Source organism: Phaseolus vulgaris, chromosome 7 (assembly GCF_051622355.1).
Source record: "Phaseolus vulgaris cultivar YP4 chromosome 7, ASM5162235v1, whole genome shotgun sequence".
Classification (NCBI taxonomy): domain Eukaryota; kingdom Viridiplantae; phylum Streptophyta; class Magnoliopsida; order Fabales; family Fabaceae; genus Phaseolus; species Phaseolus vulgaris.
This window is the reverse complement of record NC_143504.1, coordinates 40,196,036-40,268,124: the sequence shown is the minus strand read 5'-3', so window position 1 is coordinate 40,268,124 and position 72,089 is coordinate 40,196,036. Positions and strand designations below refer to the sequence as shown.

Sequence of the window (72,089 nt, the reverse complement as noted above, 5' to 3'; positions counted from 1 at the left end):
CTTCATTGAACTTTCTCCTTCTTTGTCGCATGGGGCGGACCGTGGCATCCATGCTAAGGTGGTGGCATAGAAAGTCAGGGTCGATGCCCGGCATGTCTGAGGCAGACCATGCGAAAGCATCTAAATGACGTGAAATCACCTCCACCACCTCATCCTGTTCTTCTTGGCTCAACAAACGCCCCTGCTTGAACACTTTGCCGCCAATCTGCCTCTCCACCGCGTTGGCCGCCAGCTGATCCCTGCTATCTTCCTTAAGGGGCGTCGCCCGGTAATGCTTTCCATGCGTCGCCTCTTCTACGGGCGATGTGTCGTCCTGCCTCTCCTCTACGTGCGTGTCTGCTTCTGGCGTCGCCCTCACGGGTGTGGCTTCGCCAGGCGTCGACTCCGTTGGCGTCGCCTCGTTCAAAGGTTCTACCTCCATCGCTGTGTCTGCACTTGGCGGACGCTCGAACACCATGAACACGCCCCTCTTTGTTTTCAGACTATTCTCATAACATTTCTGCGCTTCTTCCTGATCTGACTTGATGACGATCACTATGCCGCTGAGATCCGGCAACTTCATCTTCATGTGGCGCGTGGAGGCTACTGCGTTCAGCTTGTTCAACGCCGGTCTGCCCAACAAGATGTTGTAGGATGAATTGGCATTTACGACTAAGTACGTAAAGTTTTCGATACGTGAGGCCGCTCCATCCGAGAATGTCGTCCTCAATTCCAGGTAGCCGCGTACTTCCACCTGGTTGTCAGCGAACCCATATATGCACCCTGTGTAGGGTCTCAAAAGTTCAGGAGACAACCGCAACTTGTTGAATGTCGACCAGAACATAACATCTGCGGAGCTTCCTTGGTCGACTAGAACCCTGTGCACCTTTCTGCCGGCCGTGACAACCGAAATGACTACGGGGTCATTGTCGTGCGGCACAACATCCTGTAGATCCACCCTCGTGAACACGAGGTCTGACTCCCACGGGTTACCTGAGATTCTTTCTTCAATTGAATTGACCCCCTCGCATATTTCTTCCGTTGGGAGGCAGTGGGTCCTCCCCCGGAAAAGCCACCAGCAATGGTGTGGACTTCGCCAAGGACTGGCATCTCGTGCGCTTGTTCTTCCACTGGTGCTGGCAGGGTCGCGGTCGTGGCGGGCTCTGCGATGTAATCCTTCAAAAACCCGCTTCTCACCAACTCATCTAGCTGGTATCCCAGCGACAGGCAGTTGTTGATGTGATGACCGAAAGCTTCATGGAACTCGCACCAAGAGTCCTTGCGAGGACCTAGCACCTTGTCAGTCTTCGCCGGTTGCCTCAACCTTTCAGCTATATTGGGTACGGCAATTAGGTCCTTCAATTCCACTACAAAGTCGTATCTCGCTGGTCTAGCCCTTTCCCTGGCCGGGCGATTTCCTCCCGCTGGACCCCTGGGCTGGGGTTTTCTTGCCTCATAGGGGCGTCTCCCCTCTGGCTTCTTCCTCCTTGTCGTGGTCTCGTTGACCCTAACGGGTTGAGCCCGCGTCTGCGCTCTCGGGCGTGAGGGTACGACGCTGGTGCGCTTCTCACACACCTCTCCCTCAGAGGCGATATGCTCCACCGCACGACACCTTATTTCAGCGAAGGTCTTGGGGCGATTACGAATGATGGATTCGCAAAAAGGTCCGGGACACACGCCCTTTCTGAATGCATACACTATCATGGGCTCTTCCGTAGTACCAACCTTTACTACTTGGGCCCCAAAACGGTTGATGTACTCCTTCAAGATCTCTCCTTGATATTGTTTCACATCAAATAGGTCATACGAAACTGGCGGCAGGGCCTTGTTCGCTAAGTATTGCTCCCTAAACAACCGCGACAGCTGCTGGAAGGAGGTGATATGGCCGTTTGGAAGGCTGATGAACCAATCCATGGCCATCCCCGTCAAGGTGCTCATAAAGAGCTTGCACCTCACGGCATCGGAGCCGCCTACTAGCACCATCTGCGTGTGACATGCAGTGAGGTGCGCCTCAGGATCCTCCATCCCGGTGAAGATCACCTTGGGTCCCGCGAACGTGTTGGAGATCACTGCTTCCAGAATCTCCTGCGAGAAGGGTGTGGAAAACTCCCTTGGTGGGGTGAGAAGCTCGGTCTCATTTTGGTCACTTTGCCCTTGGTTATCGCCCAAACCACGGCGCAACTCTTCATTGATACGATGGAGCTCATCGCTTCTCACGAGGGAAGCCGTGAGATCCGCCTGCATACGCTCTTGCTCTGCCCTCGATTCCGCCATTTCATCTTGCAGCCCCCGCATCATGTCCATGACATGCTGCATGGACATTTCCTCACTTGCTGCGCGCGCGGAACCTTGTCTCGTGGCCCTCATTCTTCACTGTTTTCCTCTGAACTTCCCCAGTCGTTATGGTAGCTCTGATAAATTGCCTGAACTTGCGATGGGACTGATGTTTTAAATCGGCCCCACGGTGGGCGCCAAATGTTCCGGCCGGTTGACCTGGGTACGTCTTTGTGCGCAACCTTGCCCGTCAACTAAGGACACCTTCCCTCTGGCAATCTGTGAACACCTGCAAAGAAGGACAAATGGGCGCCCTAGCGGCCGTTTGCACTCCGACGCTCAAGTCAGCTAGCACGAAACACCAAAACTCTGCACCTCCGTATCGGAACACCGTGGATGGTGCTCTGAAGGTGGTAAAAAGAACTGTGTATTGTGTATATTTTCTCCCTCTGGCAAACAACCTTTCTCTAGTCCCTTGTGCGTAGCCTCAAGACTCGAGCAAGCAACTAGAGTGTATTCTGGGAAAATTTGCCAAAAGTCCGACCCCCGTTTCTAACCTCCCAGGTTCTATTCAAACTGATCCGATCGGTCATCGGTAGTCGATGACATCAGCAGCAGATAACCACGTGGACCACTCGCCAGGTGACACGTGGATCAGGTGGCAGGGTAATCATGGAGGAGATCACCCGATATGGTGATCGGTGGTCAGTAACCGAGTGGCCACCGACAGATCAGTTCCAAGATAAACACCCGGGGGAGAACGCGAGAAGCAATAGAGCACGATCAGTCATCGGGTGCATGGTCATCGGGGTCTCGTGTTACACGCAGTTAAACTGGGACTGAGATTCCCAGCGAGAGCGTTACGCATGGACCTCGCATGATCATACCTCAGAGAAAGAAGAGCTCCTCGTCGGTATAGTCGTGCACGAGAGTGGCCTGAGGGAGTTAGTAAACCGGTCAGTGATTGGTTACTCTCTCAACCCATTACGTGCATGGCATCGTGAAGGGGAAATCGTGTATGCAGAGAGCAATGCTTGGTGAGTGTGCCTAGTCCAGCCACACCTGGCGTTCTCCTGGGAACGTGCGATTCACCCAGATGGAAGAAACGCGCTAAGTTACTCCGTAAGGGAATAACTTAGGCGCACAAAGAGATGCGCTAGAGCCCTTCAGGTGGTGGCACGTGCACGGTTAAATTGGAGTTGCATGCCTCCACGTGTCGCTGTCTGAGAGGGGCGCGACCCAGATAAAGGTGCACTTCGTGTCGTGAAAGGTACATACAGAAAACCCAGACACCCACGACCCTGACTGTGGTACGTTTTCGTACAAAAGCATAACAGAATTCTGACACTCGCAGAGAACAGCGTAATAGAATTCTGTTAGGCACAGACACAGAGGGGGATAAAAAAGAGAATCAGAGAGAAATACAGACACACTTTTACACACGTTATTTTTGTTAGTGATTCTCTGATCTAACTTGAGCATTGGAGTGCAAACGGCCGCTAGAGGCACCGTCTGTGTGTTTTGCAGGTTGCATTTGAAGTTCCCAGAGAAGGTTCTAAGAGCACTCTTGCAGATAGCACACTTTCCATAGGCGGGGCAAGGAAGCGACGAGACAATTCCTCCACGCTCGAGTTGTCGGCTGGATCATTTGGCGCCCACCGTGGGGCACGTTTGAATCGTGGTCCCATCCACACCAAAGTTTCTAGAGTTTCTCAAAGTCTTTGCTGAGTTTTTGCTGAGAAAATGAGGAGAATAAGACAGACATCACCTGAGCCATCTGTCGAGGAAGGAGCTGTGACAATGGCACAGGTCCTGGAGATGATGCGTGCGCTGCAGGACACTGTCGCAGCGTCGAGAGTTGAACAAGAGAAGATGCAGGCGGAGTTGGCTGCATCGTAGAGTAGGAACGATGAGCTGAATCGCGTCAATGAGGAGCTGAGAAGGACGTTACAGACGCCGAGAGAACACGCTGTTGGAGAAGGGATGTCGATGCCACCATCCCCTCCGAGAGCGTTCCCTATGCCGTTCTCCCCTGAAATCATGCAGACCATGGTACCTCCCAACCTAGTGGGAGTAAAGGCGTCGTTCACAGGGGTAGAAGACCCAGAAGCACATGTGACGGCATTCCACACTCAGATGATGCTGTCCGGAGGCTCAGATGCCGTGTATTGCAAGATGTTCATGAGCACTCTGAGAGGAATCGCCATGGAATGGTTCGTGAGTCTGCCAGAGGGTCATATCACGTCCTTCCATCAGTTTTTGAAGCTCTTCACTGAGCAGTACATCGTTAACAGAGCACCTTCAGTGGTGTCGTACGATCTGTTCGACGTAAGCCAGTACCAAGGTGAGTCGCTGAAAGACTACCTCAACCGCTTTGGAGCGCAAGTGGTTAGATTGCCCAGCAAGGACGAGGATATGCTGATGCATGCGTTTAAGAAGGGAGTGCTGCCTGGTCCTTTCAGTGAATCCCTCATCAGGAGCCATCCCAGCACCTTTGCGGAGATACGGCAACGCGCGGTGGCGCACATAGTGGCAGAGACAGAGATTTCTGAGAAAAGAGGAAGTGCGGCACCGCTGAAGCCGCGTGGTGGACAAGGGAAGCAACAGCAGCACACGAGGGTGCATGAGGCAAAGGAGGGAAAAAAGGTGCAGGGGAAACCTCGTCCTTATGCACCCAGGAAGGACCAGGGCAGGGGGCGTGCAAGGGAGAATAATGCACCCCCAAGATATGATTTCATGGTAGGATTGGCGGATCTGATCGCCCTTCCTGCCGTAGCCGCGAGACTCCGAGTACCAGAGAAGACAGACAAGGTACTAGGGAGAAAAAAGAACGAGTGGTGTGAGTTTCACCAAGCCTTTGGTCACACACTCCACTCCTGTTGGCGCTGGGGCAGGTTGAGTAGAAGGGGGCGAGGCTGAACCTTCCTCTATCTCCACCACTTCAATCTCCCTAGGCTGAAGGGATGAAGCCCCCCCAACCTCTGGAAGTTTCCTTTTGCGGTGTACAAGAGGAGAGCCAGAACTCTCCTCTTCGGTTGAGGGGGTACGAGCAGCAGCAGCAGCTGTAGCAGATGAAGGAAAGGCCTTCGCTAGCCTTCTTCTTTTCCTCACTGGCTCGGGGCCTTCAGCTGGCGCGACTGAGAGAGGAGGAGCTGCGATGGGTTCGGTGGTGGAAGAAGGAGAGCCAATCCTCTTGGCGCCCTGGATTCGGGCAAGCTCCAGCAATGCCTTCCTGCTTTCCTTCCCTGAAGTCATGTCTACATCGAAAAAAAAAAAAGAGTTAGATGGCATAATTATGCAAGTGGGTCAAAATGTATGCAAGTATGCATGAGAATGTGCAAGTATCCTAAGAGGTGAAAGAAGAAGAGCCTACCTATGTACTTCTTCAGAGCCAACACATCAAACTCGTGTTTGATGAGAAGAGCTGAGCTGTACTTTGCCCCTAGGAACAACCCACATAGTTCGCGCTCGTAGGGGGCCATGACTTCGAGGCCACGGGGTTTCTTGAATTCTACTCCAGGAACCCAGTAAAGGGGAAACCCCTCGAGCAATGTTGGACTTTGCGGGGTAGCAGATATCATATAGAACCTGCCTTTCCAATCTTTGAAGGATTGCTGATACAGGCCAAAGAGCACCCGTCCAACGACCCCGTTCAGGCTGACCCAGGACCTATCCCCGGGGTTCTTCGCCTCGAAAAAGTATAGGAATACATCTATGGAGGCGTTATGCCCGAAGTAGTTGCAGAGGATCTCGAATGCCCGTATGAAAGCCCAGGCATTCGGATGGAGTTGGCAGGGGGCGACATTTAGCTCCATCATCAGCTCCTTCTCAAAGAAAGTGAAGGGCAGGCGCAACTTCAACCTCTTGAAGATGGCGGAGTAGACGAAGGTGAAGGGAACCCCATTGGTAGCCCTATCATTCGCGGAGATGGCATCCCTCGAGGAGGAATGTGTATACGGATATTAAAATCGTTTTCCCCGTCGACGACGCAAGAAAGCTCATCTAGGTCGTCGCTCAGAAGGGATTTGAGGTGACCCTGCGGTAGTAGGGTGGAGGTTTCGGCTAGCAACGCCAAGGGAGCCCAGTCGTAGACCCTGGCGTTGTCATGGTAGGAGGTTGCATCGGGTGGTGGCGGCGCCAATGCACTTGCTGAAGGCTGTGCACCAGAGGACGAGGCGACGATTCGAGCGGTTTGTTTCAAGCGAGCCATTGCGAGATAACTGCAATGGAGAAAAATGAAGGGTCAGAGGAATGGAAGAAGAGGAAATGATGAATGGTTCGGTGAAAAACAGAGGAAGGGAAGAAGAGAGAAATGTCCAGGCGAAAAAGAGGAAGAGGGAGAAGCAGAAAGTAGAGTGAGGGGCGCGAAAACCCTAGCACAGGTCGAGAAGAGGAAAAACAGAGAAGATGAATGCATGATAATGAAAGGGACGAATGCAATCGGTGAAAAGAGCCTAAACAGCCCAAGGAAGAAGAAAAACCATACCTTTGAGTGATCGCGAAAGGTTTGGAGGTAGAAAGCTTGAAGGAAGATGGGCGCGCAGAGAGGGAATTCGAAGTGAGCCTGGGAGTGTTGAAGAAGATGATGAAACAGTGAAAACGCGCGCCTATTTGAATAAGGGAAAAGCTAGCGACACTCCACGCTGGCCGTTGATGCGGCCACGTGTCGCAAGATTAAGAAAGGAAGTTGTAACGTTAAAAGGCAACACGTGAGGTGGCACGTGAAGCGGCCCTACTTGCCACGTGGACCGAGAGCGCGACCACTTAGTCTCTTCGCTGAGAATGAGTTCACAGCTCGAGACTAAGGGGCTTCTGATCCGATCGGTCATCGGTAGTCGATGACGTCAGCAGCAGATAACCACGTGGACCACTCGCCAAGTGACACGTGGATCAGGTGGCAGGGTAATCATGGAGGAGATCACCCGATATGGTGATCGGTGGTCAGTAACCGAGTGGCCACCGACAGATCAATTCCAAGATAAACACCCGGGGGAGAACGCAAGAAGCAATAGAGCACCGATCAGTCATCGGGTGCATGGTCATCGGGGTCTCGTGTTACACGCAGTTAAACTGGGACTGAGATTCCCAGCGAGAGCGTTACGCATGGACCTCGCATGATCATACCTCAGAGAAAGAAGAGCTCCTCGTCGGTATAGTCGTGCACGAGAGTGGCCTGAGGGAGTTAGTAAACCGGTCAGTGATTGGTTACTCTCTCAACCCATTACGTGCATGGCATCGTGAAGGGGAAATCGTGTATGCAGAGAGCAATGCTTGGTGAGTGTGCCTAGTCCAGCCACACCTGGCGTTCTCCTGGGAACGTGCGATTCACCCAGATGGAAGAAACGCGCTAAGTTACTCCGTAAGGGAATAACTTAGGCGCACAAAGAGATGCGCTAGAGCCCTTCAGGTGGTGGCACGTGCACGGTTAGATGAGAGTTGCATGCCTCCACGTGTCGCTGTCTGAGAGGGGCGCAACCCAGATAAAGGTGCACTTCGTGTCATGAAAGGTACAGACAGAAAACCCAGACACCCACGACCCTGACTGTGGTACATTTTCGTACAAAAGCATAACAGAATTCTGACACTCGCAGAGAACAGCGTAATAGAATTCTGTTAGGCACAGACACAGAGGGGGATAAAAAAGAGAATCAGAGAGAAATACAGACACACTTTTACACACGTTATTTTTGTTAGTGATTCTCTGATCTAACTTGAGCGTTGGAGTGCAAACGGCCGCTTGAGGCGTCGTCTGTGTGTTTTGCAGGTTGCATTTGAAGTTCCCAGAGAAGGTTCTAAGAGCACTCTTGCAGATAGCACACTTGCCATAGGCGGAGCAAGGAAGCGACGAGGCAATTCCTCCACGCTCGAGTTGTCAGCAGGATCATAAACGCCTCTAGCATTTAAAGCGTCTTAAAGCGCATTTAATTATGAAACGTTCCGCGCCTTTAAGACGTTTAAACCGCCTGAAGCATTTAAAGTACCTTAAAACGCTCGAAACGTAAACTTTAATTACCTTTAAATAGCTTTAATTACCTTATACCTGACAAATGGATGTTGTTGTTCTGACTTGGCTGTTATTACACATGGAGGGCCTCACAGCACCGTGACCCAACTTCGGGGTATTTCGTCGTGTGAGTCCTCCTTCCTTGGAGTGCATCTGGCGCAAGGGGTGACTTTTTGGGTGCCAACTCATGCCCCCAAACCTCTAGTCACTCGCTTTGAGAGCGTATCTACCTTCCTCTCGTACGCTGCACCGCCCTTGGGCGTGACCCTCTCATGAGTCGTATCTATCCCAAGGGCCTCTTTGGGGTGACATGGGCACTTCGCGAGTCAGATTGCTCTCCACTGGCGCTAGTACTATGGCCTTGAAGCTACCCTTCTTGATGGAGATCAAGCTCAAGAGGACATGGAGGCCAATCAACAAGATCAAGACGAGGTGGAGGCACAAATAGAAGACGCCCATGGAGGTCAAAGGATTACAAGAAGCATGTTCAAAGCTTTGGGAGCTAGAGGACATTTATTTTCTCTTTTTGTAATTTCTTTAGTTGAAGGTGCTTAGAGGGAAACATTAGAAACCTCTTTTGTTTTAGCATCTTGTAGGCTTTAGTTAGGAGCTTTGGGGGGGTGTATTAGTAGATAGGTGTAGAAGTAGAATAGGAGGTGCCAAAGTGAAGGAAAGGGTCACACCTTCCTCATGCATAGAATAGGCGCCGGTTCTAGAATGATTTGGGAGGGAATTTTGAATTGTTTTAGCTTGCATTTTCAGCACCTTAGGCTATAAATAGAGGTGCTTTCTTTGTAAAATTCAGATTGGAATTAATCTAAGAAAACTCTACTCAAATTTTGAGTGAACTTTGGAGAGCTTTTGGAGCCTTCTTCTCTAGTCTTATCTTGATGGATCATTGGAGTCCTCAAGTGGCGGCATCACTTTCATCTAGGAGCATTCCACACTTCTAGTGGCGAGATCATCCAACATTCTTCCATCTTCATGAGCACTCTCTTCTCCTTCCTTTCTTCTCTTTCAATTGTTCATGTTGTCTTGTGTTCTTGAGTTGTTTGGTTCGGCTGTTCTAATTTTCCAGCACCTATGTTTTGTTCTTTGCCTTTTAATTTCATTTTGTTCGGTTGAAATGTGTTCTTATGCAATTCTGTTCGGTACTTCTTAATTCTACCTCTTTTGTTTGGTTCAATTTGACTATAATTGGTTCATCCAAATGAGTTTGGGATTTGGTACTAGTTTTTGGTGAGTTCTTGTCTTAGAACAATGATCCAACTCTAAGAAAAGTGCCTCTATAATGTCCAACTCAAGGTGATTCCTAAGAAGGTCAAGAACCTTTCTCTTTATGGCTAGTGGAATCACATCACTTCTCTTCACTTTATCATTGTTTCTGCACTTAGCGGGCCCGAAGCCTCCATGGCGTTACTCCCTCCATGGTCTTTCCTACCCATGGGTATTGGGGAGCGACACTTCCGGTGGCTTGTTTTGCGACGCCGTATCTTGGCGGCACCTTGTCTAGGCGACGCCTTATCTCGGCGACGCCATGTTAAGGCGACACCCTTCTTTGGCGACGCCTTGTCCTGGCGACACCTTGTGTAATTATTCTGTTGACTTCCTTTCTTTGACCCCTTCGCATGGTCTCACCACATGTTGACCTTGGTCCCGACGTTGACTTTTGACTTTGGTCAACGCCCGAGGGCGGGACGGTACAGTAAACAAATCAGATCCTCCTTCAATTCAAAGGACATTGTTTCTACTAAACATACATTGGATGTATTGCATATGGACTAGTTTGGACCCTCTAGAGTTGCTAGCTTGGCTGGAAATCTGTATGCTTTGGTTATTGTGGATGACTATTCTAGATACACATGGACTATCTTTCTTGCATATAAAAATGATGCTTACAAAGCTTTTAAGAAATTAGCTAAGGTTTTAGAAAATGAAAATGATTGTTGTATAAAATCCATTCGTAGTGATCATGGGGGTGAGTTTCAAAATGCTAAATTTTAAAGGTTTTGTGAAAAACATGGGATATTGATGGATATCCACTAGGAGAGGATTTTATTAATGAAGGAAGAGGATTTTCACCTACACATTTGAAGTTCTTCCTTCTAGTCTTCTCACAAATTAAAAGAAGTCAAAGAGAAGATCAAGCCTAAAGATAAAGAAGTCTACAAACTCTTAAATAATAGGCTTCATATTAAATATCTCTCTTTATAGTTTCTTTTAAATTGTAAATAATATAGAATAATGTTTAGAAAGGTGCTTAGAGGGAAACATGAGACACCTCTTTTGTAAAAGCATCTTTAGGCTTTAGTTTAGCAAATTCTAGAAGCTTGGGGAGTGAGCTTAGTAAGGGGGGTGTGATCTTAGGAGTTTTTTGGGTAGCTTAGGGAATAAGCTATGTAAATGACCAGCCCTTACTCCTATAAAAGGAGGGCTTAGGTCCTTCACAATTCAGATTGGAATTTTATAGTAGAGAGACTATACTCAAATTTGGAGAGAAATTGTGAGTCTTGAGTCTTCTTCTTCCTTTGCCTTATCTTGTGAGCAATGGTGAGCTTCAAGTGGCGGCACTCCATCACTTATCTTGGTTCAAGGTTCCAAGTGGCGTGAATGGCTTCTTCCAATTCTCAAAATCCAGCAAGCATCTTCCTATAAGTGTTCTTCTTCCTTTTTCTTCAATTTTCCATTCGGTAGTTTTTTATTCCTAGAGTTTTACTTCATTTTCTACTGTTTAATTTTGTGTTTCCAGCATTGTTTCCTTGATTCTGTTTGGTGCAGTAGCTTAGCTTTTCAATTCTGTCCAGTTTTTAATTCTTGTTCTTCATTCCTTGTGTTTGATTCAATTTGACAATACATGGACTTCCATATGAGTCTTGGTTGGTGCTAAGTTTTGGTGAGTTCTTGAATTTAGAACATTGATCCAATTCTAAAGTAAAGTGCCTTTCAAATCCAGCTCAAGTTGCTCCTAAGAATGTCAAGAATCACGTGTTCTTGTAGTTACATTCACATCAGATATCACATAGCTTTTCAGCCCCTAGGACTCCCCAACAAAATGGTGTAGTTAAAAGGAAAAACAGATCATTAGAGGAACTTGCTAGAACTATGTTGAACGAATCTAAGCTTCCTAAGTATTTTTGGGTAGATACAGTCTATACTGCAGCTTATGTGTTAAACAGAACCTTAATTAGACCTATCCTTAAGAAAACACCATATGAATTGTATAAGGGTAGAAAACCTAGTGTGAGTCACCTTAGAATGTTTGGATGTAAATGCTTTGTATTGAATAATGGCAAAGAGAATTTGGGTAAATTTGATGCAAAATATGATGAAGGTATCCATATTGGTTATGCTTTGAATGATCATGCTTCAATAAAAGATTGTTCACAGTAGAAGAATCAATGCATGTTGTATTTGATGAAACTGATCATAGCATACCTAAAACTATTGCAGATGACCTAGAATATGATGATTTAAAATATGTTTTAAATAAAAATGAATTGATTCATATTGATACTGCTAACTCACATGTTGTCCAAGAACCTACTGTTTCTGCAGGTTTGCCAAAAGAATGGAAAACTCCAAGAGATCTAACCCTTGATAATGTCATTGGGAATATTGAGAAAGAAGTTTCAACTAGGAAGTCCCTAAGTAATTTCTGTGAGACAATGGCCTTTGTATCTCAAGTGGAGCCTAAAAATATGAATGAAGCACTCAAGGACAGTAATTGGATTCTAGCTATGCAAGAGGAACTAAATCAATTTGCTCTGAAAGAGGTATGGACTCTTGTTCCTAGAATACCTGAAATGAACATCATTGGAACAAAGTGGGTATTCAGAAACAAGATGGATGAGCATGGGGTGATTACCAGAAATAAAGCTAAACTAGTGGCTAAAGGGTATAATCAAGAAAAGGGAATAGACTATGATGAAACATATGCACCAATGGTTCGGCTTGAAGTTGTCAGAATGCTCCTTGCCTTCTTTTGCATCAAAGGATTCAAGCTATTTCAAATGGATGTGAAAAGTGCCTTCTTGAATGGTTATATAAATGAAGAAGTATTTGTTTCACAGCCATCAGGATTTGAAGACCATTAACATCCAGGACATGTGTTCAAACTCAAGAAAGCTCTCTATGGGCTTAAGCAAGCTCCTAGGTAATGGTATGAGAGGCTAAGTGATTTTTTACCTCACAAAGCTATGATAGAGGCACATCAGATAAAACCTTGTTAATTAAGAAGAAAGAGGATGACACAATTCTAGTGCAAGTTTATGTGGATGATATCATATTTGGGTCAAACAATGAAGAATTGTGTGAGACTTTTGTGGAAATCATGAAGAGTGAGTTTGAAATGTCTATGATGGGTGAGTTGAATTATTTTCTAGGCTTGCAGGTCAAACAACTCAAGGATGGCATATTCTTGAATCAAGCCAAGTATTGCAAGGATCTGTTGAGAAAGTTTGAAATGGACAAGTGCAAACCAATCAGGACACCCTTCTCAACTAGTTGTCACTTGAATCAGGATGAAGCTGGAATTTCTGTTGATGAAACTAAGTACAGAGGACTTATAGGATCCCTACTGTATCTCATTGCCAGCAGACCTGACATAATGTTTGCAGTGTGCATGTGTGCTCGTTTCCAATCTGCTCTTAAAGAATCACATTTCAATGCTGCTAAAAGGATTCTAAAATACTTGCAAGGAACAAAAGAAGTTGGCTTGTGGTATCTAGGTAACATTTCATTAAGTTTGTCTGGCTTCTCTGATTCAGACTTTGCAGGTTGCAAGATTGATAGGAAGACCACCAGTGGTACCTGTCACTTGCTTGGATCAAGCTTGTTCTCATGGCAATGCAAAAAGCAGGCGTGTGTTGCTCTCTCTACTGCTGAAGCAGAGTACATTGCAGCAGGGAATTGTTGTGCTCAAACCATATGGCTAAGGCAGCAATTGAATGACTTTGGTATCTTACTTAACAATATACCTTTGTTGTGTGATAACACAAGTGCCATCAATTTAACGAAAATCCTATTATGCATTCAAGGACCAAACATATTGAAATTAGGCATCACTTTCTAAGAGAACACATATCAAATGGAACATGTGAGATTAAGTTCATTGGTACTGATTTACAACTTGCAGATTTGTTTATAAAACCCTTGGCCAAAGATAGGTTTAATTTTCTGCTGAATGAATTGGGTATTATAAATGTTAATTGTGCTTTACAATGAAAAATTAAATTTGTTTATTCACAATTAAACATGTTTATTTTTGGTACTAATATACATTGATGACTAGGAAAGAGAAAATGTAATCTTTGACTGATTGACTGACTTAGTGGGTATTAACCACTGAAAATCTTTGACAGTTTGGGTCATGGTCTAGTAACTGGTTTGATGCATTGGCTGCTTAAATCATGGTGTGATATGCATGCATCGTGATTCAAAATATTTGCTCCCCCTTTTCAAATATTCTCCTATATAAATCTGTGTAAATGTGTTGCCCATACTCACTGCTCACCATTTGAATCAAAAGGTAATGTTCTTTCTTTGGTGATTTCGTACTATATGGTTATTACTATGCACTAATTTGGTTTCAAGTTGTGTTTCCAAACCCAACTCTGGTTCAACCATGGCTTCTTCATCACATCAGAAAAAGAAGAAATAGAACAAGCAGAACAAATTTCAAGGAGTGATGGAGAACTGGTTTGCTAGAGATGATGAGAGGATAACCGCCTACATCCATGAGATGAGTAGAAAGCAAATCAACATTCCTAAAGTTCTAGAGTTCTCTTGGATGAAAACTGAGAATCTGGCTGAAACCAGATCTGCATTGAAGCATCAAAGGCTGAAGCAGCTTCTTGAAATGACAAGTAATGTATACCCTGATCTGGTGAAGGTATTTTACACCAATCTGACTCTGGATGGGAAAAATCTGGTCTCCTAAGTGAAAGGGATTAAGATGAAAGTTACCAATGAAGTGTGGAATTTAGTGGTTGGAATCAGGTATGTTGGTTTGAAGGTGGGCAAAGGAAATACAAATGGGATTCAAGAATTTAACAAGATACAGTACTATCGAAGTTGTGTAAGGGATCCCTCCCTAAGTGTGAACAGGTTCCATGCAGGTAATCTGAATTTAACCCCAAGATTAATTGCCTATATCATTGCATGGCAACTCATTCCTAGAGGCACAAATCATGTTGTGTTGCATGAGGAGGATTTGATCCTGCTATATTGCATTATGAACATGATAAAAGTCAACTGGGTTTACATTATAATGGAACACATGCTGAAATACAAAAGGTTAGCTGATTAGCGATTTCTATATGCTATCCTTGTCTCAAAAGTGATTGACTATTTTGGTGTTGATACTTATAATGAGAGGAACGAGACTATCAAGGCTGTGAGTGAGATTGACAATGCCACTCTCATTAAGATGGGATTTCACAAAGTGGAAGGTTGTTGGGTGTTTCACAAAAGCAGAACTCACAGAGAAGAATGTGAAGCTTCAAATCTCAACAATGAAGATGGTGATGATGTTGTTCCTATGGAAGATGATATTGTTCAAGCTGCGGAACAGTCTTGCTATGTAATCCATCACTCATACAGACAAGAGTCACCTGCTGGTCATGCTAGGAGTCAAAGGATGAGTTTTCCATCTACAAAAATCAAAGGAGATTCACCTGCACCATAGTCAATGAATGAAGATGCTGCTGAAACTCCCCAAAATGCTCTTGTTGCCTATCAAACTCCAAAATACAGAGGTGAACCCATGTCCATGTTTGAGAGGCAGGTTTTGTATCGTCTTGATGTCATGTCAGAGGAACAAAAGGTCTATTTCGAGACAACTCAAGCCAGGTTCCACCATTTTGATGATCAGATTGAGGGTGTTTAAGTGCAGTTGGCAGAACTGTACTACAAGGATTAGAAGTGCTTTGTTTCTATGCTTATCTTTCGCCTAGTTTATGTTCTTGCATTCTGTTTCTGTTGAACAATTTGTAATGCTTTCTGGACTGTTATGTTTGATTGTCATTTGGTTTTATATCTCTCCATGCTATTTGATGAATCCAAAGGGGGAGAAAAATAGCTCATCGTGCTAGGTAAAGCTAGATACAGGGAGTTACACTTTGCACCTTAAAACTGATTCATGTTATGAATTGTTTCACCATTTTTAGTTTGGTGTTTGATGCAATACAGCTGTTGTTCTCTTCTTAAAGCAACTGAGCTATGGGGATTTGTCCCATCAAACAGGGGGAGATTGTTGAAGATTGAGGGTGTTTAAGTGCAGTTGGCAGAACTGTACTACAAGGATTAGAAGTGCTTTGTTTCTATGCTTATCTTTCGCCTAGTTTATGTTCTTGCATTCTGTTTCTGTTGAACAATTTGTAATGCTTTCTGGACTGTTATGTTTGATTGTCATTTGGTTTTATATCTCTCCATGCTATTTGATGAATCCAAAGGGGGAGAAAAATAGCTCATCGTGCTAGGTAAAGCTAGATACAGGGAGTTACACTTTGCACCTTAAAACTGATTCATGTTATGAATTGTTTCACCATTTTTAGTTTGGTGTTTGATGCAATACAGCTGTTGTTCTCTTCTTAAAGCAACTGAGCTATGGGGATTTGTCCCATCAAACAGGGGGAGATTGTTGAAGATTGAGGGTGTTTAAGTGCAGTTGGCAGAACTGTACTACAAGGATTAGAAGTGCTTTGTTTCTATGCTTATCTTTCGCCTAGTTTATGTTCTTGCATTCTGTTTCTGTTGAACAATTTGTAATGCTTTCTGGACTGTTATGTTTGATTGTCATTTGGTTTTATATCTCTCCATGCTATTTGATGAATCCAAAGGGGGAGAAAAATAGCTCATCGTGCTAGGTAAAGCTAGATACAGGGAGTTACACTTTGCACCTTAAAACTGATTCATGTTATGAATTGTTTCACCGTTTTTAGTTTGGTGTTTGATGCAATACAGCTGTTGTTCTCTTCTTAAAGCAACTGAGCTATGGGGATTTGTCCCATCAAACAGGGGGAGATTGTTGAAGATGGATGTTGCCCCTTCAAGACAAAGTGTTTGATGAAGCCAAATGTGTATTTTTCCTTAGTGTTTGTATTTGCTTTAAGGATGTCTTAGGTATATATTAGAGGTTGTTTAAAGTAGGCTTTTTGTTGGGTAACCCACCTCTTAACCCCTGACCATGTGATAAGAGCAAGCACAAGTTTTATGAAAATGTTTTTCACATGTTTTGCAAAAATATCCTTTACTGCATAGAAATTGAATCTGTTCTTTTCTAAATGAATATATTCTTTTCTTAAATTGATGCCTTGATTAAGTGTTTTTGAAAATCATGTTTTATGCATCAAGTATCGTTTTGAAAATGAATTTGTTCTTCTATAAATGAATAGATTCTTTTTAGTCTAGTGCCATGTTTCTCTTAAAAGGTTTTTCACAGTTTTATCCTTGCACCAAGGTGTTTGACTAAGTCTCCTACATATAACAAATTCTCCCACTGCCTTTGAAAATAAATCTGTTCATTTTGTTTTCAATCTATTCTTTTTGTAACAACTTTAACTGTTTAATGAAAGTTTGTTATAAAATGTTTCCTATAAAAAGAGAGTTTGTTCTGGCTTTAAAATGTTGTTCATATAGTTGAGAAAACGTCTTCTTTACAACAGATATTAAGAGATTTCAGAGGATTAGCACAGGTTCTTGAAAGATTTTTCAAATTACAAAGTGTGCTTGTTCTTGGTTTGTTCTAAGGCTTGGCTAGAGGTGTTGTCACTGTGTGAGCAATCTGTTCTACTGGTCTAAGGCAAATTTCTACATTCTCTATTAGGTGTATTCGTTTCATATCTCAATTCCTTGTAAAGTGTGATTGTAAGACTCTTCTTGATAGTGTTTCTTGAAGAGTTGTGTGTGCTGGAATAGTGTTTTTCAGCAAGGTGTGCCATGTTCTTGTAGGGTTCAAGAACAGTGGTTTTGTAATTGTTTTGAATTGTGGTTTTAGTGGATTTCACATTGGATTAGGTGAAGACTGGATGTAGCTCATTTGAGTGAACCAGTATAATTGTTTTGTGTTCATTCTCTCTTAATCCTTGCACTTAATAACTGCTGAATAAAATAATATGTCAAGAAATAAATCTATTCAATTGTGTTTGAATCTGTTCTTTCTGGGTACGTTTATACTGTTCTTGTTTTTCTGGAAAATCTTTTGAAGAACTTCTGTGTAAATCTGTATGAGTTGTGAAACATAATTGGAATTCGTGTTCTGTGAAAGTTAATTTAATCTCTTAATTTGTTTAAAAACAAGAATTGATTTTGTATTCAAGGGTTGTAATTAACTGTTGTAGCTCTTTGATTTTATCCTGTGAAAATCAATTTGAACTTTGCCTGTAGATCATCTAGCTCAACACTTAAAATAAAAAATCACTCAATTGTTATAGACGTGTTAATACATAAGCAGTATAAAAATAAATTTGTTCATTGTTAAATAAATCGATTTATTTTCTTTGTACTATGCTAAAAGCTGAATCTGTGCGAAAGTTTTAAAAGCTCAATTCACCCCCCCTCTTGAACTTTGACACTACTTGTCTTATCTGCTTTGACACTATTCCCATATTGACCTGTTTCTTTGTACAGATATGCATCTCAGTAAAGATAAGAAAAAGAAATTGGCAGCCCTCTTGGCAAAGCCCTATTGACACCCTTTGCCCCTTTGACATCGGCGGCCCTTGCTTCTCATCCTACCAATCCAGCCCCTTCCGCCATTGAGCTTAGAGGGGTAGTGGTGGAGTTGGATGACGAAGATACCTGTATCGGCCTGGCCTTCAAGCGACCGAGGGTGGGCGTGATTGCGGCGCCTTCTGCTTCTGTCTCCGCTGGTGCCACGACTTTCATAGACCATCCTCCCAGCGCCTCCTCTCCCCTTCCAGCGGTTGCACTCGAGAGTGGCGGAGAAAGTGCCCCTGGTGGTCAAGAGACGGAATCCTCCCCGCCCCTCCCTTTGCTGCTGAAAAGGGTGCTTAGTCGTTTCCAAAGCTGTCGAGTGGAGGGCTTGGACGACAATCTCCTTCGGGAGCGCGTGGCTGAGGTTATCGGGGACCTTATGTTTGCCTCCGACCTGGCGCTTAGCAGGACCCAAGCGTCCAAGGATCTCGAGGTCAAAATGGCAAAGCTCAAGGAGGATTTTGCCGCCAGGACCAAAGTCTTTGCCAATCGTGAAACCGCTCTGTACCTGGAGCTGGCCAGCCTTCGCCAGTCTGAGAAAGACTCCAAAAAGGCCCTTCAGGACAAGAGTCTGGAGGCAGTTGAACTGGAAGCGAAGATCCTGCCTCTTCGTACTCGCACGGTTGAGCTAGACGACATCGTGGCCGAATTGAGGGAAAAGGTGGCTAATATAGAAGATAAGAGCACGCAGCGCGAGGTCCTCCTTGTTGAATCAAGTGTGTTCAAGCTTTGAAGAATCCAAATCCTAAGCGTTTAATGGAAGGTTGGAGGTGCTTGATGTTGCTGGTGTGTTTAGATTAGGAACTGGGGTAGATTATATTTATAATCCGCTCTTGGTTGAATCTAAAGCTTAAATGTTTTCAAATCTTTTAAATTTAAAGTGTTTTTCAAACTAAGTGAAAAACAACCTGTTGTGTTGTCGAAACAACCGATTGTTTTATACTTAGGTGTTTTTGAAAAAGTTTGAAAACCGTTTTGGATGGTTGACTTGTTGTCAAACCAAAACAACCGATTCATTCGCTATTTCAATTGATTGTTTGTTTGAAATTCTAACAGAAACAGTTTTGTTTGTTAAAAGAGCTTTAATTGATTTCATAGCTGAATACGCTCCTGCTTTAAATGCTTTGACCAAGATTTGAACACTATAAATAGTTTGTAAATGTTTTGTAACAAACAACAAGAAAGAAAAACATATTTGATTTTTTCAAAGAGTTTTCAAGCATTTGAGTTTTCAAACTTTGAGCTTTGGTTATTCAAGAGAGAAGTGGAATAAGATTACTCTGTATTGATTTCAGTTGATTCTGTAACAGTGTAATTCGTTCTGTGATTTGTGTACATTCTGGTGTTGTAAAGCCAAGAAGGGTTGTGTGCTCTTGAGGTTGTCAATATCAACATTCTTGGTGGAGTGTGTGCTGAGCCAAAGGAAGTGTGTGTCTTGAGGGGATCAAGGTCACTTCTTTGGTGGTGTGTGTATGTAATCTAGATTTTATTACCTAGTGGATTCCCCAGTGATTTCTGGAAACTGGATGTAGCTTTTGGGTTAAGAGTGAGCCAGTATAACCTGTTTGTGCATTTCTCTCTTCCTTAAACTCTTTAATTTCAGTTGTTGTTATTTTTACTAGTATAAACAACCAATTGTTTCTGCAAAACAACCGATTGTGTTTTTGTTGCTTTACTGTTTTGAGCTTTGTTCTTGGCAAACTGAATTCCTAAATCTGGTTTCTTGCAAAGAATTTCATTCTATCCTAAAAAGTTTGCGAAAACCCCCTTTAAACCATTCACCCCCCTCTAGTTTAAAGCCATACATTCTAACACTCCTGGGGCAGGTTGAGGGCGAATTGGCCGAGAAAACCGAGTCCTTGGTCGGGGCAATCGAGTCCCTTAGAAGGACGGAGGAGGACTGCTATGTCCTCGTCATGTCTTTTCACGAAGGCGCGATGGTCGTAGACGCTCGAATCTCCGACGTGACCCCTCCAGGCCTTCGTGGAGGTCAGACTCGAGTACTCGTCGAGCAGCTCGTCGGGAGCCCATGGGTAAAGGGCCCTATAGTTGACTTTGGGGGGTAGAGGGTTGGACGTCGTTTTTGTACGGGCCATAGTTTGATGAAAAAACTGAAGAAGGAAGAAAGGAAAAAGGTTTAGCAGATGGGGTTAAGGCAAAAAGGGGAAGAGAAACCCTAGAAAAACTCTACCCACGCAAGAAATCTAGAAAAGAGGGAAGAACGAAGAGATGTGGAGGAAAGGAGAAGAACACAAGAAATGCAGAAATGTAAACAGACCCAGGCATTTATGAGATCAATACAGTAAAGTGTAAGGGCGATCGGAGTAGAAAAACCGTACCTTTTCTGTTTGGAGTGTAGAAAGGCAAGAACTTTCGGAGGGTAGAAGAACGCAAGAGTCGTAGAAATTGCAGGGAAGATGAACAGTGCAGAGAATACGAAAAGTGATGGAACAGTGCCTTGAGCGCGCGTTTTCGAAAGTTATAACGTTAGCTTGAGAAGCGCTAGCGACACTCGTCTCTGGCCGTAGGATCGTGCCACGTGTCGTGAGATTAGCACACAACTTAAAACGTCACATCATCAGCGCAGAGAATGTCGCGTCAGACGCTCAGAGATTGTCACGTCAACTGCTCAAGGGAATGTCACGTCAGCAGGAATGCCACGTGGATGATAAGGCGCGGCCTTGGTCTTTTTGCTAAAACAAGTGCCAGCTCAAGACTGGGGGGCTTGTGTACCGTCCCGTCCCCGGGCGTTGACCAAAGTCAAAGTCAAAGTAAACATATGGTTGGACCCCTCATGGGGGCCCAAGGGAAGAAAGTCAACAGGTTGACCGCTTAAGGCATCGACAGGTGTAGGCGTCGCCAAGATGAGGCGTCACCAAGATGAGGCGTCGCCAAGGTGAGGCGTCGCCAGGATGAGGTGTCGCCAAGGTGAGGCGTCGCCAGGATGAGGCGTCGCCAGGAGTAGGCGTCGCCAAGATGAGGCGTCACCAGGTTAAGGCATCGACGGTGCCACCCCCTGATACCCATGGGTAGGAAAGACCGTGGAGGGGGCGACACCGCGAGAGGCCTCAGTACCTCAGGACAGTAATAAAGAGAAGAGAAAGGTGGCTTCAAGGCCATATTTCTAGTACTAGTAAGGGGTAACCTGACTCATGAAGTACCCACGCCCAGCGCTGGGAGACCCTGGGATAGATACGACCCATGAGAGGGCCACGCCCAGGGGAGAAACATGTGCATGGTACGAGAGAAAGGTAGATACGCTCCCAGGGCGAGTGACTAGAGGTTGGGGCGCATGAGTTGGCACCCAGAAAATCACCCCCTTGCGCCAGATGCACTTCGAGAAAGGAGGACTTACACGATGGATTATCCCTAAGTTGGGTTACGACGCTGTAAGGCTCTCCACAGAGAATAGCGATCAAGTCAGAAGAACACGTGGCAGTAATCACTTGAACATCAATGTTTTCCTGGATATTTGCTAAGGTACGCATTGATTTAGTTTACGTTTCGAACGCTTTAAAGCACTTTAAATGCTTTAAATTCTTTAAACGTTTTAAACGCGTTGAACGTTTTGATACACTTTAAATGCGCTTTAAGACACCGTAAATGCTTTAAAAGGGGCTTTAGATGTTTGAGACAGGGATCGCAAGTTAGAGTTTTACACATACAAACCCTAGTTGTTTTGCTCGCGCACCCACTATACTCACAGGCAATTAGGGAAGAAAGCATTAGTGATCCAGTTATTTTACCACCTTCAGAGCATCCATTCACGGTGTTTCGATACGGAGGTGTGTCCCTTTGATGTTTCTCGCTAGCTGACTTGATCGTCGGAGTGCAAACGGCCGCGAGGGCGCCCCTTTGTCCAGTTCTTTTCAGGTACTCACAGACGGAGCAGAACGAAGGTGCCCTAGCTCGCGAGGACAAGCCACGCACAAAGACGACCCTAGTCAACCGACGGGAACAGGTTCATTTATCTTAACGATCAATACCGTTCTCGAACTGGGTGATCTTTCGCAAGAGGGAGGTTCCCTCGGGGAAGGAACCATACTACTTCCGCTCTTGACTATCACTTGGAGGTTATGCTTTGGGGGAGGATCCCTTCTCGCGCGTGCCCCCCTTGGGGCCCGTTCGTAGGGTTTTTTCGCCCCCTTCTTATCCACTGTCGCTTCGTGGACTCTCAGGCTAGGGTCAGGTGGTTGCCCGCGGTCGGATAGGGGCGACGAGGCCTTGCTTCTGCGTTACTCGATCATCTACGACAATGTGTGCTAACGCTCAGCGTCGAATCTCTGTGAACGTCTTCAAGTAGACTTTTAGCAATGATTCGCTGAAGGGCCCAGGTAGCATTCCCTTGACAAAGGCATGATCAGGTAGTCCTTCATGGATTCCCCCTAGTATTGTTTGACAAAAAAAAACATTGTAAGAAAGCCGGGAAGGGGCCTTGTTTACAAGGTACTGTTCCCTGAACAGTGTGGCAAACTGATCAAAAGTAATAATGTGTCCGTCGGGGAGGCTGATGAACCATTCTAGTGTCGTGCCTGATAGGGTGCTCATCAACATCTTATAGTAGACGGCGTCAGATCCCCCGATGAGCATCATCTGGGTGTGGAATGCTGTAAGATGGGCTTCTGGGTCTTTTACTCCTGTGAAGGAGACTTTCGGACCTAGAGACATTGTCAGTAACACGACATTCATGATCGCTCGCGAGAATGGCATGGGACGTTCCCCTACCTGTTGTAATTCCCTTCGTAGTTCCTCATTGGCTTTGCGTAATTCTGCGTTGTCTCCTCGGGAAGCTGCTACTTCTGCTTGGAGAGAGCACATTGTATCCAGGACCTGTTGCGTGGTCACATTATTCCCCTCGGGGGTGCCCTCCCTTCGGATCTAGCTGCTCCTCGTCTCGTACTCCTTATATTGCTGGTTAAGACTCCTTACGTAACTGTGAGTGGGACCTTGTTTTAACGGGCCCCACGGTGGGCGCCAAATGTTCTTGCCGGTTGACTTCAACAGCTGCTTTGGCCCTTCAATCTTTCCTAAGAATAGTGGCTTCTTGGTCAAGAAACCTCTCACCTGCAAAGACAAAGGGGCACCCTAGCGGATGTTTGCACTCCGACGCTCAAGTCAGTATTAAGGCAAAGAACACCAAATGTATAGAATAGCTTTAGTCTTTAAAACTACGTACCTTGCTAGGGTTCTTAGCACCCTTTATATAGGTTGAAACTAGGGTTTACCTCTATTCTGTTACCAATATCTAGGGTTCTTTGGAGAATGTCCCTGTGCCACTATTATGTAATCTTAGCGTATCTGGCACATGAACTTCCCTTAACTGGAGTGCAATGAATAATAGAGTGGCCGCCTAGGTACCAACTTTGTGCACCTAATATCCAGCGCCATCTGTTTCATGGGTGCCATAAGTATCCACGTGTCATGCATGCAAAAACCCTAATTCTAATGGGCCCTTACGCCTCCTAGGATTATCCTTGGTGCTGCGCCTTCATGCGTCATACACACCACGTGCATGGATCCCTCGTGACTTAGGCTTCCCACATATCTCTTGTCTTTAACTATTATCTTAACGAAACTCTAGGGCCCACCTTACGATGCCTTCCACTGCATCCCGGTGACCGATGTTTGATCTTCTCCCTCTACTGGCGAAGTCTGATATCGATCTCCAACATCGAGCTTAGGGTAGCAACCTCAAAGACTGACTGACTCCCAGGTTTGTGTCTCGGGCCCACTTCACGTGGCTCCATCCAATTACCAAGTATCGGTGCGCGATGTCTGAGGTCAGCCTCTAAGTCGATGACCGAGGACTGGTTAGGACAAGTACTAGTAACACTAGTAATACAAGTAACGCTAGTAATACTAGTAACGCTAGTAATACTAATAACGCTAGTAATACTAGTATTGCTAATAATACTAGTAATACTAGTAACGCTAGTATTGCTAGTAAGACTAGTAACGCTAGTAATACTAGTAACGCTAGGATTGCTAGTAATACTAGTAACGCTAGTAATACTTGTATTGCTAGTAGTTCTAGTATTGCTAGTAATACTAGCATTGCTACCGTTACTAGTACTACTTGCAATACTAGAATTACTAGCGTTATTAGTAATACTAGCAATGCTAGAAATATTAGTATTACTAGCAATACTAGCAATATTAGTATTACTAGCAATACTAGCAATATTAGTATTACTAGCAATACTAGCAATATTAGTATTACTAGCGTTACTAGTACTACTAGCAATATTAGTATTACTAGCGTTACTAGTATTACTAGCAATATTAGTATTATTAGCGTTTCTAGTATTACTAGCAATATTAGTATTACTAGCATTACTAGTATTACTACTGATCCTGTCGGTTGACTCGAGTGCAAGAGTCTTGCCACGTCAAAGGTATCTTCTCTCGATCAGCTTCGCACCACGTTAGCTTCCGTCCTTCACACCTCGATTCTCCGCAAGAACCTGAAAAAGACAGAGTGGCGTCGCTGCGGCCGATCGCGCTCTGACGCTCAAGTCAGTGACGGAATCACCAAATACTAAGAGAGAAAAGCTAAAACTCAAGGAACCGTGCAAAATGCTCTCTCATCGTACTCCAGTGTTCTCAAAAAGCGTAAAGAAGTGTTCTAAACGCGCGTACCTCTTTGTTAGAGTTCCTTATATACTTGAGCACTTTCTCTCTTCTGACGGTTACACCTCTGGACACGTGGCTCGCATCCAGCTGTACACGTGTCACCATCTGGAGCCACCTTTCACTTGAGCGTCACTTCTACTCTTCAAACTTCTTGACTAAGTTACCCGTGCATGGAGTAACTCGGTGCATAGCTGCCTTGGAGCGCGATCTCTTCTAAGTGGCGAGCACGGGGTGTCACCATGCATACCTTCTTTGTGGTCTCGCCTGCCGCTATCACGATCTGCATTACTTGCACATCATGCATGTTTTGGGAAACTGTTCCCTTGCCTCAACCTCTGGCTAGGGAATGATCATCTGATAACCTCGTCCTTCGTACTCGTACCCCTTGAAGGCCCTAAACAAGCCTTCCTGATCTTTCGGCAGTCTCTGATCACTTGGTCGCCTAAGCTCACATACGGCGACTATGACACAAGCCTGGTGACCGCCGATTATATATGCTAGAGATCGGAGAACGCCAACTTAACGATTGGCGACTACACAAACTCCCCGATGTACTTCCCTTCCGTCAACCAGGTGTTCCGCTCAACACGTCTATATTATCGCTTACTGCCACGTCATCACTTCCGACTACCTGGTCGGTACAACTACTATTACTGTAAGAATGTATGGCTTTAAACTAGAGGGGGGTGAATGGTTTAAATAGGGTTTTCGCAAACTTTTAAGCCAAGAATTAAATTACTTCGAGAAACAATTGATAAGGAAATCAGTTTGCCAAAACCCAAAGCAAAAACAACAGCACCAGAAAAACAATAGGTTGTTTCGCAGACACAATCGATTGTTTATACCAGTTTGCAAATATCAAAACTAAATTTAAAGAGATTAAGGATAGAGAGAATGCACACAGAGGTTTATACTGGTTCACTCTAAACCTAGAGCTACATCCAGTCTTCTCAGAAACCACTGAGGAAATCCACTAAGCAATCAAACCTAGATCACTTACAACACAACCAAAGAAGTGACCTTGATCCCCTCAAGACACACACTTCTCTTGGTCAACACAACAACACTAAGAATGCTGATCTTGATCCCCTCAAGAACACACAACACTTCTCAGCAACCACACAAGGTTCTTTCAAAAGATACAAAGGATTACACTTGTTACAGAACGAATCTGATATTAATACAAGAGAAAATCCTATCTCACACTCTTTGATCAATCTCAATCTCTAAGCAATCTCAACTTTTTCTCTTAAGCAAAATCAGTGAAAAACTCAATTTTTTTTTTCTGTATATATTCAAAGTTGTTGTTTGTTATGAAATCTTAACAAACTATTCATTGCATTTAAATATTGGTCAAAGCATTAAAAACTGGAGCGTAAACAGTTAGAAAAACATTTAATGCTCAGTCAAAGCACAAAACAGTTTTCTGTTATGGTACCAAAACAAACAATCGGTTGTTTCCACGAATCAATCAGTTGTTTTGCTTTGACAGCAAGTCAACAATAAAAACAGTTTTCAACCTTTTCTAAAAACACCTAAGTATAAAACAATCGGTTGTTTCGACAAAACAACAGGTTGTTTTTCACATAGTTTGAAAAACACTTTTCTTTTAAAAAGATTGAGAATGCCTATGCGTTGGATTCAATCAAGAGTGGATTACATATTAAATCTACCCCAGATCCTATCTAAAAGGATAACTCTTCAATAGCAAGCACAATCAGCCTTTCAGCATCCTTCAAAGGGTTTGGATTCTTCAAAGCTTGAACACACTTGGTTCAACAATCTCCCCCTATTTGATGAAGACAAATCCCTGATGCTTGTGTTATACCTGATTGAATTTGAAGAAGTTCCTACAATACACAGTTTAAGCAAAGCATAGAACTTCTAATATTTGATTAGCACAAAAACAGAAACAGAATTTCAGAGCATAATATCAGAGCAAAAAAAATAATAATAAGAGCAAACAAAGACCTATAAGGTTTCACCCATACAACTGTTTTGCAGAAATTAATAACGAAAACCAAACACAGCATAAATCTCCCCCTATTTGTCTTCACAAATAGACAAAAGAAGAGATAAAAAAATATAATTGTTCTTAATACATCATAATTAAAAAACAGAAGCATAGAGGAGAAAAACTGATACAACACCAAAAACAATCGATTGTTTCGAGATATCAACCGGTTGTTTTTCCTCTTCATTCATCATCAGCATATTGAAGATCAAAAATCTGGTTTTGGATTGCCTCAATCTGTTCATCCAAAGAGATGAAGTGGGCATCCATGCTGTTAAACCTGTTATCAATGCTCTGGAAGTTTCTTACACACAAATCATGGAGATTCCTTTGGTTCTCTGCAAAGCCATCAAGCCTGTTGACCATGTATCTCTCAAAAGAAGACATGGTTGGCATTCCATCTTCCTAATTTCCAGCACCAGCACTGGGTCCAGCATCTTGATGTGTTTTAGGTTGATCTTCATGTTGAAAATTCATATCAGCAGCATGTTCACCTTCTTCAAAATTAGCAGCAGCGCTTGATGAGGCACCATGGTCACCATCTTTGCTCACCCATTTGCCACCTATTTTGGTGAATCCCATTTTGCTGAGAGATCCATTGTTCAACTCTTGAGTTGACTGGACCAACTCAGATGTTTCATCCTCCAGATTCACTTCAAAATACAACAAAAATTTAGAAATCAAAACAGCATATGGATAGTGATAATCACTTAACCTCATTGCCTTTTGCATGTGCTCTTTGATGATGTGGATCCAATTTATTCTGATTTTCTTCATAATGCAGTAGATATACACCAGGTCCTCCTTTGTAAGAACAGTAGATATACACCAGATATTCTGACATTATCTAGCTTTTGGCTTTTCAGCCAATCAAAGCAAACAACTTTGGGGTTGTTCATCACTTTGGTGCTAGTCTCAAACTTATACTTTTCAATTAGATCATTATCTCCAGAAAACCATCCTTCTAGCCTTCCTCCAGACCTTACTGCTCTGGTTTTGACTCTTTTTGAGGTGGGAGGAGTTGATTCCATGATGGTAGAGAAGAAACAGAGAGAAGTTCACACAAGAATTGCAAGAGATGTTCCAATTGGTTATTCTTGTGGAAGAGATCAGCTGCAACAGATTTTATAGCAAAAATAGAATCATAAAGTATTCAATGACATGAGTGGGTACCAGATTTTCAGAGAGAGAAGACTTGACCATGCCCTACACAGAAAACGTCAGAAAAAGTAGAAAATCACAAGGTCAACACATGTGATCTTTGACTAGTCATAAAAGCTCTTAAATTTTCAAGATTATGGAATATATTCCTTTATGATTATTGTAACTTCTTTCTGAGCGTGATCAGATTTCAACACAGGTTCATTGACCAAGGATTGTTTCTTTAATTTGATCTGCAACAGATAGAAATTCAAAAAAGAAATTAAATTGATTTCTTTACAATGCTGTCAGACACAAAACAATCGGTTGTTTTTCTATAGCAATAAAACTGATTTTGAATTTTTTAAGCATGAGCAGAAAGATTGCAAAGCATATGAAATTGAACATTTTAAAGAGGTTATACAAACATGAAAATGAACTTTTAAAATAGAAATTAAGAACAGAGATTAGGAAGGTCTTATCCTTTATGATGTTTTTTCAATGAGCCATGTTCTTTGTGATCAATAAGCCTCATTTAACTATTGAGAGCCTTTGGACAGATACAGAACATTGATTCAACTTCAATATTGTTTTTTTTTTCTTCCAAGAACTTGATCAGTTGACTCAGTCCCTCACACTTCTTTAGATTTTCTGCAGAAACATGAGTTCAAGCAACAAGATTTGGCCCCTTCACAAATGTGGGTCCAATAGATTTCTTTTTCTCATTTGGAACCTCACATCCTTTAGGAATCCATTTCATGAAGCCCCTGGGAACAGAAAACTTTCTTATTTTGCAGAATCTAACCGAATGGCCCTTTTTCATGCAGAGAAAGCATGTAACAACCGGTTGTTTTTCTAGCTTTCTTGAAAAACTTTTTGAAAACTTATCTTGTTTGTTTTGTGGATTAAAACCTAAACCAGCTTTTCCAAAAACACAATTTTTAGATGCCAAGACATTCTCAAAGTTAGATTTTCCTTCAAAAGCTTATCCACAATATTAACAAGATAATGCACTTTCTTTTCAAGGTTTTCACAATTTTTGCAAATGAGAGTGTCACACTTGCAAGAAGAATTTTTGAAATGTGTTTCCAGATTTTTAAAATCCTTTTTAGATTTTTCAATCTCTTCTTCAAGTGCCTTCACTCTCTTTTCCAGCCAGCTGTTAAGTTCTTTCAATCGGTTGTTTGAAAGAACCAATCTATTAGCTTCATCGTGAGTTTCTTGAAAAGCTTTAAGCAATTCACTATAATTTTGTTCATTTAAAGAAGCAGAAGAACTTACTTCACTTGAGCTGCAAGATTCATCATCATCTTTATCTTTAGCAATCAAACATATGTTTGCTCTCTCTTTTTCACTTGATGAAGAGCTTGATGATGATACCTCATTCTCATCCCAAGTTATGTAGGCTCTTTTTGTCTTGCCCTTCTTTTCCTTGTAGCTAGGCTTTTTCTCCTTGCTTTTGTTTGGTCTATCTGCCTTTATGTGACATTGTTCACCACAACCAAAACAAGTATAGTTATTGGAATTAAAATCATTGGATTTCTTGTTTCCATACCTATCTTTGTTGTTGTCCTTGTTGCGGTTCCTCTTTAAGAATTTGCTAAACTTTCTTGATAGCAAGCTAAGGTTCTCTTCATCACTATCATCACTAGATTCTTGTTTGCCTTTGTGCTTGACAGCTTTTACGACTATACTCCTTACGTGCTTGTCTTCACTTTCTTGAACTTTGAGTCAATTCATCTCTAAATCATGTTCCCTAAGCTTGCCAAACAAGGAAGCCATACTCAAGGATGTTAGACCTTTAGATTCAGATATAGTCGTTACCTTAGGATGCCATGCTCTATCAAGACATTTCAAAATCTTGATGTTTAGCTCTTCCTTTTCAAAGGTCTTGTCAAGGCTCATGAGATGATTGATGATGTGCGTGAATCTTTTCTGCACTTCAACAATTGTTTCACCTTTGAGCATTCTAAACATCTCATACTCTTGGATTAAAGTATGCTTCCTAGCTCTCTTCACCTCATTTGTACCTTCATGAGTTACCTCCAAGGTGTCCCACATTTCTTTTGCTGATTTGCATTGAGAGACCCCGAAAAACTCATCTGAATTTAAAGCAGAGGTTATTATGTTTTTGGCAATGCAATCGAATTTGGCCTTCTTGCTTTCAGAATTAGTCCATTGAGACCGAGGCTTTTCAATGGAAGATCCATCTTTTTCAAACTTTGGGACAAAAGGACCATTTTCAATTGCATCCCAAATACCTTTGTCAACTGAGTCCACAAAGATTTTCATTCTTACTTTCCAAAATTGGTAGTTCAAAACACAAAACAGAGGTGGTCTGTTGATTGAAGCACCTTCCCCAAAAGGTAGTCTATTAGCCATTAAAAAACAGTTTTAGGATCACACTTGAATAAATTTCAAGAACCAAGCTCTTGATGCCAATTGTAAGAATGTATGGCTTTAAACTAGAGGGGGTGAATGGTTTAAAAAGGGTTTCGTAAACTTTTAAGCCAAGAATTAAATTACTTCGAGAAACAATTGATAAGGAAATCAGTTTGCCAAAACACAAAGCAAAAACAACAGCACTAGAAAAACAATCAGTTGTTTTGCAAAAACAATTGGTTCTTTATACCAGTTTGCAAATATCAAAACTGAATTTAAAGAGATTAAGGATAGAGAGAATGCACACAGAGGTTTATACTGGTTCACTCTAAACCCGGAGCTACATCCACTATTCTCAGAAACCACTGAGGAAATCCACTAAGCAATCAAACCTAGATCACTTACAACACAACCAAAGAAGTGACCTTAATCCCCTCACGACATACATTTCTCTTGGTCAGCAAAACAACACTAAGAATGTTGATCTTGATTCCCTCAAGAACACACAGCACTTCTCAGCAACCACACAAGGTTCTTTCAAAAAGATACAAAGGATTACACTTGTTACAAAACGAATCTGAAATCAATACAAGAGAAAATCCTATCTCACACTCTTTGATCAATCTCAATCTCTAAGCAATCTCAACTTTTTCTCTTAAGCAAAATCAGTGAAAAACTCAAATTTGTTTTTTTGTATATATTCAAAGTTGTTGTTTGTTATGAAATATTAACAAACTATTCATTGCATTTAAAGATTGGTCAAAGCATTAAAAATTGGAGCGTAAACAGTTAGAAAAACATTTAATGCTCAGTCAAATCACAAAACAGTTTTATGTTATGGTACCAAAACAAACAATCGGTTGTTTCCACGAATCAATCGGTTGTTTTGGTTTTGACAACAAGTCAACCATAAAAACAGTTTTCAACCTTTTCTAAAAACACCTAAGTATAAAACAATCGGTTGTTTCGACAAAACAACAGGTTGTTTTTCATTTAGTTTGAAAAACACTTTTCTTTTAAAAAAATTGAGAATTCCTATGCTTTGGATTCAATCAAGAGTGGATTACATATTAAATCTACCCCAGATCCTATCTAAAAGGATAGCTCAGCAACAGCAAGCACAGCCAGCCTTTCATCATCCTTCAAAGGGTTTGGATTCTTCAAAGCTTGAACACACTTGGTTCAACAATTACTAACAATACTTGTATTACTAGCGTTACTAGTATTACTAACAATACTAATATTACCAGCGTTACTAGTATTACAAGCAATAGTAGTATTACTAGCAATAGTAGTATTACTAGCAATACTAGTATTACTAACGTTAGTTGTATTACTAACATTACTTGTATTACTAGCAATACTAGTATTACTAGTGTTACTAGTATTACTAGCAATACTAGTATTATTAGTGTTACTAGTATTACTAGAAATAGTAGTATTATTAGTGTTACTAGTATTACTAGCAATAGTAGTATTACTATCGTTACAGTAGCAATAATAGTATTACTAGCGTTACTAGTATTATTAGCAATAATAGAATTACTAACAATATTAGTATTGTTAGTATTATTAGTATTACTTGCAATAATAGTATTGCTAGTAATATTAGTATTATTAGCTATTATAGTACTATTAGTGTATTGGGATGACCGACCGGTCTATTGACCCGGTCAACCTACGCAACCAGACCCCACCTTAAGGTACGAGGTCGACCACGTGGCATATGTGGCCGACCGACATAAGATGCTCAAGTCAAAGGTTGACCCGATTAGCAAAGGCTAACCCATGGTTAGGAAACGACCTAATCCAACCCTAATCACTAAACAACCCCCTAATCCGGCCCAACAGCAAGGGCCCATCAAGGTAATATAAATATCACGCATTCCAAGGAAGAACGTACGTCATTATCAACAGTATTCTGACAAGTCGAATACGATACCCCACTGACTTGAGCGTTGGAGTGTCATCTGCAGGTACCCCACCAGCCTGAGGAGCCGTTCGGCGAGGAAGTTGGGAAGAGGAGCGTTGGACGCAGTTGAACCGACCGGGTAGCATCTGAAGACAATAGTTCTCCCAGTCCCCAAACTAGTTCGAGAACAATTGGCGCCCACCGTGGGGCTGAGGAGAGCCAGAAGAAGCCGTATCAGTAGATGGTATCGACCCGTAGCATGGCAAGCATGTCTGAAGCAGATCAGACGACAATTATGATAGCCCTTCAGAAGGATCTAGCAGAGATGAAGAAGGCACATGAGGAGGCCGCTAAGAAGAACGAGGAGGAAATCAAAAACCTCCAAGAAGAAAATAGACGAATGAAGAAGTTGGTCGAAGGGGTGCCGTCCCTCGCCATGACCAACCAGGCCGACAAGTCTTATGCCACTGGCGCCGGCCTCCAGGCCGAGAAGGAGATGAAAAATGACTTCACTCTGGAGATGGATGGAGAGTCCCATCCTAGCAAAGCAGCTAACACTACCGGCATGGCGGGCCCGGATCGGCGCCATCCTTTTACTAACCGCATTATGGATACCCCCCTGCCGGACAAATGGAAAGGTTTCAACAGGGATCGGTATGATGGGACGACCGACCCCGACGAGCACATGGACGCGTACACAACCCACATGAGCCTGTACAGCACGGACAACGCGGTCTTGTGCCGAGTCTTCCCCACCTCCCTAAAGGGAGGGGCTCTGAGCTGGTTCACCAAACTCCCCGCAAATTTGATAGATTGTTTCGAGACCCTGATGGCAAAATTTGACGTTCAGTTTGCAACAAACCGCTCCCACCACCTAACATCCATAGCACTAGTCGGCATTCGCCAAGAGAAGGGAGAATCCCTAAGAACGTTCGTCGATCGGTTCAGCAAGACTGCCATGAGCATTTGCAACCTCAGCCCCGAGGTGGCAATGCACCACATGCTGACCGCCCTGCGTCTCAGTCTGTTCGCCGATAGCCTGTGTATGCAGCCCGCAACCAGTCTCGATGATCTTAGACGCCGAGCGGCGAAATTCATGCAGCTCGAAGAACTCCGCGAATTCAGGAACAACGTCCGGGCCGAGGCAAGTGGAGAAAAGAAGGAGGACAGGGAACGACAAGGAAGGTCCCGGACTGGCCGGGACCAAAAAAGGGACAACCGAGGGCCCCGCTTCTCCCGCTACACACCTCTGAACGCTGATAGGAGCAAAATTTTGCAAGAGGCCCTAAGTGCCGAGTTGATACCACCACCCCGAAAGGCCCTGAGCCCAGAGAATGCCGACCGCAGTAAAAGGTGCCGATACCACAAGAATACTGGCCACTCCACCGAGGAATGCCAAGTCCTGAAAGACAAAATAGAAGAACTCATTCAGGCCGGACACCTCAGACGCTTTGTGCGTAGTACCCGTGAAACACGTCGGTCCCCATGCAAAGAGCAAACTCCTAGGAGAAGGGACCGAACCCCCCCGGGACCACGAAAGGGCGATAGGCGTGGAGACCGATGGGGACGAAGAGACGACCCCCCATAAACCGACACTCGTAGGGGCAGAGAGGTCATCAACACAATTACCGGAGGGTTCCGGTAGAGGAAATGATGCCCTACAACGACCACGTGGTCGGTTTCTCTGGAGAACGCGTAGGCACGAAGGGTTACATAGAACTATACACAACGTTCGGCTTGGAAGGGGCAAGCAAAACCCTTAAGATCAGGTACCTGGTCATAGACGCCAACACGTCCTACAACATCCTCCTTGGACGGTCATCCCTCAATAAGCTTGGAGCGATCGTCTCAACGCCTCACTTGGTGATGAAATTTCCCTCCCCCTCAGGCGACATCTTGACGATCCACGTCGACCAAAAGATCGTCAGGGAATGCTATGCAGAAAGCCTACGAGTTGAGCCAACACGGCAAAAACCCACAGGCAGCCACTCGCCCAAACGAAAGATGGTCGGCCGAGGTAGAAGCCCTCGGAAACACTCCCCACAACCCAGGAATGTCGTCGCAATGGCAGACCTGGACCATAGAGAAATCGAACTGAGACTCGAGGCCAAAGACTGACTGCGCCGAGCAGAACTCGGTGAAGGGGAGCGGTACACGACCATCGGCACAACAATGGCCGCCGCTGACGCAGAATTTATCCACCGAACGCTAAAAAAGAACACATACCTCTTTGCCTGGACAACGACCGATGTACCCGGAGTTCACCCGGACATCATCACCCACCTCCTCTCCTTATACAAGGAAGCACGCCCAGTGGCCCAGAAGAAGAGGAACTATGAGGAAGACAAGAGGTTGGCAGCCATAATCGAGGCCGAAAAGCTCCTAAAGGCCGGCTTCATTGCCGAAGCACGATACTCTACCTGGTTGGCAAATGTAGTGATGGTGAAAAAGGCAAGCGGCAAATGGCGGATGTGCGTCGATTACAAAGACCTTAACAAAGCCTGCCCCAAAGACTCGTACCCCCTACCGAACATCGACCGGCTAGTCGATGGAGCAGTCGGCCACAAGGTCCTAAGCTTCCTGGACGCCTACTCAGGTTACAACCAGATAAGCATGCATCACAGCGACCGGGGCAAAACAACTTTCACGACTGACGGCGCAAATTACTTCTACAAGGTAATGTCGTTCGGCCTAAAGAACGTCGGAGACACGTACCAAAGGCTCATGGACAAAATCTTTAAGGGGATGATCGACAAAAGCATGGAGGTCTACGTAGACGACATCGTGGTAAAATCCAACTCATGCGATCAGCACATCAAGGACCTATAAGAAGTCTTCAACGCCCTAAGAAGGGTCAACATGCGCCTCAATCCCGAAAAGTGTGCGTTCAGCCTGGAAGGCGACAAGTTCCTCGGCTTCATGCTAACCCACAGGGGAATCGAGGCAAACCCTGACAAATGTAAGGCCATAGCAGAGATGAGAAGCCCGAGTGATGGAGATCAAGCTCAAGAGGACATGGAGGCCAATCAACAAGATCAAGAAGAGGTGGAGGCACAAATGGAGGACGCCCATGGAGGTCAAAGTCCACCTCAAAGGATTACAATAAGCATGTTCAAAGCTTTGGGAGCTAGAGGACATTTATTTTCTCTTTTTGTAATTTCTTTAGTTGAAGGTGCTTAGAGGGAAACATTAGAAACCTCTTTTGTTTTAGCATCTTTTAGGCTTTAGTTAGGAGCTTTAGGGGGGTGTATTAGTAGATAGGTGTAGGAGTAGAATAGGAGGTGCCAAAGTGAAGGAAAGAGTCACACCTTCCTCATGCATGGAATAGGCGCCGGTTCTAGAATGTTTTAGGAGGGAATTTTGAAATTGTTTAGCTTGCATTTTCAGCACCTTAGGCTATAAATAGAGGTGCTCTCCTTGTAAAATTCAGATTGGAATTAATCTAAGAAAACTCTACTCAAATTTTGAGTGAACTTTGGAGAGCTTTGAGCCTTCTTCTCTAGTCTTATCTTGATGGATCAATGGAGTCCTCAAGTGGCGGCATCACTCTCATCTAGGAGCATTCCACACTTCTAGTGGCGAGATCATCCATCCTCCTTCCATCTTCATGAGCATTTCTTCTCTCCTTCCTTTCTCCTCTTTCATTTGTTTTTTGTTAGCTTGTGTTCTTGAGTTTGGTTTGGTGTTCTTGCTGTTTTTATGAGTATTTTGGTTCGGCAGTTTTATAATTCTGTCCATTCATCTTGTTCCTTTGCTTTTCTTACTCTTTTGTTCGGTTCAATTTGACTAAAATTGGTTCATCCAAATGAGTTTGGGATTTGGTACTAGTTTTTGGTGAGTTCTTGTCTTAGAACAATGATCCAACTCTAAGAAAAGTGCCTCTATAATGTCCAACTCAAGGTGATTCCTAAGAAGGTCAAGAACCTTTCTCTTTATGGCTAGTGGAATCACATCACCGAGCAACCTAAAAGAAATCCAACAGCTGCTCGGCCGGCTAACGGCACTGTCTAGGTTTGTTCCTCGCCTCGCCGAACGAATCAGGCCCATAGCCTAGATGCTCCGCAAAAGTTCTAAGTTCAGCTGGAAGGGGGACTGCGAGCAGATCTTCGGCCAACTCAAAACATTCCTATCGTCACCAGCCGTCATAAAAAAACCAAGACTGGACCTGCCCATTGTAGTTTATCTGGCCGTGTCCGAAGAAGCGGTCAGCTCAGCCCTGGTCCAGGAGGTGGACCACGAAGAACATCCAGTGTACTTCGTCAGCCGGACGCTCCATGCGGCAGAAACCAGGTACCAAATGATAGAGAAAGTAGCATTAGCCCTAGTGCTGACCGCAAGAAGGATGCGCCCATACTTCCAAAACCATGAAATCACGGTAAGGACCAATTACCCTATATACAAAATTTTATCTAAACCCGGCCTTGCAGGACGAATGATAGGATGGTCGGTCGAGCTTTCAAAGTTCGACATCAGGTACGAACCAAGAGGCGCCATCAAGTCCCAATGCTTGGCAGATTTTGCCGCCGAGCTCCCCAAAAACTCAGAGACCTCGGCCAAGTGGGTACTCTACGTGGACGGGTCATCCAGCAAAACAGCTTGTGGCGCCGGGGTCATCCTTGAAGGCCTCGAGGACTTGTTGATTGAGCAAGCCCTTTAGTTCTCCTTCAAAGCAACGAACAACCAAGCAGAATACGAGGCCATACTGGCTGGCCTCAACCTAGCAAACGACCTAGGCGCACGAGAGGTCACATGTAAAAGCGACTCCCAGCTGGTCGTTGGTCAAATTAAAGGAGAATTCGAAGTCAAAGAAACTCTCCTCCAACGATACTACCACACGGTCAGCAATGCCATAGCCAAGTTCGACAAGGTCGTAGTCGAGCACATACCACGGCAAGAAAATGAGCGGGCCGACGCACTTTTACGTCTTGCGTCTTCTAAAAAACAAAGTCATCACCGATCGGTCGTCCAAATGCGACTACCACAACCAAGTGTAGGTGACACCGAGTGCATGGCGATCACCGAAACTCACACATGGATGACCCCGATCACTCAGTACCTAGAACACGGAACATGCCAACCAGGGGAAGAAAGAAGCATCTGACGGCAGTGCGCACGGTACACCATGATCGGCCAAGACCTATATCGTAGAGGGTACTCAACACCACTCCTAAAGTGCCTCACCAAAGAACAATCCCAATACGTGCTGCAAGAGATCCACGATGGAGCGTGCGGAAGCCACTCCGGGGCCCGAACAATGGCAACCAAGGTCATCCGTGCAGGATACTATTGGCCGACCATGCATGGAGACAGCGCCGACTACGTCAAGAAATGCCAAAAATGCCAAGAATTCGGCCCCCTCCATCATCGGAAGCCAGAGGAACTACATAGCATGACATCACCCTAGCTGTTCGTCATGTGGGGGATGGACATCATCGGCCCGTTCTCACCGGGGAAAGGCCAAACGAAGCATTTGCTAGTCGCAGTAGACTACTTCACCAAGTGGATAGAGGTCGAACCCCTAGCCACCATTACTGCTCGAAATGTTCAAAATTTCATGTGGAAGAACATAGTGTGCCGATTCGGCATACCGCACTCAATAGTCTCCGATAACGGCCGGTAGTTCATCGACCAAGGCCTCATGACTTTCTACAACGACCTCGGCATCAAATCCCTCACAAGCTCCGTCGAACACCCTCAAACGAACGGACAAGCCGAAGCAGCAAACAAGGTCTTGCTGAACGAACTAAGGAAGAGGCTCGGCATCGCAAAAGGAAGATGGACAGAAGAACTGCCCGAGGTCCTCTGGGCATACCGCAGTCCACCACGCAAGAAACCCCCTACATCCTCACATACGGCACCGAGGCCATGATACCGGTGGAGGTCGGGGAGCCATCCATCCAACGCCAACTCTTCGACTTATCCCTTAACAAAGAAAGTTTGGCGGTCGGCCTAGACCTCCTGAACGAACTGCGAGACAAAAGCAAAATACGAGAGGTAGCATGCAAGCTCCGAGCGTCAAGAAAGTACAACTTGAAGGTCCAACCCAGAAGTTTCCACCAAGGCGAATGACACACACGGTTCGGCCAGGATGTAGCCTTAATCGGTATACCCTCCCGAAACTCGCACTTAGATCGGCCAGGATGTAGCCCTAATCGGCATACCCTCCCGAATCTCACAGTTCGGCCAGGATGTAGCCCTAACCGGCATACCCTCCCGAAACCCGCACTTAGCTCGGCCAGGATGCATCCCTAACCGGCATACCCTCCCGACGCACACATAAGGTTCGGCAAGGACTTCAATTCACTTAAAGACTTGTCCAATAAAATTCGTTTAAATCAAATTCGCCAAAGAACGACCGACTGATCCAATCAAGTTCGTTACAATCACTTGGTTGATTTTAATTATCATAGTCACTCAGTTGATTTCACGTACCGACCGGTTACTTAGTTCATTTTACTTAATTAATTTTACCTCGATTTAAGATTAGTTATTCCAACCAACTCGGCTCGTCAAGGCCCGTTCGTCCGAAAACAACGCAAAGTAACAAGTAAAAATACTTATATTAATTAGAAAGATGGGGGCCACACCCCGGCCCCAAGGGAACAAAAAACAAAAAGCCGACCGCCCTAGTCCTCAATGTTCAGGATGGCGGCAGAAGGATCGGCTTCTTCAGCAGACTGGCCGCCCCCAGCAGGCACCAAGCGCCCGTCAACGACCTCCATCTCTTGGTCGAATTGACCAGAAGGTGGCGGACCGCCGTAGAGCACCCTGGCCTGTCGGACGGCCAGATCAAAACTCTGGTTGATTAAGACCATGGTATCTTCCATGGTCTTCAGAACCTCGGCCTCAGCCGCCTCCTTCGCCTCGCGTTCGGCGGCAGCTTCCCTCTCTGCTAGAGAGGCCCGGTGGTCGGGCTTCTCCAAGGCCTCGCGGAGAAGTACAACCTCCACAGCCTTGTCGGCATCGGCTTTCTCCAGCTCGGCCAACCTGTTCTGACGCAGCTCCAGCTCGGCCGCCTGCGCACACAACTGCTTTTCATAAGTTGTGTTGGCCTCCACGGCCTGCTTCAGGTTTTGCCCGGCCTCTTGAAGCCCCTGCTCGAGGCGCGACATGTCCTCGACTCGACTCCTCCAAGCGTCGGCCCCCCGACATATCATTTCGATGCCGTCGTCAAGAAGGTCGTCGTCGGGGACCGACCTTATCTCCCCTTCGATGCTGGGAGGCAACTTGAAGCTCACGGCCCGTGAGAAGGACCGATCGCCCCCCAGCAACGCAAGCGTTGAGCCACCCGAGGATGCCACGGGCACCGCCACCGCCGTTGGAATCGGGCGATTGAATTCATCGGTTGGCGGAGAAGCGGTCCTAGCTGACCGGGCTGGAGGAGGAGTGGGCATCTGTCCCGCTGCTCACACGGTGCGGGCAATATTGCTGCCCTCTAGGAGCCCTCCTCAGCCCGGGGCTTGGCGCTAGTGGCCCCCCCTCTTCTCATTCAACCTATTCTTGAAGGAGTGCAACATGCCGACCGCTTGGGGTATCTCTCTCTTTGCGATTTCTGCAAGTAATACAACAAAAGGTCGGTTAAAACAAAGCACAATAAATAAGACAAGACAAGCGTTAAACAACATACCCTCAAAATCATCCTCGCGGTCGGTCGCATTGTACAGCGACATGAGCGGCCGAGCGGGGAGCTTCCTGGGAAGGATGTTGAACAAAGAAAAAATAAGACGCTCATGCTCGCTCAGATAGGCTGGCCTCGGCCAATCCGTTATCTTTGTTGGACTCCTCGACCAAAATAGCGGGAAGCGAGGCTGACCGACCTCGTCAAAAAGGTAACGTGTTCCAGCCGGCTTCTCGTACACTTTAAAGAACTTCTCTTTAAAGTTCTTATAAGAGGTCGTGAAGGGCTTGAATAGCACGCTACCCGCCCGACTGACCAGCGATTGCCAACTGGTAAGCTTAGTCGGGTATGACGAATAGAAATGAAGAAAGCAAGAAGGAAGAGGACGCAACCCAAACGTCCGGCAAACAATGCGAAACGCTTGCATGGACGCCAACGAGTTGGGGTGAAGCTGGGTCGGAGCCACATTGAGCTCCTTCAGAACCCCGGCCGTAAAGGCATCAAAGGGATGGGACACATGCAGGTCCGCAAAAAGACAACTATACATGAAGAAAAAGGGAGGCTCGGTGGATGACCGCTCCCTGTACACACGATCCTCCAAAGAACAAGGACCGAACACCAACAAGGATTCCTTGGCCGAAGCCTTCAAAACAGGAACCTCGTTCAAAAACTCGACAACGGAGGTGTCGGTATAAAAGGAGGACGACACCTCACACACTCGGGGGTCAACCCAAGCTGGCCTCACATGGGGCCGCGGCCCCTCCAAAGGGTCCGAATGGTCCGACGCATTGCCAGCGTCTTCCCTCACCAACCCCGGAGAAGGAACACCCTCCACATCTCCGACAGGGGCGGCTCGGCCAGAAGCAGAAGAAGAAGAAGAAGAAGAAGAAGAAGAAGAGGAAGAAGAAGAAGAAGATGTTGACGAGCAAACGGGGGGAGATTAAGAGGGAGAGTCCGGACGCGAAGGAGCAGACATGACTAACCTTTGGACGAACGAAGAAGGCAAACTGAGATCGGTCGGTTGATTCGGAGTGTCGGAGCTCAAACAAAGATAACGCGTAAGACGCAACTGTTCCCAGCCCTTATTTGTAGCCCGGAGGGATCTCGGAATTCCAAGCCTCACAAAACCACAACCGTTGGATTCGCTTGATCCAACAGTCCACGTCACTTGGCGCCCAAAAAACCCCTCATAAATGCGCGTCATGTCAATCACTCAGGCATCCCCAAAACATCACTTCACCCATCATTACGCAAGCTGCCCGAGGCCTATACTTCAGACTCTTCGGCTGTACCACCTCTCGAGCCTAGGAGGCAACTGTACTGGGATGACCGACCGGTCTATTGACCCGGTCAACCTACGCAACCAGACCCCACCTTAAGGTACGAGGTCGACCACGTGGCATATGTGGCCGACCGACATAAGATGCTTAAGTCAAAGGTTGACCCGATTAGCAAAGGTTAACCCATGGTTAGGAAACGACATAATCCAACCCTAATCGCTAAACAACCCCCTAATCCGGCCCAACAACAAGGGCCCATCAAGGTAATATAAATATCACGCATTCCAAGGAAGAAGGTACGTCATTATCAACAGTATTCTGACAAGCCGAATACGATACCCCACTGACTTGAGCGTTGGAGTGTCATCTGCAGGTACCCCACCAGCCTGAGGAGCCGTTCGGCGAGGAAGTTGGGAAGAGGAGCGTTGGACGCAGTTGAACCGACCGGGTAGCATATGAAGACTAGTCCCCAAACTAGTTCGAGAACAATTAGTATTATTTGTATTATTAACAATAGTAGTACTCTTAGTATTATTAGCAAAAGTAGTACTATTCGTAAACAATATTAGTATTACTAGTATTATTAGTATTATTAGAAATAATAATACTACTATTATTATTAGTATTATTAGAAAAATAGTAGTACTAGGATTATTAATATTATTAACAATAATAGTTGTACCGTCCTGGTAGTCGGAAGTGATGACGTGGCAGCGAGCTATTATGTAGGCGTGTTGAGCAGGGCCCATGGCTGGCAGAAGGGAAGGAAGTCGGGGGGCTCGTGTGGTCGCCAATTATTAAGTTGGCGTGCTCCGGGCTCGTGTTGAGATGAAGTCGCCGGATGCGAACCCAGATGACCTAGTGGTTAGAGATCGCCGAAACAAGGACATCGCCGAAGACGAAGTCAGATGGTCATTTCCTAGCTAGCCAGAGGATGAGGTCGGGAGGCAGCTTACCTGAACATGCACGGTGAAGCAAGAGAAGTAGATCATGAAGGCGGCCGGCGAGACCACAGGGAAGGTGTGTATGAAGGCACCCGTACTCGCCACACAGAAGAGATCACGCTCCAAGGAAGCTATGCACTGAGTTGTTTCATGCATAAGTAACTTAGCCAAAAGCCTGAAGAGTAAGAGGTGGCGCCCAAGTCAAGGATGCTCCAGATGGTGACACGTGTACAGCTGGATGCGAGCCACGTGTCCAGATGTGTAACTGTCAAGAGAGAGAAGGTGCACAGGTATATAAGAGATTCTAACGAACTTCTGAGGTACGCACGTTTAGATTACTTCTTTACGCTTGCGAGAACTTGAGTACGCTGAGAGAGAATTTTGCACGGTTCCTTAGAGTTCTTAAGTTTTCTCTTAGTATTTGGTGGTTCAGTCACTGACTTGGGCGTCGGAGCGTGATCGGCCGCAGCGGCGCCGTTCTGTCTTTTGCAGGTTCTTGAGGTGAATCACGGTGAAGGACGGAGGCTAACGCGGCGCAGAGGTCGATCCAGGTTTGACGAGGCAAGGTTCTTGCGTCCCGGTCAACAGGCAGGATCAATAGTACTACTAGTATTATTAGTATTACTGACACTATCAGCAATATTATCAATACTGGTACTATTAATATTATTAACATTATTAACAATATTAATACTATTAGTATTATTGGCAGTACTATTAATATTATTAGCATTATTAACAATATTAATATTTACTAATAATATTAATACTAATATTATTATTACTATTAGTACTAATAATATTATTAACAATATTAATACTAATATTAACATTATTAGTACTCATCTTAATATTAATAATATTATTATTAGTTTTATTAATATTATTAGTATTAATAATATTTATTAATATTAATACATAGCACTAATAATATTATTAATACTATTAGCACTAATAATATTATAATTTATTAATAGTATTAATAATATTATTATTATTAATAATATTATTAATACTATTACTACTAATAATATTATTAATTATTATTAATATTAATAATAATAGTAATAATTATTAATATTAATAATAATATTATTATTGTTATTATTATTAAAAATATTTTTATTTAATATTTTGTATACTAATACAATTCGAATATAGTTATTTTCATTTTGTGGTGTCAAAATTATATACTCATTAAATTTGTATGTAATCAGTTTTAACTTATATACAGAAAAATCTGTATGTAACGTCTATTTACATACTGAATTAAATATGTATGTAAATATTTGTATGTAATTATTTTTGGTTTATATATGAAAAAATTTGTATGTAATCACTTTTTGTTTTTATATATAGAAAATTTTTTATGTAATCACTTTTATTTTTATATACGGAAAAATTCGTATGTAATCACTTTTATTTTTACATAAGGAAAAATTTGTATGTAATGTTTATTTACATACTTAGTTAAATTCGTATGTAAATATTCATATGTAATGCTCACTTTACATACGGATTCAGATTCGTATGTAATAATCGGATAATTTCTTGTAGTGATAACCTAAGATCTTTTGCATAAGTTGTCCACCAAGTCATGGTTGAATCTTGAAAACTAAGGGTTGCTAGGTAACCCTCCTCTCATGATAAAGTTGGTGGGACTCAATTTTTCTCAACCTTCATCTCCCAATTTAGATAGTCATCTATGTTTGTTGAACCATAAAAAGGAGGAAAGTGAATCTTAAGTTCTCTGGACTCATAATAGTTCCTATGTGTATGATGTCAAAGATTTTGTTGGTAGTAGTTTGTGTTGCAGTGACTACTGTAATCATCATAACTCTTGGAAGACTACGATTATGGATACTCCTATGTTTATGAGACCCTTCCCTATAACTACTCTTAGGCCTGTGGGACTTGTTTTCTTGAAGTTGTGAAAATTTGTCCAGTATATCCCTCAACTAAAAAATTTCCTTTATTTGTTTAGCTAGAGTTTCATGAACATCAATAGGATCTAGAGGATTAAGATTGCCATGAACACTAGATTGATGAGATGGATCACCCCTTGCTGAATTAAAACAAAAATAGTTTTCACAAAGATTTAAAATTCAACTTGAGTGATAAAAAATGTTTAAAAAAAATGGTGAAGTAAGTCAAGGAATCTAGAATAAGTGTTCTCCAAGTTCACTCCCAGGAAAGTAGGAGAGTCACAAAGGACTACTTAAATACCAAGACCTTCCTAGCCAGAGCCTACCCTAGATAGTTCTCACAAAATTTTCCTCAAGAAACTTCAAAACAATTTTGAAACTTAAAATAGTGAATGTGTGAAATGAAACACAAATTAACCTAAGACCAACAAAAGGTCCTACTAATAACAAGAAAGTAAAATCCTATGTATCACAAAGACTTAAAAGCAAGAAAATAAAGGAAGGAAGGTAATATAGAAAATAAAGCAACAAAGAAAATGCAAGTGAAAGTAAAACTAGATGAGCCCTAAAGTGAAATTGCAGTTGGCATTAACTAATGCATGTTTTACTATTACAATGTCTATTGGGATTGCCTTTGGGGCATATTCCCAAACAACTCAAAAGTAAAAATTACACAAAATTATGTGATACAAAAATTCAAAGAAAATATGGCCACATTCTTGATGAAATACTTTAACGAAGAAAGCTTGCTCTGTGTGGAGAAATCAATGAAGTGTTTTCTGAATTCTCTTGCCCTTTTCTCTTCTTTGATAAATCTTCTCAAAGAAAAGTGGTGACACTCCAAAGAAGTAGCTCAACAGTCCTCTTCCCACACACAAAAAATGGTACACCAACACATTTCACCAAGATAGAGTCCAAAAGAAATAAAAGCAAGAAAAGCTAAAACTTGAAAAGCTAAACTCAAATGAAACTTAATGAGATAACAACAATTAAGGTTGGGAAGAAAACAGACAGCACAAACAAAAAGAATCTAGGATTGGCTCTAGAATAGATCACAAAAAAATATAGAAGAAAATGACACTGACTTGTCCAAAATTTGTGATTTTTTTCAAGAAAAATAAAAAGATCATATAATTTTCAACAACACCAATGTACCAATATCATCTTCTCTTTTAATGTACACGTGATAATATTTGTATTAAATTTATCTTCTAATACACACAATTCATTACACAAGTCATAAACAACCATTTTTATCTATATCTCAATCATTCTCCAACTATAAATTCAAGTTTTCTCCCCCACACCACTTTGAAACCATTCAGCTAGCACACAATATATACAAATTCTTCCTTCTTTCCAATTTTTTTGCATTCATCATCAAATGTACTTGTACCGTCCCGTACCCGGGCGTTGACTAAGTCAAGGTCAAAGTCAACACCAGGGGTCAAAGTCAACACAAGGCGTTGCCTAGGTGAAGAGACGCCAAGTGCCAGCGTCGTCAAGAAGAGGCGCCGCCAAGGCAAGGCGTCGCCTAGGTGAAGGCGTCGCCCCACCAAGGCGTCGCCAGATCAAACAGTACTAAAGCAAGGCAATCACCGTGTGGTTCCCCGATACCCATGGGTAGGAAAGACCATGGAGGGAGCGACGTCGTGGGAAGGCCTCAGGTCCCGATAACCCGAGGCAGTGATAAGGAGAAGGAAAAGGTGGCTTCAAGGCCATAGTGATAGCACCAGTGTAGGGCAGCCTGACTCGTGAAGTACCCCTGCCGCCCCAGAGATGCCTTTGGGACAGATACGACCCAAGAGGAAGGTCACGCCCAGGGTAGCCGGGTGCAGGGTACGAGAGGAAGGCAGATACGCTCTCAAAGTAAGTGACTAGATGATTGGGGGCATGAGTTGGCACCCAAAAAGTCACCCCTAGCGCAGTAGCACTCCCAAGCAGGAGGACTCACACGTAGAAACGTCCCCAGATGGGCAGAAACGCCCCCAGATGGGGTCACGGGGTCGTGAGGCCCTCCACGTGTACGACAGCCATGTCAGAATAGAAACACCCTTTAGTCAGGTGCCAGGTAATTAAAGTCATTCAATACAGTTTCCGTTTCGAGCATTCAGGTACTATAATGGCTCCCAAGCGTTTCAACGTCTTAAATGCGCTACGTTTTCTAATTAGATACGCTGATTGAGAGCGTTACATTCGTAATTAAAGGCGCTTTAAGGCGCTTTAAATGCTTGGGTAGTTTAAATAGCGCTGAGAATGTTGGAAACGAGGTTCGAACTTTTGGCAAATTTACCAGAACTCTCCAGTTGCTTGCTCGTGCCTTGAGGTTACGTACAAGGGACTGGGGAAAGATCTTTGCCTAAGGGAGAAAAACACACACACGATACACAGTTCTTTTTACCACCTTCAGAGTGCCATACGCGGTGCTCAGAGACGGAGGTGCACAGTTTTGGTGTTTCTTGCTGGCTGACTTGAGCGTCGGAGTGCAAACGGCCGCTAGGGCGCCTCTTTGTCCTCTTTTTTGCAGGAATCCACAGGTAACCAGTGGGAAGGAGACCCTAGCTGACGGTTGAGGTCGCGCACGAAGACGTCCCAGTCAACCGGACGAAACATTGTCTTTGCAAAACACACATTGAGCCATAAAATCAGCTAGGGTTTGGGATTTGATTTCCCCCCTTGGTTGGTACTAGATTTGTCCAGTGCACATCTAATGATTTGTCCGGCTAAGTCTGGTTTAGCTGGGATCTTCATGATGGGATAGTTAGTCTTGATAATGATTTGATAGTTTTGAGAGTACATTCTCATTCTCAAGGCGGTGATAATATGTGCCAAGACCTCATTTTCAATCATTTGATACCTGACCTTAGCACCATGTAGGACTCGAATAATGAAGTAGACATGTCGTTCTTCTTTCTCTACCTCTTGTACCAGGGCAATGTTGAGAGCTTCTTAAAAAACTGCAAGATATACCATTAGTGGTTGTTAAGCGTTCGATTTTTGTATGACCAAAGGTGTCGCCAAGAAGGTTTTGAGGTGAAGGAAGATTTCTTCACACTCAAGTGTCTAGTTGAACTTTGTGGCCTTTTCTAAAAGTTGAACGATAGACATAGTTTTCTCTGCCAGTTTTGCCACAAATCTGGATAGAGTCGTCAATCGGCCGATCAACTTCTATATTTCCTTTGTGTTTTCAGGGCTTCACATTTCAATGATAGCCCTACAATTCTATGGGTTTGCTTCGAGGTCACGATGAGTGAGCATAAAGCCCAAGAATTTGCTTTCTTCTACACCGAACACACACTTGTTGGGATTAAGTCGCATTCCATGGTCTCTTTAAAGCTTTGAGTACTTCCTTGAGATCTTGAATGTGTTGGAGGCATGAATTAGATTTGACTACTATATTGCCGACATAGACCTCGACGTTCTGGACGAGCATTCCCTTAAAAATTTGATCCATGAGTCGTTGGTATGTGATAAGTGTCTAATTTCAGTAATATTTCATATTAAAATATAGACACTTATGAGAATTTATTGCTAATTTACATATAAAATAATCTCTAATTTATGAATTTATACCTTTTTACATTTTTTTATGATCTTTATTTGAATAAGAGTATTTTATTCCCAAATTTGGTTTTAATTGCAGATTTCTAAGGAAGATTGGAGATTTGGATTAAAGATGAATGATTTGAGCTAAAAAGATAAAGATAGAAGGTCCCAGAATGGAAAAAGATACAAATGAAGATTGGGCCTTTTTTATGTTTATCATTTAGCCCGTTAGCCTAACCCTAGAAAACTAGGATAAATAGAGGGCTAGAGGCTCAACCTTAGGGTGTCAGATTGAGAGGAAAACACCATAGAGTGAATTGTAACCCAATTGGGAGAATGGAAGGTGATAGAAGTATGCGTGGCTAATTCTACCATTTGGGATTGGGAGTAATCTGCTCAAACTCTTATGTATTGAGGTGATTTTTATATATTAATATTCAGTTCTTGATTGATTATTGGTATTGTTGTTTTACTTTTAATTTTCCGTGACAAATTGAGAATCTTAAATTTGACCGGGAGGTATTTTTAGGGTTCGAACCTAAACAACAATACTTAACATATTTGGGTGCTAGGAATAGACTTGAAATGTTAATTGCTATTAAACGTCTGAGCTTCGTTCTAAGTTGCTCTTATAATTATGCGAGGGATCGATAGTTAGGGGACATTCTTAAGGATTTTATATGCGAGGAATCGATATAAATGATTTTTATACGGGCATCAATTTCAATCAAAGAACTTAATATTGACATGCTAATCAAAATACTTGAGAGTGAGAGAGATGAAACTAATCCTTATTTTTCCAATTGAAACAACTAATTCTTTGTTTGTTTTCTTATTGATCAGTGCCAACACAATTAATTCAAAACTCTTTTAATTGTTCTGTTTTTATATTTAGCGATTATTGTACTCGATAATTCACTATTCCTTGTGGGATCGATATTCGTCCTTAGGGACAATTATTACTTTTGACAAACGCGGTGCACTTGCCGTAAAAAGTCATCAAGTTTTTGGCGCCGTTGCCGGGGACCAGATTTGATTTGTTGAGTATAATTTCCTAAATATTGTAAATATTTTATTTTTTTTATTTGTTTTGATTTTGTTTATTTTATTAAAATTAGATTTGATTTGATTTTAGTATAGATTTGCGGTTTAAAAAAAAGAAAGTTGTTGATTTTATATTATTTTCTTTTCTTTTCTTTACGTTATTTAATTTAGTTTAGTTTATTTTTATTTTTTTATTTTGTTTTGATTTTGATTTTGTTTTATTATATGTTATTTTAGTTTTTTTTTAGGATTAGTTTACGTAGTTTTATTTAGATTTACGTAACTGTTATTTATTTGTTTTAATTATATTTTATTATTAGTCTTAAGTTTTATTTTTACGTAAGCAAGTTAGTTAGAATATTAGTTAGTTAGTTTACGATTATAGTTTTTAGGTTTTTTTTTTAGCTTTATTTTATTTTATTTCTAGTATTTATTTTTTTATTTTTAAGTATGTTATTTCTTGTTTTTTATTGTTTTCTTTTATTCTGTTTCTAGTTTTTATTTTATCTATATTTTTTTTTCTTTTTTTTAATATATTTATTATTTTTCTCTTAACGTCGTTTTAGTGTTTTATTTTTGTTTTTGTGTTATTTTTTTTTATTTTACATATTTTGTTTTTATTTCAATTTTTTTAATTTAATTTATTTTTTTTATTTTATTTTTTTTAAAAAAAGTACTCTATTTTTTTTTTCTCCATTAATATGTTTTAGGAAGAAAGCAACATGGCAGAACAACAAGCACCACCTCCTAGGAGGACACTTGGAGATTATGTCATGTACCAAGGACCAAGGCATTATTCTAGTATCGCAATACCTGCTACCGCTAAGACCTTGAAAATAAATCCCAATTTTCTCACTCTCATCATTACCCATCAATTCAAAGCAATGGATCATGAGGATCCATGTTCACATTTGTCTACATTTTATGAATTGGTGGGAACAATGGGCTTTCAATCAGGTGATCTTGAAAATGTTTATATGCGCTTGTTTTCTTTGTCATTGGCAGGAAAGGCTAAGGATTGGCTCAGATCACTTCCAAATCAGAGTCTCACTAGTTGGAAGGATGTAGAGGAAAAATTTCTACAAAGATTTTTTCCAATTTCTCGCTACATCAAAGCAAAGTCTGAAATTTCTGTGTTCAGACAGGGAGCAGATGAATCATTCGGTGAGACATGGGAAAGATTTAAAATGATGCTTAGAAAATGCCCAAATCATGGGTTTGAAGATATTGCTCAACTGAGCATATTTCTCACCGGTCTCAGATCTGACACAAAGATGCTCCTAGATGTTGCAGCTGGCGGCACAATGACGGCTCTTGATGTAGAACAAGCAACAAGGATTATTGTTGCATTGGTGTCAACTGATTATCAAGCCCAACATGATAGACAAAATACTCAGAAGGAAGGGTCGTTAGAAGATGCACTCTTGGCTCAAAATAAAATTCTGACACAGCAGATTGGGCAACTAACCGCGCAAATGGCTAAATTACCCCAACAGTTATATGTTGTGCATTCATCTCAAAGCCATAGTCAATCAATCATGTGTGATTTTTGTGGAGGTTATCATCCTAATGGTCACTGTTCTTATCTGAACAATTTACCTGAAGTTGAGGATCCATTCATGCTTGAAAGAATGAGTAAAGTTGAAGAAGCCCTAACAAAGCTTGTGATAATGGAAGAAAATAGCATGGCAACGATCAGAAATATAGAGATCCAAATGGGAAAAGTGGCCAAACAATTTGAAGAAATACAAAGTGGTCAGTTTTCAGTTGACAACCAAACCAACCCAAAAGAGCATTGCAATAAGGTAATAGTTGAAAAAGAAGATGAGACTGAAGAGTTAGAGAGAGAAATGAAACAAAGTGAGGAAGAACAAAATAAAAATAAGGAAAGAAGTGTTCTTGAAAAAGATTTATCATATCCTCATCCTCCTTCAAAAACAGAGAAGGACATAAAATTCTTTGACAAATTGCTCCCTAGGAATTATTTTGCAGGAAATCTGAAGCAAGATTCAACATTTGAAAGATTTCTAAAGAATAGGAGCTATATTGAAGAGAGAAATAGAGAGATGGAGGCTAGATGCAGTGCAATGACTCAAAGGGACTTGCTTCAAAATACCAAGAACGTAGGAGGTTTTAATCTTCCCGTGTCTATAGGTTCTTTATCTGTGGACAAGGCTGCACTGTATTTAGGCGATTTGGAGGTTCAACCCACCAAGATGCAGTTGGCAAAAAGATCCATCAAAGATCCTTATGGTGTGGTTGAAGTTGTTCTTGTAACGAGGAAGAATGCATACAACATGATGCAACAAAGAAAGTTGTCCATCTTGAAATAAACAGGCGTCAAGCTAGATGACGTTAAACGAGCGCTTACTGGGAGGCAACCCAGTAAACATTTTAGTTTTATGTTGTTTTATTACCTTTGCTGATTTTATTTAAAATAAAAAATAAAAAAGTAAATAATATAAAAAAAATCCTATATGCCTCCTAATCATTTTGCAGGTTATGTATTTTTGACCTGGGGACATGTTCTATTATTCAGGGGGCAGATCCAGCAAATGAAGCAAGACTGTAGATAAAGATTTTAACAAAAAGCTGGATGACTTCTTAAGAAGAGAGGATTGAGCAAAAATATGGTTTTATCTTTCTAATTATCTTTTCTTTTCAATTATTTGAATTTTGTCTTATTTTATTTATTTTATTTTTCGGTTATTTTGTTTTTTGTTTATTTGCTTATTTGTTAGTTTGTTTTTATTGCTTATTTTGAATAAATTTCATGTTTTGTTAGTTTGGTAATTTTAAGTCTTGAATTATCTTTCTTGACTAAATTTCAGTTTTAATTTGTTTGTTTTCTAGTTTATTTTTTTCAAATAAAAAAGAACTAGAATATTAATTTTGAATTGTGGAAAAAAGAATTTGTGTTTAAATATTAAGTAGTGAGATGAATTAGACACAGGTTAGAAAAGAAAATATGATTGAATCCCTATTCAAATGTAGTTAAAATTATGATACATGAAAATTTAACAGGATGATTGATTAGGACAGATAATGACAAGACAAAAAGGAATGAGACCATTTAAACCAAGTGAGTGTGTGAATCTTAAACAGTTTTGAGAGTTTTACTGATAAATTGACAGTTGTGGTTGCTTAATTTTTATTTTTGTTGCATCATAAAAGAGCATGAAGATGATTGAGGCATCTGTTTGTGTTAATTAGGAGCCAGGGCCAAAAAGCCAACCTTTATATTAGAATTCCATTTTTTTTATATCCCCTTTGGGCCAAGAAATTTTTTGTTAATATTGCACCTTAACCTTTATTGATATAATTTTCTACCCTTTAGCATGTCTAAGGAATGAGAACATAGATGCAATACATATAGAAAAGGGAATGGTTGGTTTTGATTTTGAAAGTTCAAAAAGTTGAAAATAGGAAGAATCTTTTCCTATTATTGAAAAAAAAAACAGAAACAGAAGAAGAAAAAGAAATTAAAAAAAAGAAAGATAGAAAAAAATTTCATGAAAATCACGAAAAGAAAGAAAATGAGGTATGTTCTCTATAGTTGAATTGTAGGTATGTTCTTCTTCTTTAAGATGTGCATTTTGTTATCTAAGAAAAACCAATATTTTTTGGAAGCCCAGCCTCATTACAACCCTGTAAAAGACCTCAAGATTCATGTTTCTAATATGTTTATGATTTGAAGATGAAATGAAAAGCAACTGTGATTTGTTATGATTCAGTGAAAATAGAGAGAAACACTTACCCGTGAGCATATGAGAAGATATTCCTTGATGAATTGTCATTTATTTGTTTTGATTTGATCCTGGAAATTGATTGTGGCTATCATTTTCTATATTTGAATTTAGAAGCATCATAAGTTTCTAATTTGATCTGTTGTTTAGTGAATTAAGCGGTTTGATATTTAAATTCAAATATATTCATTTACTTTGCTTGAGGACAAACAAGATTCTAAGTTGGGGAGTGTGATAAGTGTCTAATTTCAGTAATATTTCATATTAAAATATAGACACTTATGAGAATTTATTGCTAATTTACATATAAAATAATCTCTAATTTATGAATTTATACCTTTTTACATTTTTTTATGATCTTTATTTGAATAAGAGTATTTTATTCCCAAATTTGGTGTTAATTGCAGATTTCTAAGGAAGATTGGAGATTTGGATTAAAGATGAATGATTTGAGCTAAAAAGATAAAGATAGAAGGTCCCAGAATGGAAAAAGATACAAATGAAGATTGGGCCTTTTTTATGTTTATCATTTAGCCCGTTAGCCTAACCCTAGAAAACTAGGATAAATAGAGGGCTAGAGGCTCAACCTTAGGGTGTCAGATTGAGAGGAAAACACCATAGAGTGAATTGTAACCCAATTGGGAGAATGGAAGGTGATAGAAGTATGCGTGGCTAATTCTACCCTTGGGGATTGGGAGTAATCTGCTCAAACTCTTATGTATTGAGGTGATTTTTATATATTAATATTCAGTTCTTGATTGATTATTGGTATTGTTGTTTTACTTTTAATTTTCCGTGACAAATTGAGAATCTTAAATTTGACCGGGAGGTATTTTTAGGGTTCGGACCTAAACAACAATACTTAACATATTTGGGTGCTAGGAATAGACTTGAAATGTTAATTGCTATTAAACGTCTGAGCTTCGTTCTAAGTTGCTCTTATAATTATGCGAGGGATCGATAGTTAGGGGACATTCTTAAGGATTTTATATGCGAGGAATCGATATAAATGATTTTTATACGGGCATCAATTTCAATCAAAGAACTTAATATTGACATGGTAATCAAAATACTTGAGAGTGAGAGAGATGAAACTAATCCTTATTTTTCCAATTGAAACAACTAATTCTTTGTTTGTTTTCTTATTGATCAGTGCCAACACAATTAATTCAAAACTCTTTTAATTGTTCTGTTTTTATATTTAGCGATTATTGTACTCGATAATTCACTGTTCCTTGTGGGATCGATATCCGTCCTTAGGGACAATTATTACTTTTGACAAACGCGGTGCACTTGCCGTAAAAAGTCATCAGTATGTTGCACCAACATTTTTTAGGCCAAATGGCATGACTTCGTAGTAGAAGTTATTACAGTCGACCATGAAAGCAATTTTCCCTTTATCTCTTGGATGCATCTGGATTTGATTATGTCCAGAGTATGCATCTAAGAAACTTAAAATGTGGTGAATAGTCGCCCCGTCAACTAGGCGATATGTTTGGTAGAGGGTAAGCATCCTTCATACAAATCTTATTGAGATCGGTATAGTCCGTACACATTGATGAGAATCAAATAAATGAGGCTTTTATTAATGGAGGAAGAGGACATCCACCGTCACATTTGAAGTTCTTCCTTCTAGTCTTCTCAAAATTAAAAGAAGACATAAAATAAAGATGAGGCACAAGCCCAAAGCCCAAAGCCCAAAGCCCAAGCCCAAGAAGGCCAAAGCCCAAAGAGCCCAAGTCCATCCCATGAGGGGCAAGGCCAAGCTTTGAAATACTCTTGTATAGTTTTAGGAGGTGTGGTTATTAAATAAAGGAGGGTGAAAATGTAAAATAAAGTCACATTGTCCATGTGACTTAGGAGAGTGGTGTAGGTGTAGTTTTTAGGAGGTGTCATAGTAGAAAAAGGTCACACCTCCCATGTGACTTGTTTTTGGTGGGAATTTCAAATGAGTTTATTTGAATTTTCCCACCTATTTTTCAGCACCTCTAGGCTATAAATAAAGGTGCTTAGCTTGTACAATTCAGATTTGAATTTTAATTAGAGAAACTATACTCAATTTTTGAGAGAGCATTGGAGAGCTTTGTGCCTTCTTCACTAGTCTTATCTTGATGGTTCAATGGTTACCTCAAGTGGCGACTTGCACACTTATCTTGGAGTCTCCATCCACCTAGTGGCGTGATCATCCAACCATTCCTCCATCTTCATGAGCTTTCTCTTCTCCTTCCTTCCTTCTCTTTTGATATTCATGTCTTAGCTTGTGTTCTTGTCTTTTTTGTTCGGCTATTTCTTTTTCAGCAAGTTGTTCTTCTTTGTTTTGTGTTGTGGTTCGGTGCTTTTACATTTCCAACACTTCTTTTCAGTATTCTTGCCTTTTATTTCATTTTGATCGGTTATTTTCAGTTCTATGTCAATGTGTTCGATGCAATTGCTTTTTCTTTCATTTTAATCGGTTCAATTTGACTATAATTGGAACTTCCATATGAGTTTGTGTTTTGGCACTAGTTTTGGTGAGTTCTTGTTCATGGAACCTTGATCCAATTCTATGATAAAGTGCCTATCTCATAACCAACTCAAGATGATTCCTAAGAATGTCAAGAATCATTCAAAGTGTGCTAGTGGAATCACATCACACATTCTCCATTTGTCGTTGGACTTTTTCACCATTACCATATTTACCAACTATGTCGTATAATGTGTCTCTTTTATGAAATTGGATTTTACAAGCTTGTCAGCTTCCTTTCGTGCGGCGTTGCATTTCTCTTCGCCTATCTTCCTTTTCTTCTAGGTGGTCGCGCTTTTTTATAGACCGAGAGACGGTATGTGATGATGTCTGGATTTAGCCTTGGCATGTCAAAGGAAGTATAAGAAAATAGGTCAACATTTTCAATAAGTGTTTGATTTACCATTGTGTTATCCGTCGGCATTAACAATGTCCCTATATGCGTGGTATGTGCATCATCACGCACAAGTATTGAGCAAAAATCTTCCTCTAGCTCGATGCGAGCGTCGTTCAGTCGGGGATCTAGATTTTCCATAGCAACCATGTGTTCCTTTTTGGGAGTTCTTGGTTCTCTGGACCGGTGTCTGCTAGGCCCTCGAGACCTTTGTGATTGTTCCCTTTTGCGTTCACAGGATCATCCACGTAGTGACTTTCTATATCGTGGTCAGTTGGTTAGTTCGACCTTCAGGCTTGCAACATAGAAATTTTGTGCTACTTTTAGATATACATGCACAATGACTATGTCACCTGAAGTAGATTGAAACTTCATGGCAAGATGTGGAGTTAAAACTATCGCTCCAAGACGAATTATAGACAACCGCCCGAGCAAAGTATTGTATGAGGTGTTGGCGTTGACAAGTAGATACCTCATTTTAATGGTTCTGCAAAGGTACCTACCCAGGCCAAAGGTGGTATATAAATCAATATAGCCTCATGTATCCAGTCGTTCGCCAGAAAAACCTACTATCTGGTCGTCATATGGTTGGATCTCTATTATGAAGTCCTCATTTTCTTGAAGGTTTTCCAATATATAATATTGACCGAGCTTCCTTGGTCCACCAAAGTTTTGGTGATGGCGAATGTGTCAATTTCAACAGTGATGACCATTGGATTGTCTTGGTGGATCCATAGCAGTGAAGTCATCATCCGTGAAGAGTATTGGAGGTATCCTTAGTCAGTCTTAGATTGTGGTTGAGTACACTGATTGAATAACACGTAGATGCTTCTTTTGAGTAGAGCTCGAACATCCTCCGGATGCAAATCCCCCGACGATCGTGCTGTTAGAAATGTAGGGCTAAACAAAAGGGGGTGAATTGTTTTTGAAGGATTTTCGCAAATACTAGATGAGAATTAAAGCAAATGCAGAATTACAGATAAAGCAATTAGATCAACCAAGAAACAAAATGTATTTAAACTGATTATAGAAAATCAATCGGTTGTTTCTATGAATCAATCAATTGTTCTTACCAGCACTTCAACAAGAACAGATTTAAAACAAATTTAAAAACAGAGAGGAAGAGAGAGATTTACACACAATTTTTTTATACTGGTTCACTAATAACCTGAGCTACATCCAGTCCAAGAACAATCTCTGGATAATCTACTATGTAATCAACAATAGATTACAAAAATAAACACATCAAAGAGTTTATCTTGATACTTTCAAGACTACACACCCTTTTTTATGCACCACTACCACACATAGTCAGAACATCCTCTGAATTGAAATACAAAACACTTTACAGTATTCAAAAGTAAACAGAAATGCAAGAATGAATAAGAAAGATTACACCTGATACAACAAGAAAAAACATAGCTCCTATTTCACTCTTTTGACCAAGGCAAAGCATATAGCAACCTTCCAATCTCTTTCGAAAATTCTCAAAAAACTTTTTTGTAATCTGATTTCTCTCTATTAATTGAGATTCAAAACCCAATCATAAGCCCACAAAAATAGCCATTTGATTCAGTTAGGCAAAGCCCAAAGCATATGCATATCAAGCCAAAACAGTTTTGACAGTTAAAACAGAATCTGTTATGTTTTTCAAAAAACAATTGATTGAAACCTCGATTCAATCGATTGATTTGGCTTTGACTTGTAAAGTCAAGAAATTTTAGAAGTAATCATATCCAAATATCATTAGCACCACAGAACCAGTTTTCTCATAAGGAAAACCACCAAAATCAGTGTGAAAACTAGTGAAAACAAGGTGGAAAATCAGAGTTATGCAGCAACTAACTAAATCATATAAACCCAGTTTAAAAGCAGATATGTAGCAGATACTTAGCAACATACGAACCATATAATTCTCCCCTATTAAGAATGGAATTTCAGAATTAAGAATATCCAACTCATTTCTTAATAAGAAAAAACAGAATACCAGTTGTTCTTGCCGGTTGACTAGATTGCCTTCATGCGTAGCTACGAACTGCGTATCAAGGACTCCTTCGTCTTCGTTCCAATCTTCACCCCTCGCCGCCATGAAAACCTGAAACAGTGAGACAAATGGGTGCCCTCGCAGCCGTTTGCACTCCGACGCTCAAGTTAGTACTAACAGAAAACACCGTGCACCTCCGTAACAGAACACCACAAACACCGTGCTCAAGGAGGCGCGCAACTGAATCATAACTGAATTCTCTCCCGTTCTCAAATTACTTGGTGAGTGTAAAGTGTAGACTGTACCTCAGTCTGTTAGCAACGACATCTTATATACCTTTCTGGTGCTTCCGCCACGTGCCTTCCTCTGACTTAAGTGTATTCTGCATGGGTGGCCTTACGACACTATAACCCAACTTAGGGAAATCCTAGTGTGTAAGACTACCTTCTCGAAGTGCAACTGGCGCGGGATGATCACTCAGGTGTCAACTCATACGCCCAATATCAGAGGGATCATCCATACTGAGCGTACACTGCCCCTTCATGTCCCATGCATGCCGATCGCCCCTGGAACGACTTTACCGAGTCGTATCGGTTCCAGTGGTTCTCTAGCGGTGGCGTGTACTGTCGCGTCCCCTCACCTCATGCACAGATACGTCGTGAGGTGGATCTCTTCCTACTGGAACTGGGGATGTGGCTTGGAAACTACCTTTCTCGTCCATTATCACTCTTCAGGGTACTGAGGCCCGAGGCATCCACGCCCACGCCCGAGGAGAGGCCTGCTGAAAGCAATGTCGTTTTGTCCCCGGTGTGTCTAAACACCAAGACAACCAGTCCTTATCTCTCGCGCTGGGATGCCCACGCCCGAGGAGAGGCCTGCCGGAAGCAGTGTCGTTTCGTCCCGGTGTGTCTAAACACCCAGGCAATTAGTGTACTTGGTGCCCACGCCCGAGGAGAGGCATGCTGGAAAGCAGTGTCGTTTCGTCCTCGGTTTGTCTAAACACCAAGATGTCCAGGAACTTGGTGCTTACGCCCAAGGAGAAGGTGTCCCGAAGGATGGCGCTACTCTTACCTGGCGTGTATCTGCACCGAGACAGATGGCTCTCCACTGATTCGAACTTTCTTTCTGTCCTTGGCGCCCACGCTCGAGGGAGGTGCCCCTGCGTCTCCCCTCGAGGTGTCTAAGCACCAAGATGGTGGGTTCGTTTCTTACTGAACCGCGTTAACTTCTTTTAGCGTTTCCTTACACCGTAATAAGTAAGACTTAAGACAATGTATGCTCAAACTAGTTTTTACTTGGGTGACCTCATTAAAAAACCCCTGAAAGGGAAAGAGAGTGTCTCCTTGAACTGCACACTACGTAGAGTTTTTAACTAAAATAAAACTTCAAGTTTGCCGCGTACCAGAGTCTCAAGCTTATACGACCCGTTCCCCCGAGCTTCGGTTACCCTGAAGGGCCCGGTCCACTTGAGGGACAACTTGTTTTCCAACTCATATGGACGAGCCTTCCGCATGACCAAGTCGGCCACCTGGAACTGCCGGGGCTTCACCTTGGAGCTGTACTGGTGCTCTACTATTCTCTTCACAACCTCATCCTTTATTCTTGTTTCTTCTCTAGCTTCGTCCAACAGATCTATATTCACCTTCCTCTCCTCGTTGGACTCTTCAACCACAAAGCTTTGGAAACGTGGCGAGCTCCCGTGAATTTCTACTGGGATCATCGTGTCCGATCCGTATACTAAGCTGAATGGCGTCTCCATGGAGGAAGATTGGGGTGTGGTGTGATAAGCCCACACTATCCTGGGCACCTCCTCTGCCCAAGTTCCTTTGGCTTTCTCAAGCCTCCTCTTCAACCCCCTTAGTAGAATTCTGTTGGCAGACTCCACCTACCCGTTTGTCTGAGGGTGCTCGACAGATGCGAATACCTGCTTGATGCCTACCTCTGTACACAACTTACCCAGCTGCTGGCTTGCAAACTGAGTACCATTATCTGAGAAAAGACGCCTCGGTACACTAAAGCGACACACAATGTTCCTCCAGACAAAGTGTTGTACCCTGTGTGCGGTAATCTGTGCCACCGGCTCTGCTTCTATCCACTTCGTGAAGTACTTAATAGCAACTATCAAGTACTTCATCTGCCTTATTGCTAACGGGAAGGGCCCCAGAATGTCAATCCCCCACGTGTGGAAAGGCCATGGGCTGTAAATTGACCTCAGCTCTTCTGGGGTGCCTTGTGCCAGTCGGCATGCAGCTGGCACTGCTTGCACCGCTGGGCGTATCTTACGCAGTCCTCTTTCACCGTTGGCCAGTAGAAGCCCGCGTGCACTACCTTGGATGTTAAAGATCTTCCTCCCACGTCGATCCCACAGATTCCTTCGTGGAGCTCACACATTATCCTCGTGCACTCATCCCCACTCACGATTGTCAAAATCGGATGCGTGAACCCGTATCTGAACAGTGCCCCATCCACGAGAGTGTACCTCGCAAAATTTCTCTTTATCTTCTTACCCTCCTCAGCCTCCGGTGGAAGTATCCCATCAGCGATGTAGCGTCTATAGGGCGTCATCCACGTGTCCCCTTCTTCCAGGGTGCACACCCGCATGGGGTCTTTCTCTTCTAACGAGGTCGGGTAGACGTTTATATTGGGAGCTCTCACCGTGTCCTGAGTCAAAGACTGATGACTCCTCGTCCTTCCTTTGAACGCACTAATCTGGAGGACGTCCACCCTATTATCCGCCACAAACGTTTGCGGCGCTTTAAGGGTCTCCTGGATGACCGTCCTCTGCCTTCCCCTCTTGCCTGAGCTGGCCAGCTTGGCGAGCAGGTCAGCACGGGCATTCTGCCTCTTGAGACGTGGACCAACTCGAACACCACGAACGCCCCTTTCAGCACTTGGACATACCCCAAGTACGCAGCCATCTGCGGATCCTTGGCTTGATACTCCCCGGTCACCTGCCCCATGACTAGCTGCGAATCACTCTTCGCCAGCAGACTCTGTGCACCCATCTCTTTGGCTAAGAGCATCCCAGCTATCAGGGCTTCATACTCTGCTTGATTATTACTTACCTTGAAGGCAAACCTCAAGGCCTGCTCGATCAACAAACCGTTTGGCCCTTCAAGGACCACATCGGCTCCACTCCCTTGCTGATTCGAGGATCCATTCACCGAGAGCACCCACTAGGAGCCAACCTCTTCCTCTTGTTGCGCGCTCCCTGGCGAGAGCTCAGCCACGAAGTCCGCGTAAACCTGTCCCTTTATAGACCCCCTAAGCTCGTACAGGATGTCAAACTCGGACAGCTCCACGGCCCAGCGGACCATCCTCCCTACGACATCTGGCTTTTGCAACACCTTCTAGATGGGGAGGTCCGTCATTACTACCACCGTAAAGCTTTGGAAGTAGTGACGGAGCCTCCTAGCCGAGAACACCACCGCCAGAGCCGCCTTCTCCAAAGACTGATACCTCGCCTCTGGCCCTTGCAGGGCCTTGCTTACGAAGTATACAGGTTTATGTCTGGTCCTGCTCCTGAACTAGCACAACACTGATTGCCCACTCGGTTACAGCGAAGTATAACCGGAGGGGCACACCCGTCTGTGGCTTACACAGCACGGGAGGAGCAGCCAGATATTCCTTGAGCTTGAGGAATGCCGCCTCGCACTCCTCGGTCCACACGAACCTACTATTTCTCTTCAGGCACTGGAAATAAGGGTCCCTTGTCTCCTCCAATGGACATGAACCTGGAGAGAGCAGCCATCCGCCCTGTCAGCTGCTGTACCTCCTTCACCGAGGTAGGGCTCCTCATCGCAAGGATCACTGCGCACTTGTCTGGGCTCGCCTCTATCCCCCGTTCGGTGAGCAGAAAACCTAAAAACTTACCTGTCACAACCCCGAAGACGCACTTCTCAGGGTTCAGCTTGAGGCGGTACTTAGCTATAGTGGCAAACAGCTCTTCCAGGTCAGTTGTGTGTCGTCCCCTCTCTTGGGAGGTCACCACCATATCGTCCACGTAGGCTTGCACATTCTGACCTAGCATAGGTGTGAGGACCTTATCCATCAATCTTTGATAGGTGGCGCCTGCATTCTTCAACCCAAACGGCATCACCTTGTAGAAATAGCAGGATGTCTCAGTCATAAATGTCATATTGCACTCATCACGGGGGTGCATCTTTATCTGGTTATACCCCGAAAACGCATCCAGAAAACTCAGCATTTTGCAGCCTGAGGCGCTATCCACCAACGCGTCGATGCTGGGCAGGGGATACGAGTCCTTGGGGCAGGCCTTGTTCAGGTCAATGAAGTCCACACACATCCTCCACTTCCCGTTCACCTTCTTTACTAGAACCACGTTTGCTAGCCACTCAGGGTACTGGATTTCCCTGATGTGGCCAGCGCTCAACAGCTTTTTGGTCTCTTTCTGTACAACGAAGCGCCTTTCCTCGTTGAACTTCCTCCTTCTCTGGCACACGGGTCGAACCTTGGGGTCCATGGCGAGATGATGGCACAAATAATCCGGGTCGATGCCTGGCATATCCGAGGCGGACCATGCAAAAGCGTCCAGGTGATGTGAGATTACTTCCGCCACCTGGTCCTGTTCTTCTTTACTCAGCAATCGTCCCAGTTTGAAAGTCTTACCACCAATCTACCTCTCCACCGCGTTCTCGACCGGCTCAGGACGCCTATCCTGAGCGTTCTCTGCGCGAGCTACGCCCTCGCGGCCTTGCTTTCTAGATGATGCCTCGGTAGGCGCTTCCCCCATAGGCAATGCCTCTGCGAACACATCAGATAAGGGGACAACTGCAACTTGTTGAACGTGGACTAGAACATCACGTCCGCCAAGCTGCCCTGGTCCACGAGCACTCGGTGTACCCTACTTCCTGTAGTCACGACTGAAATTACCACGGGGTCGTTATCGTGAGGGACAACATCACGGAGATCAGCCCTCGTGAACGCAAGGTCGACGTCCAGCGAGTCATCCTCTTCCTGCGCAGCCACCGAATTTACTGACCGCACGTACCTCTTGCGCTGAGAGCCAGTGCATCCTTCACCCGAAAAACCACCAGAGATGGTGTGTACTTCCCCATGGATAGGCATCTCATGGGCCTGGTCTTCTACTGGCGCTGCCAAGGCCGCAACTCCGGATGACCCCACCAGATAGTCATTCAAGTATCCGCTCTTCACTAGCTCATCCAACTGATTGCCCAGAGCCAAGCAGTTGGTGATCGAATGCCCGAATGCCTGATGAAACTCACACCACGCGTCCTTGTGTGGTCCCAGCACCTTGTCTGTCTTCGCGGGGACCCTCAACCTATCTGCTATGTTGGGCACAACAATGAGGTCCTTCAGCTCCACCACAAAGTTGTGCCTAACTAGCCTGTTCTGCCCTGACGCCCCCTGGCCTACGGCTTCCTCGGCTTATAAGGGCGCTTCCTTTCCTGGCCTCTCTTCCCCGTCGCGACCTCATTCACCCTTGCGGGTTGTGCGTGCGACGGTGCTCTGGGGCGTGCAGGCGCCACACTCGCACGCTTCTCGCACTCTTCTCCCTCTGTAGTGATGTGCTCCACAGCGCGACGCCTGATTTCTGCGAAGGTTCTGGGGTGGTTTCTGATAAGCGACTCGCAGAATGGCCCAGGGCAGATTCCCTTCCTGAACGCATACACGATCATCGGCTCTTCAGTGGTGCCAACCTTCACCACCTGCGCCCCGAAACGGTTGATGTATTCCTTCAACGTCTCCCCCTGGTACTGCTTCACGTCGAAGAGATCATACGACACCGGTGGGGGAGCCTGCTTCACGTGGCCGTCTAGAAGGTTAATGAACCAGTCCATTGCCATTCCTGCCAGCGTGCTCATGAATAGCTTGCACCTTATGGCGTCAGAACCGCCGACAAGCATCATCTGCGTGTGGAACGCAGTGAGGTGCGCCTCTGGATCCTCCATTCCCGTTAACGTAACCTTCGGGCCTACGAACGTGGGCGGAATCACTGCCTCCATGATGGACTGCGAGAAAGGCATAGGGATATCTCTGGGTGGTGTGAAACACTCGCGATCCTCTGCTCCGCGATTCCCAGGGTGATTGCGCATCCCGCAGCGCAACTCTTCGTTCGCACGACACAACTCTTCGTTTCTTGCCTGCAACGCCGCAAGATCCAACTGAATGTGTTCTTGCTCCGCCCTCGATGTCGCGATCGCCTCCTGAAGGCCTTGCATCACCTCCATGACCTGCTACAAGGTCATGCCATCAATCTCTGCGCGCGCTGTAGAACTCTGCCTGGTACTCCTTATTCTTCATTGTTTCTTAGAGAATCTTGAACGGTTTCTGCAAATCTTCGAACTTCCTTTAGTAAAACTGAGCGAATCTTCGAGATTTCCCGATGAATCTTTCAAGAATCTTGAAAAAACTCCACGAACTTCACTGTCGCTACTGAAACTCGAACTTCTTGCGGTGGGACTGCTGTTTTATATCAGACCCCACGGTGGGCGCCAAATGTTCTTGCCGGTTGACTAGATTGCCTTCATGCGTATCTACGAACTGCGTATCAAGGACTCCTTCGTATTCGTTCCAATCATCACCCCTCGCTGCAGTGAAAACCTGAAATGGAGAGACAAATGGGCGCCCTCGCGGCCGTTTGCATTCCGACGCTCAAGTCAGTACTGGCAGAAAACACCGTGCACCTCCGTAACAAAACACCACAAACACCGTGCTCAAGGAGGCGCGCAAATGAATCGTAACTGAATTCTCTCTCGTTCTCAAATTACTTAGCGAGTTTAAAGTGTAGAACGTACCTCAATCTGCTAGCAACAAGAGCTTATATACCTTTCCAGTGCTTCTGCCACATGCCTTCCTCTGACTTATGCGTATCTCTGCATGGGTGGCCTTATGACACTGTAACCCAACTTAGGGAAATCCCAGTGTGTAAGACTACCTTCTCGAAGTGCAACTGGCGCGGGATGATCACTCAGGCGTTAACTCATACGCCCAATATCAGAGGGATCATCCATACTGAGCGTACACTGCCCCCTCACGTCCCATGCATGTCGATCGCCCCTGGAACGAGACTCTACCGAGTCGTATCGGTTCCAGTGGTTCTCTAGCGGTGGCACGTACTGCCGCGTCCCCTCGCTTCATGCACAGATACGCCGTGAGGTGGATCTCTTCCTGCTAGAACTGGGGGTGTGGCTTGGAAACCACCTTTCTCGTCCATTATCACTCTTCAGGGTACCGAGGCCCGAGGCCTCCACGCCCCTTCTGTGTCGCCTCCTATTGTGTTGCCCCCTCCACGGTCGTTCCTACCAATGGGTCTCGGGGAGTGGCACCACTCAGACATGAGCACTCTCTGGTCCGAGGCCGGTCAACGCCCGAGGCCAGTCAACGCCCGAGGCCTGACCAACCCCCCTTTTTACCTCATTGCGCCCCCGAAGGGTCCCACTATGTGTTGACTCTGGTCAACACCTGAGGACGGATCGGTACACAAGTGTGTGTAGCTGAACCATTGCAACAACAAACCTGTGATACCATATCAGAATTGCAGCAAAAATCTATGGTGTATCAGAGCTATGACAGCAGCAGAATTAAAGTACCATAGACCCCAGAAATTTCAATAAGAAGCCCACAATTTCTCCCTCTATCTTTTCTTCATCCAACATTCCCTTTCAAGATAACATTCAAAATCTCAACCCTTTTCCTTTGATCTGGAATATCAATTTCAAATGCTTGAGGAACACGTCAAAGTATTGTTTCCTCAAGTTCCAAAACGTTGTCAACTTTATTAATGAATATGATGGCAGGCAGAGTTTATGGCTAGGCTAAATATGGTAGACACAAGTTTGATATTCAACCATTGATAAAAACTGCTCCAGAATCCTTAGCAATAGCCTTGGCAAACATGATCTTCCCAGTGCCATGTGGTCCATACAATGGGACACTCTTCTATAAAAACTTACATCTTGGTCCCTAATATCAGAATCCATTTATTTTTTTGCAGCAAGTTCATCCTCACTAGAGCGCACACCATATGCAGTATCAACAATAGGGTTATTCAAAAGGTTCATCTTCAAGTTGGTCAAATGATTGCTCAAGGGGTGGATTTGGTAGGAATATTCTCTCTTCTGTTAAGAGAAAACCTTCCAAACGTTCCAAAGATACACTTACAAAAATTCATCAACCCCATGACCACCAATGTGGTTGCAATTCATAAAGCTTTAAATTTCAAGGAAAACAAAGAATACATCTCTTTATTATCTAATTCAGAGGCACAATAAATGCATTTTTGACCCACAATGGGTTTTGAAAGAAAAGAAACAGCTGCAATCATGCATAAGAATTCATAACAGCTTTATTCAAATGTGTCAGAGGTAAAACAATCGGTTGTTTTTCTAAGACAGCAAGAAAATGTTTTTCAAATGCAAATCATCTTTCAAAGAGTTGGAAAATGCATAATGAAATACATTCATATCTTTGCATTACCTCAACATGTTTAGAAGTTCATTTGGTCTTATGAGTCCAAAAGCATAGGATGAACATATACAACTTACTTTACATAGGTCATGAATTTTTTACTAGTCAAGAATTTGAGTAAGGTATATGCTCTTGAACCATAATAATAAGCATTACTTTGATTAGTCTTCATTATAGCATATGAACTTGAAAAGTCCTGCAAAAAAGAATTTATGCATCTACAAAGCAAGTACAGCAACAGGATAATAAGGCACACACAAACCAGTTTTTTGCATAAGCCATAAGCATAAAGACTAGTAAAAGTAGTGTGTAAATTAGTGCATAATTAATGCAAATTAGTGTGTGCACAGAGTTATAGTAGCAGCAGATAAATCAGAATAAAGCATCATAGTTTTGCATATACAACACTAGCAAAAAAATCAGAAAAAGTGAAGTGTTCAAGTGCTTTCAAGTGCAGAGCAACAACAACATAATACATCAGTTTTAACGCTATCAATACAACCAAATCAAGCATAAACTTCTCTCCCTATTTATTCTCACAAATAGACAATGAGAAGGATTGTACAAATCAAAAACCAGAATGATAATACAGTAGCCCAGCAATACAGACAATGTTGACATTTCAAGAATAGAAAATGATATAGAGCTTTCAAGGAAACAACTGGATATATTCTTTTTGATCCTGCCGGCAACTCGAACGTGGAGGAATCGCTTTGTAGCACTCTCTGTCCCGTCTACGCGACTGCGTTCTCTGCAAAGTCACCCTCAGAACCTTCTCTTGAATCTCCAAACGTGACCTGCAAAACACACAGACGGCGCCTCTAGCGGCCGTTTGCACTCCGACGATCAAGTTAGACCACAGAACCACCAAATGAGAAAACTAGTAGTGTGTGTGAAAAACTCTTGCTCTCTGTTTTTCGTATCCCCTCAATCTCTCCCTGATTCCCTTTTATGTCTCTCTCTCTGCTTCTGGGCATAACAGAATTCTGTTATGCTTTTCTGGCATGTGTCAGAACCCTGTTATGCTTTTCAGAGACAGTGTACCTGCAGAATTAGTAGAGTGTGGGTGTCTGTGCGTGTCCGCGCGTCTCTGCGCTTGGCTGCGCTTGTCTGTACCTGTGTGTACCTTTAGTGGTACGGAGTGCACCTTTATCTGGTCCGCACCCCTCTCAGATGATGACACGTGGAGGCATGCGACTCGCATCTAACCACACACGTGTCACTTACTGGAAGGGCTCTAGCGCTTCTCTTTGCGTGCTAAGTTATTCCCTTGCGGAGTAACTTAGCATATTTCTTTCATTTGGGTAAATCGCATACTCTCAGAAGAACGCCAGGTGTGGCCGGTCTAGGCACACTCACCAAGCGTTGCTCTCTGCGTAGACGACTTACCCTTCACGCACGTAATGGGTTGAGGGAGTCACCAATCACTGATCGGTTTACTAGCTCCCTCAGGCCACTCTCATGCGCGATTCCCTGAGATGTGCTCATGCGAGGTCCATGTATAACGCTCTCGCTGGGAACCTCAGTCCCAGTTTAACTACGTGTAACACGAGACCCCGATGACAATGCACCCGATGACTGATCAGTGCTCTATTTGCTTCTTGCGTTCTGCCCCCAGGCGTTAGTCTAAGAACTGGTCTGTTGGTGGCCACTTGGCTACTGACCACCGATCACCGTTCTGGATTATCTGTCCCCTGACCTCTCTGCCGCCTGATCTGTCGGTGGTCACTTGGTTACTGACCCCCGATCACCGCTCTTGGCGATCGCCTCCCTGATCTCTCTGTCATCTGGTCCACGTGTCACCCTGCGAGCGGTCCACGTGGTCCTCTGCTGCTGACGTCATCGACTACCGATGACCGATCGGATCACAAGCCCCCCAGTCTCGAGTCGTGAACTCGTTCTCGGCGAAGAGACTAAGTGGTCGTGCCCTCAGTCCACGTGGCAGGTGGGACCGCATCACGTGCCACCTCACGTGCTGCTTTTTTAACGTTTGGACTTCCTTCCTTAATCTCGTGACACGTGGCCCCATCGACGGCCAGCGTGGTGTGTCGCTAGCGCTTCTCTTATTCAAATTGGCGCGCTCCTTCACTGTTCCTTCATCTTCTTCAATCGACTCTCAGACTTCCTGCGAACTCTTCCTCTGCGCACCCATCTTTCTTCAAGTTTTCTGCTTCCAAACCTCTTGCGATCATCCAAAGGTATGGTTTTTCTTCTTCCTGGGTCTATTTAGGTCATCTTTACCGATCGCATTTATCTTTCTCGTTATCATGCATTCATCTTCTCTATTTTCCCTCTCTCGACCCGCGCTAGGGTTTTTTCGTGTTCTCGCTCTGACTTCTGCTTCTTCTTCTTCCTCTTTTCACCTGGGCATCTCTTTCTCCTTCCCCCTCTCTGTTTTCACAGAAACATTCATCATTCCCTCTTCTTCCATTCATTCTAACTTTTCGTTTTTCCTCCATTTGCAGCTATCTCGCGATGGCTCGCTTGAAACAAACCGCACGTATCATTGCCTCATCTTCTGGTGCACAGCCTTCCGCGAGTGCGCCAGCTCCACCACCGCCTGTTGCCACCTCCTACCACGACAACGCCAGGGTCTACGAATGGGCCCCCCTGGCGTTGCTTGCCGAAACCTCCACCCTACTGCCCCAGGGCCACCTCACGTCCCTGCTGAGCCACATTCCCGATGAGCCTTCCTGCGCCATCGACAGGGAAAACGACTTTAACATCCAAATCCGCATTCCTCCTCGAGGGATGCCCATCTGTGCGGACGATAGGGCCACCAATGGGGTGCCCTTCGTCTTCATCTACTCCGCCATCTTCAAAAGGTTGAAGTTGCGCCTCCCCTTCACCTTTTTCGAAAAGGAGCTGATGATGGAGTTGAACGTCGCGCCCTGCCAACTCCATCCAAATGCCTGGGCCTTCATCCGGGCATTTCAAATCCTCTGCAATTATTTCGGGCACAACGCCTCCGTGGATGTGTTCCTCTATTTCTTCGAGGCGAAGAATCCTGGGGACAGGTCCTGGGTTAGCCTGAACGGGGTTGCTGGACGGGTGCTCCTGGGCCTATACCAGCAATCCTTCAAAGACTGGAAGGGCAGGTTCTACATGATATCTGCCACCCCACAAAGTCCAAATCTGCTCGAGGGGTACCCCCTCTACTGGGTTCCTGGGGTTGAATTCAAGAAATCCAGGGACCTCGAAGCTATGGCCCCCTACGAGCGCGAGCTATGTGGGCTGTTCCTGGGGGCTAAGTACAACTCTGCTCGGCTCATCAAAGATGAGTTCGATGTGTTGGCCCTGAAAAAGTACATAGGTAGCTCTTCTTCCACCTCTTAGGATACTTGCACCTTCTCATGCATGCTTTTATGTGTTTTGACTTACCTGCGTAACTTGAGCATCTAACTCTTCCTTTTCTCATCTGTGTAGATTCAATGTCGGGGAAAGACAGGAGGCTAGCCTTGCTGGAGCTTGCCAAGCGTCGGGGAACCAAGGGAACTGGCTCCTCTTCTTCTACCACTGAGCCCATTGCAGCCCCTCCTCTCTCGGTCGCGCCAGCTGAAGGCCCCGAGCAAGGAAGGAAAAGAAAAAGACTGGTGAAGGCTTCTACTTCACTTGCTGCTGCTGCTGCTGCCGCCTCAACCAAAGAGGAAAGCTCTGGCTCTCCTCTTATACACCGCCAGAGGAAAATGCCAGCGGTCGAGGGGGCTTCGTCTCTCCAGCCTGGGGAGATCGAGATGGTGGAGGTAGAGGAAGGTTCACCCTCTCCTCCCTCTACTCAACCTGCCTCAGAGCCCACATGCCTTCCTTCTCCCTGCCAACAGTTGCCTCCAACTTCTCAACTGCCATCTCCTCCCCCAGCAGGCCAATCACCTGGTCCATCTGCTCCTCCTGCTGGGGGTGCTTCTGCTCGACCTGGGGGTCCCCCACCACCACTGCCAATCTCCACTGCAACTGCTGAATGTGGTGGATCCAGCTCGCGCCCAAGCGCCTCTGGAGCCAGCCACGAGAACTTTAGCAGGGTCATCACCTTGGTTCGACAGCTCATTAGCAACCGGGAGCTCGTCGAATGGAACGGTAATGAGGTGGACATGCACCTGGCCAGGCAGATGGTGCTCTCTTTGGAGTTTTCCACCCAGCACCGCAAGCAAATAGCCCTGGAGAAGAGGGTGAAGGATCTTGAGCACGACAAGGAGTCACTGCGAAGTGACTTCGAAGCTGCCCAAGGGTCTGTAGAGCTGATGCGGGGCATGGTGGAGAAAGCTAGGAGGGAGTACCTAGCGCAGGTCCAAGAGACCATCAAGACGGAGATCTTGATGGGGCAAACTGTCAGCTCTCTGGACTGCGCGGTGGTGGAGCTACAGGCCGAGACCTCCTCCCTACGCCAACTGAATTCTCAACTAGTGGGGGAGCTCGAGTCCACCAAAGAAGCGGCTGCTGCTGGAGAGAAAAAACTTGAGGAGGTGGTGGGCAAGCTGTCTGAAGCCAAGGGCCAACTAGAAGAAGCTGCCTCCTCCCTTGCTGCCCTTACCACTGAGAGAGATGCTGCGGAGGCCTCAAAGCAAAGACTGGAGGCGGAAAAAGCTGATTTGATGAACGTGGGTGCTGATGCCCTTACTGACGGATTCGAGCTGGCACTCGAGCAAATCCGATGCGTTCTCCCAGACCTGGACCTCTCGCAGTTCAGCATTTATCACGAAGTGGTAGATGGAAAGCTCACCCCTCCTGCCCCTTGATCTCTTTTCTTTCTTGTAAACTTTTACTTCTGCACAACTTTTCTTAGTACTCAAAATTTGTATAAGACTTGGTTGTGAATATATACTCTCCATTTGTATAAGCTTCTTCTCTTGTATTTTTCTTGAGCTTCACTTTTCTTTATGCACACGACTAACAGTTAGCTAGCTTAGGTTCAGCGCGATCTTAAGCTTTGTCTTTCCCTTTGCACACGACTAAGTGTTAACTAGCTTAGGCCTAGCGCGATCTTAAGCTTTGTCTTTCCCTTTGCACACGACTAAGTGTTAACCAGCTTAGGCCTAGCGCGATCTGCCTCCCTTGTTCTTGGCCTCTACTTGATCACGACTAGCTATTCCCTTAGTCTTGTGTTTAACAGTTCTTGTGCGCTGCTTTGCACCACTAACCAATCACTGACGACTCATCAGTGATCGTTCTTCGATCTTCACTTAGCTTCTTTGTCGCTCTAGCACTAAGTGCATAGAGGACCTTGACATCGATCGCTCGAGGTGATGCCTCGTTTTGGGGAAAGAAAAGTGTTTCTCGCTAACCCCTCTTACTTTCCCCAAGGTCATCACCCTTCGGCGGATGGAGTCGTTCATTCCCCGCCTCACTCCTGGGGTGAGAAGGGTTTCGGACTAAGAGCCTTACTGGGCCAATATTGGTGTATGCCAAGTGGGTAAGGACATTTGTCAAAGTCTTTCCTTTCCCTCTCTTGGTCTTACTAGCACCCCTGGCTTTTCAAACCCTTAACTGCTTGCGCTCACACCTGGGGTGAGGAAGACTTAGATCGGTGCCAGTACTTGCGCCTAGGGCAAGTAAGGCCTAACCGATCACCTGCACTTGCTCCTGGGGCAAGGAGGATTTTAACTTTAATACTTGCGCACACTTGATATGCTGGAAATTTTTTCTTTAATTGGGTGGCCTCGTTAAAAACCCTCCTTAGGGAAAAGAGTGCCCCCTTGTCTGCTCAACTGTTTCCACCACATACAAAGCATGTATCTTTTAGCGCGAGAACGCAACTACTTTACAACTTAACTGAAGTAAAATTTTAAATGGGTGGCGTTCCACGTTCTGGGGATTGCTCCTCCCTCCCGAGTTTCTAGCCGATAAGCTCCGTTCTCCAACGTCTCAACCACTCTGTACGGGCCTGTCCACTTTGGAGACAACTTGTTCTGCATGTCATTCTGATGCGCCTTTCTCATCACCAGATCACCTTCCTGGAAGCGCCTGGGCCTCACCTTAGAGTTGTGCCTCCGCTCTACTCTTCTCTTTACGGCTTCAGCACTGACTCTGGCTTCCTCTCGCACTTCGTCCAACAGGTCGAGATTCACCTTTCGTTCTTCATTGGACTCTTCAGCAACGAAATTCAAGAATCTGGGGGAGCTCTCCTGTATTTCCACGGGAATCATGGCGTCTGTCCCATAGACAAGGCTGAAGGGTGTCTCATGGGTGCTGGACTGTGGGGTGGTATGATAAGACCATACAATTCTGGGGACCTCCTCTGCCCATCCTCCTTTGGCCTTGTCTAGTCTTCGCTTCAGCCCCCTGAGCAGTACTCGATTGGCCGACTCCACCTGCCCATTGGTTTGTGGGTGTTCCACTAAAGCGAAAACCTGCTGTATCTTTAACTCTTCACACATCTTCCTCAGCTGATGACTCGTGAACTGGGTGCCATTGTCGGAGACCAACCTCTTGGGTATTCCGAAGCGGCAGACGATGTTCTTCCAGACGAAGTGCTCGACTTTCTGTGCGGTGATGTGTGCGACTGGTTCTGCCTCCACCCACTTGGTGAAGTACTGGATGGCCACGATGAGAAACTTCATCTGCCTGATCGCCAGGGGAAAAGGTCCTAGGATGTCGATCCCCCATGT

At 43.9% G+C, this 72,089-nt stretch overlaps 1 pseudogene; it reads right to left on the bottom strand.

Moving 5' to 3' along the window:
* Window positions 1–49,522: 49,522 nt before the first annotated feature.
* LOC137817509 (small nucleolar RNA R71) lies at window positions 49,523–49,628 on the bottom strand (annotated as a pseudogene).
* Between the last annotated feature and the right edge of the window lie 22,461 nt (window positions 49,629–72,089).